At 40.1% G+C, this 64,342-nt stretch overlaps 1 protein-coding gene across 2 annotated transcripts; it reads right to left on the reverse strand.

Annotated features, from left to right (window-relative positions):
• Window positions 1-18,361: 18,361 nt before the first annotated feature.
• ZNF248 (zinc finger protein 248) lies at window positions 18,362-40,479 on the reverse strand. Of its 2 annotated transcripts, XM_065922232.1 has the most exons (6): window positions 39,821-40,479; window positions 38,067-38,212; window positions 27,110-27,236; window positions 26,735-26,830; window positions 20,937-21,521; window positions 18,362-19,166 (listed from the first exon to the last, which is right to left on the reverse strand). In XM_065922232.1, exons 2-6 carry the CDS (start codon window positions 38,085-38,087, stop codon window positions 19,150-19,152), a joined length of 846 nt encoding a protein of 281 aa, XP_065778304.1. In that variant the 5' UTR covers window positions 38,088-38,212; window positions 39,821-40,479; the 3' UTR covers window positions 18,362-19,149. The 2 variants fall into 2 exon arrangements, with proteins under 2 accessions (XP_065778304.1, XP_065778303.1); XM_065922231.1 differs by having other exon boundaries at window positions 18,362-21,521; window positions 39,821-40,467.
• Window positions 40,480-64,342: the final 23,863 nt, after the last annotated feature.

A 64,342-nucleotide genomic window follows, 5' to 3' on the forward strand; every position in this document is an offset into this window, starting at 1 on the left:
ATTGATTTCTTTAACAAACAGAATTAAAGGAGCAGTGGTGCCTCTCTGCAGACTGTGTAAAGAGTAAATGCCGGGTGAAGGGAGTGGGCTGATTAGGGCCAGAGAGAGGGGCAATTTCCCCTTCTATAGACAGTAATTCCTTTTGCTGAACGGTGTCCTCACAAAGCTGCCTCCTAACTGCTCTCATCTGTGCTGCCGGCCCCTTGCTCATGCTGCCAGTGTCATCTCAGTCCTGAAAGCTGCTCACTGGACAGTATGCAATGGCTTCTGGATGTAATGACTTCACCCAAGCCTTGCTTACTCTAAGTAGGAGAACCAAGAATTACACCCAGGAAGTTCTAGAATATAGTCTCTCTTGGGTCTCTTTTGCCTCCATTCGGAGCTCTGGTAATCTTCCAGGTAGGGTTTCTGTGGATTGCCCCTACTCACCTCAAGAGCTGTTTTGTTACAAGAAAGCTGGGACCAGGGCCAGAGGGACGAACTAAACTTAGTTGGAACTTTCAAACAGGGCCCCCAATCTGACCCTCACGGAACCTACTTTCTCCAAGATTCACGGGCTGGGTCATCTACAAACTCAAATAAGGTCTTCCAAGAACAAAAACAGAACAAGGCAGACCTGGCTTAGAAATCTCAATTGGGCTGCCTGTTCCAAGGGCTTAGAAGAGTCATCAAGAATCCCCAAGACACAAGGGCCAAGCAATGATTCAGTCCATATGCACTTCACAATTGTTTCCTTGGGATCAGGAAAGACTTATCAGGTCCCAATGCTATGAATAACGAAGCTGGGTTTTAAGCAGGGTGGTTTAGTAGAAAGAACAAGAGATTTGCAAAAAAGGAAAAAAGAAAATTGAAAGTTGAAATTTAGACTCCCACCACTGCTGACTCTGTGATCTTGGATCACTTCACCTCTCTGAGCCTCAAGTGGTCCCCTCTCTTAACATGAAGACAGTTAAACCCACCTCAAAGATAGTTGTGAGAAACGAAGATCTCTGATGGAAAAAACCAGTGTGTGTATTTGTATCTACATAATATACATATTGGGCTTCCCAGGTGGTTCAATGGTAAAAGAATCCACCTGCCAATGCAGAAGCTGCAGATTTCGGTTGGATCCCTGAATGGGAAAGATCCCCTAGGAAAGGAAACGGCAACCCACTTCATTCCAGTGTTCTTGTCAGGATAACCCCATGGACAGAGGCGCCTGGCGAGAGTAGACAGGGTCAGAGGAGCCAAGGTGTCGCAGAGTCAGACACACCTGAGCACCCATACACTACTACTAATAATACATACATTATATATTCAGCGCAGAGCTGGATGACCTGGGTATTACTAATATTCTCGTTTTGCTGAAGACGAAACTGTACCTCCTGCAGCTAACTGTCATTCCCAGGGTTGCTCAGTGACGGCGCTGGAACTTGAACCCGGCTCCAGCCGCTCCAGCCAGCGCTCCCCTCCCTTGGCTAGACGAACGCGCACGGACTGTGCAGCCTCCACGGAGCCCGCGCCCCCGGCTCCCCGTTGTGGAGGCCGGCCCCTTCCCCCGACAGAGGCGCCTCCACCCGGCGGTCCTTCAGCGAGACGAGGCGGCCTACTCTCGCCCCCTCGAGCTCAAAGCGCAGCGGGTCTTGCAGAGAGGTCAGTTGGGCTCCTCCCCAATGCCGCCTCCGAGCCGCGTCGGTACCCCTCTTCCCTCCCCTCGCCCTCCCGGGCCCACCCTCGGCTCCCTCGTGGGGCTGCACTGGCTCCTGAGGAGCGCGGAGACTCGGCGGCAGCCCAGGAACCGCTTCCAGAAAAAGGCGGTAGCCTGGGGAAAGACAACTTAGAGCTACAAGCGGAAGTGCGCCTGTGCCAACGGAGCCGCGTAGTCCAATAAAGGTAAAAATTGCATCTCCCTATGTCCTTACTATGGATAATCCCGGAGTTTCTCTGTTAAATGCTCCTGTTACCTGGCGCCCAAGAGTTTTAAACTTCGCCAGGTAATAGAATAGAACGCGACTTTACAGACATAGGGCTTCCCCGGTGGCTTGGGGATAAAAAAAATCTGCCTGCAATGCAAGAGAAGCAGGAGACGCAGGCTTCATCCCTGGATTTAGCTCAGGAAGATCCGCTGGAGGAAGGCATGGCAACCCATTCTAGTATCCTTGCCTGGAGAATCCCATGGACTGTCTCCATGGACAGAGACTGTCCCGTGGATAGAGAAATTTGGCGGGCCGCAAAGCGTCAGACAAAACAAGCCTGCTTGAGCACACACGCACATTACTGACATAATACCTAGGTGTAATGCGTGATTCTTGACCGTATCTGGCTTAAATCAGCTGCAAAAGACATTTGGGGAACAAGTAAGGGTTAATTTTTACTTATTAAAATTATTGTTATTTGTAGTGTGATAGTAGTAAGCTTGTAGGAAATGCTGATTTTTAGAAATGCAATACTGAAGTATTTAATGAAAATATTGTGTGCAAAAAGTTATAAAGGGCAAATGTAGCAAAAATCCTCAGCGTTTAATCTAGGTAATGAATATAGATATTCATTTTATTATTCTTACTACTTTAACAAAAAACAGACCAACAAAAAAACTGGGTAGTACCTCCAACCAGTGTATGTGTGTGAATAAACACATATTTTAGAACTGGCTTTTTCCATAAGAAGAAGTACACATTTGACTGGATGTATTATTAACATAAATCTACAACCATTGTAGCAAATTTATTCTTTAATGCTGATTTTTTGCTTCTGGCATTAATTTGTATATTTCAGATTCACTGTACATTCCATGATGGTGGTGGCATTAATATTTAGTTATAACATCAGACTTTTGTTCCTAAATTATGGGTTTTCTGCTTTATTTTCATTAATTTCTGCTCTTATCATTCTTTTTTCTACATGCTTAGATTTTATTTTGCTATTCTTTTTCCAGTTTAAGGTGGAAACTTCATTTTCTAATATGAATATTTACTGCTGTAAAATTCCTCCTAAGTGCTGTTACCTATGTGCCACAAATGTTGACATGTTATATTTTCATTTCTGTTCTATTCAAAATCTTTTCCGATTTCCTTTGATAGTTCTCTTTGACCTGTGGATTATTAAGAAGTATTTGTTATTCCCAAGTGCTTGGAGATTTGCCAGCTTTTATTATTGATTTCTACTTTAATTCTATAATGGTGTGAGAACATACTTTGTGTGATTTCAGTTCTTCTAAATGTAATATTTGTTTTATATTGGAGACTATTCTGTGCAGACTTGGAAAAATGTTTATTTAATTGTTGAGTTTAGTGTCCTGTAAATCATAGTTGGTTGATGGTGTTATGCAAGTTTTCTATGTCCTTGATGATTTTTCTGTCTACTGTTTCTACTATTGATAAAGAAATATTCATGGTGTTACCCAATTGTTCCCTCCCTGTGTGCACACTATCATTAGCAATAGTAGTCTCTACCTTCGACTGGGAAACAGCATCGCTGCAAGAGGGGTTGGAGCAGGAGCCTGATGTGGGCTGGGAGGTACCCTGGGATGGTGATGGCATGCCTGCCAGAGTCCCAGGCAGTTTTCAATCTACTACCTCTGTGCTGTGACCCAGAATAAAGCAAAACTGTGTGCACATTCCTCAAACTATGAAGGAGCTAAGAAGCTCCTAACAAGCTAAGAAGGCTCATATTTTCTGATATCAGAACCCCATAGCTGAGGTGCTTAATGTGTAGCTCAAACCTCTCACTCCTCAGGGATGTAGCTCCTCCTCTGTGTTCATCACTAGGGATGTGGGTCCCAACCAGGTTGCTTCTCCCTTCCTGCCAGACCCTGTAAGGATCTTTCTTTACAGCCTTGGTTGAAGAAGAGCTGTTCTGCTAGTCTCCAGGTCGATTTGATGGAAAGCTGTTGTATATGTTGTAGTTCTTGATGTGTTCATGAAGGAAGGTGGGCTTGGCATCCTTCTGTTTGCCATCTTTATCTTGCTCATGTTCTCTGTTTCTTCATGAGTCAATCTTCATAGATCCTATTTCTTCATGAGTCAGTCTTCACAGGTCTTGTGTTTCTAGGAATCTGTTTCATCTATGTTATGCAATTTGTTGAAATAAATTACTTACAGTACTTTCTTTTAATTCTTTTTATTTCGGTAGGATGAGCAGCAATGTCTCCACTTTCATTTCTGATTTTAGTAATTTGAGCCTTCTCTTTTTTTCTTAGTCAAGCTAAAGTTTTGTCAAATTCATCCATCTCTTCAAAATCAATTCTTCAGCTTGCTGATATTTTTCTGTTGCTTTTCTATTCTTTATTTTCTTCTGCTCTGTTATTATTTCCTTCTTTCTGTTATCTTTTGAATTTAGTTAGTTCTTCTTTTCCTGGTTCCTAGTTTGGTTGTTTTGAGTTCCTTTTTATTTTTAAATATAACTACTGATAGTTATTGCTTTCATGGAATCCATAAGTTTTGATATATTGTTTTCTCTTCCATTTGTCTCTAAGTATTTTATAATTTCCCTTGTAATATCTTCTTTGACCCATTGGTTTTTTAAGTGTGTCTTGTAATTTCCACAAATTTGTGTATTTTCTAGCTTTTCTTCTATTTATGATTTCTAACTTCATCCTGCTGTTGTCAGAGAAGATACTTCTTATGACATCTATCTTTTAAAATCTGCTGAGAGTTAACTTGTGGACTAACATAGTCTATTCTGGAGAATGTCCCATGTGCACTTGAGAAGAATGTGTATTCTCCTGTTGTTTGGTAGTTTTCTGTATATATAATGTTTGTTATATCTAGTTGGTTTACTGTGTTTTTTTAATCCTTTATTTCTCTACTTCTATCTAGTTCTCCTATCCACTATTGAGAATAGAGTATTAAAGTCTCCAAGCAGTACTGCAGAACAATATATTTCTCTTTTCTTTTCTGTTCATTTTTGCCTCATCTATTTTGATGGTCTGTATTATGTGCATAAATGATTATATTTGAAATTTTTATTGGGTTGAACCTTTTATTGGGTTTGATTCCTAGGTTGGGAAGATCCCCTGCAGAAGGGAATGGCTACCCACTCCAGTATTCTGGCCTGGAGAATTTTATGGACAGAGGAGCCTGGTGGGCTACAAGTTCATGTGGTTGCAGAGTCATACATGACTGAGAGACTAACACTTTCACTTCACTATACTTCTTTACAAAATTTACTTTTAATTGAAGCATAACTGCTTTACGATATTGCCTTGGTTTCTGCTATACATCAACATGAATTAGCCATAGGATACATACGTCCTCTCCCTTTGAACCTCCCTCCCCCCTCCCACCTCATTCCACCCCTCGAGGTTGTTACAGAGCCCTGGTTTGAGTTCCCTGAGACATATAGCAAATTCCCATTGGCATCTGTTTTACATATGGTAGTGTATATGAATCCACGTTACTCTCTCCATTCATCCCATCCTCTCATCCTCTCCCCACCCCCATGTCCTTAAGTCTGTTCTCGATGTCTGTGTCGCCACTGCTGCCCTGCAAATAGGTTCATCTATAACGTTTTTCTAGATTCCATATATATGCGTTAATATATGATATTTATTTTTCTCTTTCTGACTTACTTCACTCTGTATAATAGGCTCTAGGTTCATCTACCTCATTAGAACTGACTCAAAGCGTTCCTTTTTATGTCTGAGTAATATTCCATGTTATATATGTACCACAGCTTCTTTATCCATTCATCCACTGATGGACATCTAGGTTGCTTCCATACCCTAGCTTTTGTAAATAGTGCTGCAATGAACACTGGTGTACAACTGTATTTTTCAATTTTTATTAACATAAAATATAATGCTTTATCTCTTAAAATTTTAAAGCCTTTAAAAAAAACTGATAGTATAGACACCTCCACTCTCTCTTGGCTATTATTTGCACATAATATCTTTTTCAATCCTTCCACTTTCAATCCATTTTTGTCTTCAGATGAAAAGTGAATATGTTATAAAAAAAAAAAAAGAAAAGTGAATATGTTATAGGACAGCATACCATTGGCTCATCATAAAAAATCCTTTCCGCCAATCTTTGTCTTTTGATTTGAGAGTTCTATCCATTTACATTTAATTACTTATAAGAAAGGACTTATTTCTGTCATTTTGCTACTTATTCTCTATATGTCTAATAACTTTTTCCCCCTTATTTTCTACATCACTGTCTTCCGTTTAGTCTTTTTGTAGTGAAGTGTTCAGTTCAGTTCAGTCACTCAGTCGTGTCCAACTCTTTGTGACCTCATGGACTGCAGCACGCCAGGCCTGCTTATTCATCACCATCTCCCAGAGCTTACTCAAACTCATGTCCATCGAGTCGGTGATGCCATCCAACCATCTCATCCTCTGTTGTCCCCTTCTCCTCCTCCCTTCAACATCCCAGCATCAGGGTCTTTTCTAATGAGTCAGTTTTTTGCATCAGGTGTCCAAAGTATTGGCATTTTTAATTTTCTCCTAATTTCCTTTTGTGTATTTTCTATAGCTACTTTTATTTGCATTTATTATGGGGATTACATTTAACATTCTACAGTTAATAACATTCTAATTTCAATTTATACCTGCTTAACTGTAATAACATATGAAAATTCTGTTTCTTTACAGCTCTATCCCAACCCCTTTCAGTTACTGATGTCATAAAATTACATCTTTGTGCATTAAAGATGTAACATATATTGTAATATATTATTATATAATTATATATTATGTATTATATAATTATATTATGTAATATATAAGATGTAATATATATCCCTAAACATACACTAATAATTTTCAATGCATCTATATGTTAATATAGAAAAAAAAGTGGAGTTACAAAAAAGTTATAGTAACTAGTTTTTATAATTATTCATGTATTTAACTTTACCATAGATATTTAACAGCTTTGAGTATCTGTCTAGTGTCTTTTCATTCCTATCTTAAGGATGGGTCTAGTGGTAACAAACTTCTTCAGCCTTTGTTTATCTTCCGATGTCTTAGTTTCTCACTTTTGAAGGACAGTTTTGTAGAATATAGGATTCTTGACTTGACAGATTGTTGTGTTTTTGTTTTTCCTTTAGAATTTTGAATATACCACCCACTGCCTTTTTGGCTTCTAAGATTTCTGGTGAAAAATCTAGTGATAATCTTATTGGTGATTCCTCATATGTGACAAGTTGCTTCTCTTGCTGCTTTCAAGGTTCTCTTTTTGTGACTGGCTTTGGACAGCCTTTCTGTGAAAAGTTTCTGAGGTCAATATATAAGATGCATTTTGAGCTCAGGTAGACACTTATTTGTCTTTTCCTTGCTTCTTTCTAGTAAACTACATGTTTCATGATTTAGCCTAGATCTCTCATGATGCTTTCAGTCTCCTTGGAGAGAGCATAGGACCTCTTGATTCTATGATCTGCCTTTTCCCCTTTGCAAAAATCTCTGAGCCATGCCCCAGATGTAGGAGAGGAGACAGTGGCATTCTTCTGTGACACCATATTTTAGGATAATGCTGTATGGACGCAGTAGCCTCTGGTCTTCTCATTTTCCCTTTTGGCTTGGAATCTCTACCCAACATAGTCAAATTGGGGGTGCCTGGGGCCTCAGTATTCTCAGCGTGTTGGGGAATAGAAGCTCTTGGCTTTTCTTCAGCTGCACTTGTCTACAATGCAGGCTGTAAAAGAGGCTGCAGGAGAAATGTAAGAAATAACTGGAAGCCTGCCTTTCCCAGGGAGATGCCATAGCATGTGACTTGAGCTAGGGAGGCAGGGGTGGGGGTAGCTGAGGGTCAAATACCACAAACTCTTGCTGTTCTTAATGAGCATGAGTAGATTTTCTTGAATGTTTCTTCTTTATCATATGCCTTTAGGATAATTTCCAGAGGCTTGACTTTAAAAAAACTTTCATCGCACATCAGGTGAAGCATCTGCTTGCTTCACATGGGAGTGGGTATGTGGAGTCAAAAGTAACTGTTTTTACATTTGCTGCCATTCTAGGAGTCATAAGTAACCATTTTTATGTTTGTTGTCCCTGTTAGAAAATAAGTTCTATAAGAAGACAGAGATTTCCCCCAGTTTTATTGAGATATAACTGACATATAATATTGCGTAAGATTAAAGTGTACAAGGTGATGATTTGATACACTTGTAGATTGCAAAATGGTTACCACCGTAAGGTTAGTTAACATATTCTTCACTTCACATTAATTAGCATTTTGTTGTTATGGTGAGAACAATGAAGCTGTGCTCTCATACCAACTTTCAATTATATAATATAATAGTATTGACTATACAGTCCCCAAGCTCTTCCTTAGATCCACAAATTTATTCATCTAATGAATAAGTTTGTACCCTTTGCCCCACATCTTCTCATTTCCCCCACCTTTCAGCCTGTCACCATTCTATACTGTTTCTATGAGTTTTCAGATTCCACACATAGAGGAGAACATACTGTGTTTGTCCTTCACTGTCTGACTTATTCCACTTAACCTAATGCCCTCAAGGTATCAGTGTTGTCTCATATGGCAGGATTTTCTCCTTTTTGGATGGCTGGATAATACTTCATTGTATATATGTAAAATATGTACATATTATTTTTATTTTTTCCCTTTGGCAGTGGACACCTAGGTTGTTTTTATATTTTGGCTATTGTGAATCATGCTGCAATGAACAGGGGTGCAGGTATCTCTTTGAGATTGTGATTTCATTTCTTCTGGATATACACTGAGTGAGATTCCTGGATCACATGGTAGTGCTGTTTGTAACATTTTAAGGACTCTCTGTACTGTTTTCCTTGGTAGCCTTACCAATTTATATTCCCACCAGCAGTGCACCAGAGTACTCTTTTCCTCACCAGCATTTGTTAACTGTCTTTTTTTTTTTTCCACTGCACTGCACAGATTTTATTTCCCTGACCAGGGATGGAACCCATACCCCTTGCAGTGAAAGCACGGATTCTTAACCACTGGACTACCAGGGAAGGCCCTGAACTGTCTTTTTGATAAGATTATTAGTGTGAGGCGATACGCCATTGTCATTTTGACTTAATTTTCCCTGATGATTAGTGATGTTGCTTCAACATCATTTATGTCTTTTGTGAAGACATGTCTATTCAGTTCCTCTGCCCATTTTAAAACAGAATTATTTCAGGTTTATTTCTTTTTGCCATTGTTTTGTGTGAATTCCTAATATATTTTGGATATCAACCCCTTACCACTTGTGTTATTTGCAAATATTTCCCCCCACTCCATAGTTTGCTTCTTTTGTTGTGCAGCTTTTTAGCTTGATGCAGTCCTACTTGTGATTTTTGCCTTTGTTGCTGGTGATTCAGGTGTCATCCAAAAAAATCATTGTCAATGTCAAGGAGCTCTTTACGCATTCACCTGGGAGTTTTATCATTTTAGATCTTATGTTTAAGACTTTAATCCATTTTAATTTTTGTGACTGATGTAACATAGGGGTCTAGTTTCATTCTTTTGCATATAAACAGTCCAATTTCATTCTTTTGCATAAAGTATACTTTGATTCCCTTTTCTTGAGTGAATCTACTATAGGTTTTTGTTTTCTGGTTACCATGAGGCTTACTTAAAACATTTTACTGACAAAACAATTTATTTTAAGCTCAAAATAGCTTCCATCACATACAAAATCTGTGCTTTTTTATCTCCCCTATTTTATGCTGTTGATTTACATATTTTTGTATTGTACATCCATTTAATATTATAGCTATAGTTATTTTAATGCTTTTGTCCTTTAAGGTTTATACTGATACTAGAATTAAATGGTTAACACACCATATAGTATAGTATTAGAGTATTCCAAGTCTGACTTAGAATACCTATATTTACCAGCCTGATGTATATTTTCATGTCATTAATTAGCATCTTTTTGTTTCTACTTGAATAACTCCTTCCAGCATTTCTTGTGAGGCCGATCTGTGCATGAGTGATAGTCACTCAGTTGTGTCCAACTCTTTGTGACCCCATGGGTGAGTGCCTGCCTGGCTCCTCTGTCCATGGAATTCTTCAGGCAAGAATACTGGAGTGGGTTGCCATTTCCTTCTCCAGGGGATTTTCCCAACCTAGGGATCGAACCCTGGTCTCCTGCATTGCAGGCAGATCCTTTATCATCTGAGTCACCAGGGAAGCCTACTATTAAAAAGACTTGTCTAAGTATAAAGACAGGGCAACTCAAAAAGTATCAGCATATATATACTTGACTTTATCTTATAATCTATAGACAATATATTAGAATATGTAATGAATCCATACACCTTTTCCAAAGGAATACCCAAGACAGAAGTAGCAATAAAGTTGTAAATGACAATCATCAATCAGATGAAATAATTTAGATGAAGGCCAATCTAGTGGTGATGAATTCCTTCAGCTTTTGTTTGGGAAAGTGAAGGATGACTTTGCTGGCTAAAGTATTCTTGATTAGCAGTTCTTTTCTTTCAGCACTTCAAATGTAACCTGGCCTGCAAGATTTCTGTTGAAAGATCCACTGATAGCTTCATGAGGGTTTCCTTGTATGAGAGAAAATTTTTTCCTCTTGCTGCTTTTTATCTGTCTTTGATTTCAGATAGTTTCATTAAAATGTGTCTTGGAAAAGATTATTTTGGATTGAAATGATTGGGTGATTTATTGGTTTCATGTACCTGGCTGTCCAAATCTCTCTCTTGGTTTGGGAAGTTTCCAGCCATTATTTCTTTAAATAAATTTTCTGTCTTTCTCCCTCTGGGAGACCCATTGTATCCTGGGTCTACGAAGATACATATATTGTTTCACTTAATGGTGTCACATTAGCCCCATAGTCTTTCTTCATTCCTTTTTTCTCCTCCTGTCTGGATAAATTACAAGTGATCTTTTTGTGGGGTTCACTCATTCTTTCTTCTTTAAGGTACAGTCTGCTGGTGAAGTTATTCTTCATTGTGTTGTTCAGCTAAAATCTTGTTTTGTTTTTTTTTTAATGCTTTCTCCTCATTGAACTTATTTTCCTGATTTCATGGAATTCTTAATCTGTGTTCTCTTGTAGCTCTCTGAGCATATTTGGAACAAGCATTTTGGATTATCAAGAAATTCATGAATCTCTATTTCCTTGTGGTCAGTTAAGGGAAAGGCTACCCAGTCCAGTATTTTGGCCTGGAGAATTCCATGGACTATACAATCCATGGGGTCGCAGAGTCAGACACGACTGAGTGACTTTCACTTTCACCATAAGTTTACTGTTTCTTTGCTGTTGTCATATTTTCCTAATTTTTCATAATCCCTGTATCCTTGCATAGGTGTTCATACAGGTGTTGGTTGCAGACACCCAGTGGTGAGGACCAGGGCCGGCAGCAAGGGCCTGTACCAGCGGTGGGCACATGGGTTGCTGCGGGGGCCCTGGCTGCTGGTGTGTACTCCTGTGGCTGCAGGGTGTCTCCACAGGCACTTACTTGGCAGTGAAGCCAGTGAAGGGAGTCAGGTTAGGAACATGCAGGTGAACAGCTGCAAGGGTAGTTGCAGGTGAGTGCAGTGGTGCAGACCAGTGACAAGAGATAGGGCTGAATCTGGGTCCAGATGCAGTTAATGGGGTCCTATTGCCAACAAGGTCCATCTAGTCAAAGCTGTGGTTTTTCCAGTAGTCAGGTATGGATGTGAGAATTGGACTATAAAGAAAGCTGAGCACCAAAGAATTGATGCTTTTGAACTATGGTGTTGGAGAACTCTTGAGAGTCCCTTGGACTGCAAGGAGATCCAACCAGTCAATCCTGAAGGAAATCAGTCCTGAATGTTCATTGGAAGGACTGATGCTGAAGCTGAAACTCCAATACTTTGGCCACCTGGTGTGAAGAACCGACTCATTGGAAAAGACCCTGATGCTGGGAAAGATTGAAGGCGGGAGGAGAAGGGGACAACAGAGGATGAGATGGTTGGATGGTGTCACCGACATGATAGACATGAGTTTGAGTAAACTCCAGGAGTTGGTGATGGACAGGGAAGCCTGGTGTGCTGCAGTCCATGGGGTCGCAGAGTCAGATATGACTGAACTGAACTGATTGCCATGCACTCCTATGGCTGTAAGGTATTGCCACAGGCACACAGCAGTAGATGTTAGTGACGTAGTTCAGGTCAGAGGAGTGCAGTGCACACCTGGCAGTATGTTAGCTGCCTGTGAGTTGAGAGGTATAGTCCAGTGACTTGAGATATGGCTGAATCCAGGCCTACAAGCATTTATGGGGAACTTGACTGACAGCATGCACTTCCATGGCCATAGGACAGCACAACAGGTGTGCACATGGCAACAGAAATTGGTGACAAGAGTCAGGCTGGCAAGGACTTCCTTGGCAGTTCAGTAGTTAAAACTTTGCCTTCCAGTGAAGGGAGTGTGGGTTTGATCCCTAGTTGGTGAACTAAGATCCCAAGTGCTTTGTGGCTAAAAACCCAAAACATATAAAACAGAAACAATACTGTCACATATTCAATAAAGACAAAAAAAAAAAAAAAAAAAAAAAAGAGGCTGGCAGTATGCAAATGCACAGCTAAAGGAGCTAACCTCAAGGGTGCCTATGGTGGTGGAGGTTAGCTGTGGGGTCTAGGCTGATGTCTTACACTCACCCAGCTGCAGAGGTCTTGACTATGTGCTCTTGTGGATCCCAGGCTCTGGAGGAGGGAGTGGAGCTGAAGGGAGTAGAGAAGGACTCAGGTAGCTGGTGTCTGTAAATGCAAATATCTGTTGGGCAAAAACTGGTGATATCTGCAGGGACTCTGTGGCTGTGCTGGTTGTTGGTTTCTTCAGTGCTGGGATCCTCTGCAGAACAGCTGACTCGGAACCATGGTTACTCCCTCAGTGTGACTGATACTGGTGGCCCTTGCTCTTCTTCCTTGTTCCTAGCTACCTCTGTTCCCCTCAGCTGTGCCAGTTTCTGGGTGGAGTGAAACCTAAGTGAGTCCTTCGTGTGATGACCTGAAAGCTGGGGAGGCTGGCTGCTTGCCTGCTCCTCCTTTTCCAAGAAAACTTTCTAGCTGGGTTGTCCCATCTGGCACTGAGCCTTGGTGGCCAGGGTGAGTGGGATGATGCAGGAAAATGAAGTAGTACTTCCTTTTGAGTTCTTCTCAGGTTTCTTCTTTTGCTCTATTACTCAGGCTTAAGTGGACTCCTGAGCTCCCCCAGAGCTGCTTTTATTCCTGGATAATTATTTTTTGATCTTTGTTGGGGGGTGCTGGGGTCTCCTACTTCACCATCTTGGTGATGTAAGTCTCCAAATTTTTTTGTTTGACTTTCAAATAACTCCTAATCAATTGTAAAATTATCCAACTCCTATCTACTGATTGAATGAATAAATATAAAATTTACTTGCTTATTTAAGTCCTATAACTCTATAAAGTAGGTACTGCTGTCGTTCACATTTTAGAGAGGGATAAACTTAGGTTTTCAGTGGTTCAACTGCCTATGTAGAATCACAGATGTATTAAGTAGTAAATCTGGCCATGTATGCAGGCATAACTCCAAAGTCCACGCTTCTGAACTGTGTGCTTTACTACAGACCACCAATACCCCATAGCCTCAGCTCTTACCAGACAGCCTTTAACAACCTTCCTCAATAACAGTCATGGACCTTATGCCCTGGCATGTGCAGCTCTAGAAAGATCTTCTGGAATTAAGCTGTATACGTTTTTACTTCACACATCTGGCTGCTGACATAAGGAGCTTTCCTCAAGGAAAGTAACAAATGCAACCACAGCCCATCCCCTGCTTAATTCCAGTCCTTATCCTCTCTCCTCTGCACTGTCCCCACTACTCTGAAACACAGACCCTGGAGCATAGCCTGTCTTCAGAGGCCTTTATCTGAAGGTTAAGTCCAGGGCAGGCACAAAAATATTATGGGCATGAATTAAAATGTAAATGGAGAGGCATCTGGAGAAATTTTGGATTCTATCCACTGTAAAATAATCTCAATTCCTTTTCTGATTGTCAAACTCCACAGAACCCAAAAGAGCACAAACTTCCTTTCCAGCTCTCTGCCCCAACCAGGTGTCTGAAGGTGAGATGCTGGAGCCTCAGGAGGCTGGAGGCAGTGAACCTCACATGTGCAGAGCAGAGGACTGCACCTTGCCTTCCCAGTGTCAGAGACCCAGTTCATCACTTTTCTGGATTCAGTGGACATTAACTTCTATGGTCCCTCCTTCAGTTCAGTTCAGTTCAGTTCAGTGCTTCCTAAATAAATAACCACTTCTCTCTGGAGATGCTCCTCTTTTATAATCCCAAGAAGATGGTTTGGAAATGGGCTACAATCACACCCTGACTCTATACTAACATAAAACTACCACAAATGTACGTCACCAATATATCCACTTCATTTATGAATACAGGTACAACATTTAAATAAAGCTGAAAACAAAGGCCAACAATTAAAAAGTGTCATATCCATGATAATCAGAGTTTCTCCTGGGTTGTAAATTATGTTAAATTGGAAAAATTACACAGTTGTGAAACAAAAATGAAAAAATACAAAAAACCAAATATTAACCAAAAGAAACCCCCTTCTCAAAGCTAACTTTAAGTACCAGCTCTTTTTTTTTTTTTTTTACAAATGACTTGTGACTATTTTTTCATTGAGCATACAGTGAAAATCTTTATTGGTAAATAAATTTTAATAATATAAAGTGTCCCTCTTATGTCCACAATAATACTGTCAAGAGGTTTACAAGTTCAAAGAAAAATATGTAGACATAAATAACATATGCAGAATCTATATGAGGGAAATGAACTTTATTAAACAACAGCTTAAAAGAGCTGAGTAATTAGAGGTACAAATCATTTCTCTGAATAAAAAATGAAGTACATTATGGCACAACATTCCCAACAAAATCTCAAGTTACTTATTTCTTTTGGTTTCATTGCTAGAACAAATGTAAATTTTATATGTAATATTGGGAAGAGTCAAACATTTTGTGAAAATGGAGACTAATGCTTATCTGAAGTATCTTTAACGACTATAATAATCTAAATATTTTAACTTTGAGTGGGGAAATATACATGTTAAGTCCTAAGATTGTGACAAGAATTTAGTCTATGATAGTGTTTCAAAGAAGTGGAGAGAAATGGGCCTATTTAATAAGTGGTGTTGGGAGGGCAGAGTAAGATAGTGTGAAAATAACAGGGATTCAACAGGATAAGCCTTCCCCAGAAAACACAGATAAAGGGGTAGGTTCGGGGCAACCTACCAATTGGAACCTGCAGCCTCCAATTGGAAGCAATAAACAGGGGTAGTGGCTGAAGACAAGTTTACCCTTGAGTTGAACCGTCCCAGAGTCTATGGCTCTGCCAAGTATACTTTCCCTGCCAAGTATATACTGTACATAAAGTGACAGGTCGTATCAGGCAAGAGGAGGTCAAGTTCAAGTTAGAAAATGGGCCCAATGCCAAAACAAAACAGGTTATACATATATATGCATTACACACACACATACACACAGCTTCCTCCAGATATTCAAATGGCTCCTTTCCTCCATGCTGGCCTCCCCATTGAGGTCTTCCCCTTTTCACACTACATAAAATCACTTTTTCTGACAACTTCTCCCATTCTATGTTTATAAATGGGAAAATTTTATACTTATCACCATCATGTTCTCCCATGGGGATGTATTTTCCTGATATGGCTGCAGACAGCAAGGACACAAGCTATCTGGTCATGATGACTTTTCGATAAAAATATTCTAGAATGGGTTCTCATTGGCTTATTTTTAACAAAGGATTATTCCTGGATGAATACAGACATGGGGTCAGGAAGAGATGGTATCATCTGAGGTAAATGCCAATTCCATGTACACAAGAATAGGTTATATTACTAGAAGAATGTATAAGAGTTGCAGTAGCCACTACATAACCTTTAAGTACATAATCTCAAATCCCTTCCTTTTGTCTGAGGAACTAAGTCTCCCCTTTCCCAGCCTGCCCCTCCTTTCACACTCAGGCTTGTCTTCCAGACAATGAGGAACTGGTGTCTACTCTTAGACACACACTGTTTGAGAGCCGGTTACCCTCAGATACTTGGGGAGGTGGAGAAGTGAGGTTTAATATTTTTCATGCCACCCTGAACATGTTTGGAGTCTAGAGTATGGAATGGTTGATCCTCTCTGGGCTCAGAATCCTCATCTACAAAATAGGGGAGGTTATCCGTATGTAAAAGAGGTGGTCTTATCCTGAACTTACTTTCAATAACACACAGGCCAAAAGTTCTCAGTTGTCTAACCCCTCAAAAGAGGCTCAAGTCCTCAGAGAATAAAGAGGGTTTTCAGAATTCCTTGAAGCCCCTAGTGACGACAAGCTCTGCTCTTGTCAGTCTTTAATTATATTTCTTAAAATGGAAGAACTTGGTGAAGTATGGCAGCGATGATTTGTGCCCATGGGGTACTGGAATTTCCTAAGTTTTCCTAGGACTATGCTGATTATGCCAGGGTCCATACTGTGAGAAGAGGGCATACATACTCTTTGGAGTGTAACAGAAGAGTGTTCTTCAATCTCTACATGCAACAGTTACCTCCCTTGTAAAAGCCAATTGTTATTTCAAGGGAGGTAACTGTTGCAGGTAGAGATTGAAGAACACTCTTCTGTTACACTCCAAAGAGTATGTATGCCCTCTCCTCATAGTATGGGCAGCATATATCCTGGGCCTTTTGCTATGTAATTAACACATATATGGGCTCCCCTAGGGAGCAGACAGTAAAGAATCTACCTGTAGTGCAGGAGACTCGGGTTCAATCTCTGGGTCAGGAAGATTCCCTGGAGAAGGGAATGGCTACCCACGCTAATATTCTTGCCTGGAGAATCCCATGGACAGAGGAGCCTGGTGGGCTACAGTCCATGGGGTCACAAAGAGTCAGACACACTGAGCAACTAATACTTTCACTTTCTTAACCTTATCTATCTACATATAGAGATACCAGAGTCTTATTTTATGGGCATTTGAATTTTACCAGTCAGAAATACTGTCAAAATATTATATTTCAATTAAAAATCCCATAAAATGTACTTATTATGTGAGTTAAACATCTACTCTTATTATGCTACCTAGAGAGGTAACCAGTTACCCCAGTGGTCATATCAAGCCAACAAGAAAAAGAACGAATTAATCAAACAGTGCAGAGAGGACTTGCTATTTATTTGGAAGAACACAGAGCTGCTAACCTCACACCACATAGGACAAGAAACATCATGTGAGGTTAAATGAATAATCAAGTTAACATGTCTGCTTCACATATATCAAACGAGAGACGTACCTGCCACAGAGCTCAGTTCCAAAAGCAATTGACTTATGACAACATAAAAGCACAATGAAGCAGAAATACTTAACTTTCAGCTAGAAGAATAATTTTATTTCTAATACTAAGCCATTATATAGGGATTTACAGGAATAAAAAACACTGTGCTGGTTATTCAACAACAGCTCCACCCAGACCTTCCCCTCTACTTTCTCTGTGTCCATGTGGGCTCACCTGCAGATGGCATCTGACTGGGTTCCCGAAATGTGGTCCATAATTTTAGGGATGACAGTATCTCCTATGAGACGGCCCCCCCTCCACAAGAGCAGCAGGTCTTACTGGGCTCTGGTTAACACCTGCTTTCATCCTTTGCCCTTACGGACTTAGAATGGTAATGGCCTCCCGGGGACACTAATCTCTAGGTGCTTCAATATCCCTTGTTTCTGGCCAAACCACTGTAGTAAGTCTGCCATGAAAGTCTTCTTAGTTGGATCAGAATTCTGTTTTTCACTAGATACATGGCTGATACAAACAGCCCTCCCTATATTAATTTGTCAAAGGAAATAATTCATCTCTAAAACTGCTGTATAGAACATTAACACTTCTATTAGAAAAGAATTCATTTGAATCAGGTGAATGCCTTCAGTGCTAAATAAAAGACATCTCCAAGAATAAACAAGAAGCCTCTTTTGCCCCAGTAATACAAACTCCTAGTAGATAGCAGGTCCAGAAAGAGTTGTGCAGTTCAGTGACCACACCTCTGAGTCAGGTTTTTCCCATCTTGTGTACTGTTCTCTTCAGGCTATTGCCCATCCAGGCCACAACTATAATCTAGTATAACATACAGCCATGAAAAAGTCCAGCAGAAGAGAGATAATCTCTTCTCATGTCATGACAATATTTTATCACTGAGTTCTTTCCCCAAAGCACCAAGAATATTTTCCAAATATCTCACTATTCACCTGTCCATCCCAACAAAATCACTAGAACAGAATATTCATGATTAACTTAGACTAATGTGGATTTACCCCTAAATCATCTGGGGAAAGGATGGACAAAAAGACAAAACGCGGCCCAACAAGGAGGAAGCAGGGAATGGCTATTTGGTGGGCAGTGTTTCTTAGAACTGCTTATCAGTGTTTTCCAAAGAAGCAAAGAAAACCGTAGGACAAAGAAGAGAGAGATAGTATATTACGTTTTATTAAATTAAATACAAATACATAATTCCTGAGTTACATACAACTTGGGTTACACACGTCACGCCCAAATAGATACAGCAATAAAGCACCAAGAATGGGACAGAAGCATTTCATTATACAACACTACTTTTTATTTGCTGAATACTGTGAGCATTACTGTTCATAGCTGATGTTAACCTTTGCAAAATTTATGTAATTATCATTGTTATTAATAGCATTCACATTATTGACTGACCCAAGGCAGCTGAATAACCTCAGGAAAATATTGTTTGGCCTTTTTATGGAAGTGGAAGCTCAGTAATAATGGCCATACTCATTCGCATATGCCAGCAAAGTCGGAAGAAAAGTAAGCAATAGGTAGTAAAAGAGCATATACGGGCCACGTTACAGAGTCTCTGATAGTACTGAAAACAGGATTGATGCATAGGTAGTTAAAAACCTCACAAAAAACATATTTTGGCTTCTTTTTTGAAGAGGCCATTCAGCAGTAATGGACACAGCCATTTCTCTATGGAAATGGGAGAAGGGGTATGTGGCTAGTATTTTAAATTTGCCAAACGTATTTTCATATATACACAGTGATGTACCACTGTAAATATTTGACAGCAGATCCTCCGAGAAAACAAAAATCCTAATCTGTAGAGTTTGTCAGTTATCATGGTGCAAATACTCCCACTAACGCCACACTACCAACACGATGGCACTGAACGTAGGGCTGGTCACAGATGTATAGTACCACATCATTATATAGTGTTCACCATGCTGATTTAACAGTACAGGTAACCTAAGAACAAAGATAATACCAAAACACTGTGAAATATTTAGGAAATGATGAGTGTTGAGTATGTATTACCTTTGCTTTTTTAATATTATTTAACTGTAAATTAATATTTTAATTTTAAAATAATGACTGTATTTAACAACTGGCTCATAAAATTCCTGAAAATTTATCAGCAGTGCTTGCAAGCTAGTATAAACTTACTGTAGCACATCACTGTGTATTGGTAAGCACGTATAAATACATTTACATATACTTATATATATAACTATTACAACCTAAGACATTGATGGTTTCTAGTGGGGGAAATGTTAATACAGACTATTAACAGTTAATGAAGGGTTTAGATTTTCTCTTCATAAGCATGTTAGGCTCTAATATACAAATCAAGAATACCTCAAATTTCTATGATATTAGCATACCCACAAAAGGCCTCCAAACATTAAGGACTCTTCATATAAATGTTTAATGCTCTTGTCATTTAACTTCTTTAAACTTCAGATTCCAATGTGAATATGACTGCAAATGAGTATCACCCATTATATTAACAACAATAAAATTTTTGTGTCACATCCAGAATATGGCACTACACAACATAAATTCTAGACAAAGGTGTTTTTTTTCACCATATTATGTAAATGAATTTCCCTTCAATATAAATTTTCTGATGAAAAGTTTTACTTTTTTTGGAAAGCTTTTACATATTCAAAGCATGAATAAGGTTTTATTCTAGTACTAATTATCTGAACTACAACAAAATCTCACTCTCTACAGGAATTTGTGATATTCTTTGGGTTCCATTCATCTCATTTTAAAAACCTGTATAACAAATTTGAAGGAGTGGATGAAGCCTTCTGAATGTTCAGGATGCTGAAAGAGCTTTCACCCTTGTGTGAATTCTCTGATGTTTAGTGAGTACTGACCTCTGACTAAAGGTTTTCCCACATCCATTACACTCATAGGGTTTCTCCCCTGTGTGAGTCCTCTGATGTTTAGTGAGAGCTGATTTCTCACAGAACGTTTTCCCACATTCATTACATTTGTATGGTTTCTCTCCTGTGTGAGTTCTTTGATGTACAATGAGGTTTGATTTCACACAGAAGGATTTTCCACATTCATTACATATAAAGGGTTTCTCTCCTGTGTGTGTTCTCTGATGAACAGTTAGGGCTGACCTGTGGCAGAAGGACTTTCCACATGCATTACATTCATAGGGTTTCTCCCCTGTGTGTGTTCTCTGATGTTCGGTGAGGTTTGACTTCACACAGAATGTTTTCCCACACTGCTTACACTCATAGGGTTTTTCTCCTGTATGTGTTCGCTGATGGTTGGTAAGATGTGGTTTCTGACAAAAGGATTTCCCACATTCAGTACATTCATAGGGTTTCTCTCCTGTGTGTGTTCTCTGATGCTGAGTGAGGTTTGACTTCTCCCAGAATGTTTTCCCACATTCACCACACTCAAAGGTTTTTTCTCCTGAGTGAGCTCTTCGAAGTTGGGTGAGATGTGACTTCCTGTTGGAAGTATTTCTGTTTTCATTGTGCTTATAAGGTTTTTCTTCCATGTTTACTATCTGATGTTTAAAGAGAGCTGACTTTTCCCATGTTTTGTGACTGACTTTATATTCATGGGGAGTCTTTCTTGTGTAAGTTCCCTGATGGATAACGAAAGTTGAATTGTCACAGAAAATTTGCCCATATTCATTATATTCATAAGGATTGTCTCCCGTAAGAGCTCTCTGATGTCCCAATCTTAAATCCATATAGAAGGACTTACCACAAATGCTGCATTCACATGGTTCCATTTCAAAATGAGTTCTCTGAGATAAATTGAGCTTCAAACTTTGGATGAAGGTTCTTTCACATTCATTATATTTACAATGTGTCTCTCCTATCTGAACTTTCTTATTTGTGAAAAAGGCTGCCTCTCCATGGTTGCCTCTTCCATTTTCATTATACTCAAAAGGCTGGTCAAAAATGGACTGAGTGAGATCCTGTCCATGATTGAGGACATTCTTTTGTTGATTATATTTATAAGATTTCCCTCCAGGAGGAGTTTTGTCATGCCCAATATCAAGGAGCAATTTCTCATATACACTAAACTCATCAGGCTTCTTTCTAGAATAGTTCTTTCTGTTAATAATTAAGCCTGAAATATTTTTCAAACTCAATTCACATGAGTCACATATTTTATACAGAAAATTGCTTGAAGGAATGGAGTCTGTACCTAGATTTAAAGTTTTCCTTACTCTGTCACCACTGTCTGTACTTAATATTTTGTTGCTGGTGAAAGCAAGTTGCCAAAAATGTTCATCTTGATTTTCCTGGGTGCGCTCTATTAGGTCATCAACTTTCCAGTCTTCTAGAAATGAGAAAAATAACCACATCTTATGAATCCTAGTACATTTCTAATGGAATTCAACTTTTACACAAATGCCCTATTACACAGTCAGTTCTTTTGCTTTAGGCTCAGTTTTCTGGTGTAAACTAAAATCCAACATATATTTTCTTTACTCTTCTGATTTGAGTGGAATATAAAAACATGCTTTAGTAAAAATAGGGAAAGGAAACTGGCAATAACATTTAATTCTTTATTAATACAAACTTTAAAACTAGACAGAAAAAGGTGAAATATATTCAAAACACAGGGAACCAGAGAGTGGCTGATTCAGAAATCAGGAAACTCAAGAGAATGGAGTGAGCCCAACAGAGACATTGAACAATGAATATCATTACACTGAAGATTAGTAGACAAGGGCTTTCAGAAAATGAACTGTGTTTGGTGGAAACAAAGCAGTCTACTCCTAACCCCCTCAGACACTGATTACCTGGTGTGATTCCTACTAGGGTACTCGCTTCTACTCTACACATCAACACCAGACTAAAGTTCTGAAAACACCAACTGCCTCAGGTTCAGAAGAATAGTCTGATAGCCCAGGATTCCTTTAATTCATATGGAATAATTATAACAAGACATGGTAAGCATGGGGTAAGGGATGGGGATTTTATGAGTTATTCATTTAGGGAACAGGAAACTCCAAGAACTGGATGAGTTTAACAAGAGAGGTCTTTTGTTTTGTTCATTTGTTTTTAAAGAAAAATAGACTGTTTAAGAAACATATTAGAGGAAGAACTCAGTTTGACAGAGGCAGATCATGCTTTCTTGCCCTTACCTTCCCACAGCTTGATTACTGTGGTAGGATCCTCACTAATGTGCATGTTGCTATTCCTTTTTCCCATTTGACATATGAACATCAAATTTCTGAAGGTACCTACTTCCTCATGCTCTAAGGGACAATGCTTTAACCCAGACTCTTAACTATCAAGCTGTAATTTGCAACAACAGGTGTCCAACAGGAAATACAAAACAGATGACGGACAGACCATCTCTGCCAAAGGACCAGGCTCATTCTGCCTGCTCACAGCTATTGATGACGTTGTCCCAACCACCAAGACATATGCTTCTTTACTTCGATCTGCTGCCTTACTTTCCCCCAAAACAATTTTGTTCCTGAACGATACTGATCTTTAAGTCTGCTTTCATATCTAGGTTTATTGTTTACATCAAGGTTTTCTGCTTTCATATCTAGACTCATTTGTGGCTTTTACTTACAGATGAGACCTATAAGATCATATTTTTCTATTAATATATGCTTCTGAGGCCTTCAACAAACTTTATTGTAAAAATTCTTGGCTATTCTTTACTGTCAATACTCCACAAAATGGGCTTTCCAGGTGGCTCAGACGGTAAAGAATCTGCCTGAAAAGGAGGAGACCCGGGTTTAACTGCTGAGTCAGGAAGATCCCTTGAAGAAGGGAATGGCTACCCACTCCAGTATTCTTGCCTGGAGAATTCCACGGACAGAGGAGCCTGGTGGGCTACAGTCCATGGGGTCACAAAGAGTCAGACATGACTGAGTAACTAACTAAGTGAAACAATGTTAATCATATGCTAAAAAAAAATCTAAAACAGTCCTGAGCCCATGGCTCCAAAGACTAACTGATAATAGTCATTATCTTGACAAACACAAATTAAAACAAAAACTGAATTTATATTATGAGTTCAAGTCACAATTCTGTAAATCCATTAGAAAATATCTGTGTGGTTCTAGCTGGATATTTAACAAATTGCTCATTCCCAACAACACACCTTTTATGTAATCAGTTACACTCCAGCCTTGGCTCTCTCCTTGGGACCTGAACATCCTCCAGGAAATGCTACTTTAATTTAAAACAACAAACCACAAAAGTAATAATAAAATAACAAAGCCAACAAACTCTACAAGATCCCTATCATTTTCAGTCCCTACCTGCTGCCTTTAGAAGTTACTACCTGTTTAATTCACTGTAAGACAAGATAAAACAAGTCCATTGTTCAATGATATACCCTGTGTCATGACCACAGTCTAGGCAGGTGTTAGCAAAATTCTATTTCCTCTGACTTCGCTAAAGAGATAGGACATTTGTGATTCTTAAAAACTGATGTGCATATGAATTATTTTCAACCTGTACTTGAGGATAAAATAAGGGAATGTGCATTTAGTAAAAATACTATAGAATACTTTCTGAATGGATGAAAAAGAGTGATCTCTTCTAAACTTGGTTCAACAAAGTAATTATTAAAATATCAGAATCAGGAAAAGTATGAAAGGAAAGTATGGATACTTCTAGTTCTGGCCTCAACTATGTACTTTATACTATATATGGTGTGTATGTATATATATATATGTATATATGTGTGTGTGTTTGTGTGTGTATCTATATGTACTGAAAGTGAAAGTTGCTCAGTTGTGTCTGACTTTGTGACCTCATGGGCTATACAGTCCATGGAATTCTCCAGACCAGAATACTGGAGTGGGTAGCTGTTTCCTTCTCCAGGGGATCTTCCCAACCCCAGGGATCGAATCCAGGTCTCCCACATTGCAGTCACATAGATTCTTTACCAGCTGAGCCATGAGCGAAGCCCAAGAATACTGAAGTAATATACATATGAAACCTCCTATTCCATCCCAGATTCTAATAATTATCTGAAGCTTCTCTTTGGAAAAACAAAATCTCAGCAATGATAGAAACCCTAAGCAACAGTCATATCATCAGGTCTGAATTTTGGGGCTACAGATGCTAGTGGGTTAGGGTTATAAAATATAGACTATTTAAGTTATAGCAAAAAATTGATCACTAACTTAAAATAAGTGAAATAATAATAACAAGCATTATAGGCCATGTGATGTTTAAACACTTTGCATACCCAATTTTAATTCAGTTACTTAAAAGGCAAAGTGAAAATTATAGAAAAAAGGGAAAATATTTAAAAGTGAAATTTAAGACATAAAATAGCATGAAGTTTAAAAAGAGCTCCAAAGAGCAGTAAAAAAGACACAGATATGTAAAACTGGGCTAGACTGTGACAGTCACTGAAAGGAGACTTTGATTTCATTCATTAATAAGGATCAACTTTGTTAGGCTAGTGAAAGATAAACTGGATGCTTTAGGTAGAAAAAAACGACAACTAGGAAGATCAAGTTAGGTATCAGTGACAAGTGAGAAAAAGAAGAGATGAAGAAGATGGAAAAGAAAATAACATTAGGAATTTGAAAAAACTAGTAACGGGATAACAGGTGCAGGACACTAAACCCATGGTTGTCATTTAAGGTAGTAACGGATGGCTGAATGTTCCTTATTTGACCCCTGGGAAACCAGGCTCTCTAATTTTCAAGTGACTCAGACTGTTCCCCTCAATCTCCTCTAATGACAAGATTTAGTGGATTTACACACCTTGTAAAAGCAGTACTGCCCCATGACTACCTCTCTCATTTACAAACAACCACTCTCTAGAAAAGGGGTCAGCAAATTCTGACTGCAAGGTCGTGGGCCTAGAACTAAGGATGAAGGATGTTTTTAAGTTTTTAGAGGGAAATATACAGAAAAGGCAGCAGAGAGGAGTGAGGAGGAAGAGAAAGAAGAGAAAGATGTAAGAGGAGGAAGAGCAGCAGCAGCAACTGAGACCATGTGTGGCCCACAAAGCCTAAAATATTTACTGTATGGTCTTTTACAAAGAAGTTGTGTGTATGTGTCTCCCAGAGTCTAGCAGTTATCCCAAGCTTCTTGTGTCCAATTGTACTAACTCTCCTCTCTAATCTCTCCTCCAAATTTTCTCTCTCAGTAAATGGTACTCTAAGTTATCAGGTACCGAAAACAAATCATTGGAATTTATGCTCAACTCCTCCCCCTCTCACACTCTATACCCAACCCAGTAACAAATCCTCTTGGCCTCATGTTCAAGATATATGTACAAATCCACCATTTTTTCAGCATTTCCAACATAGCCTGGGCAACCAGCTTCTCTCCTCTGAGTATCCAATGGTGTCCTAACTGGTATTCCTTCCTTGCTTGTGCCTAAGCTTCATCCACCCATCACATGGTCACAACAGAGAAGTCAGAGAGATTCTTTTAAACTGTAAATCCAATCTGCTAGCTTAATTTGACTTACATATACTGAAAAAAGTCTGAGGATTTCCCACACCACTCAAAATAAAATTAATATATCTACCATAGTCCATGGTACTTATGACATCATCTCCTACCAATCTCCCCCATGCCCACTCACCTCCAGCTACCATGACATCCTTATCATTCCTCAGACACTCTAAGAACACACTAGTCCAACAAGTTTAGCACCAGCACCTGATGCTCCCTCTGCCTGGAGTATTCAGAATCCACAGACCTCACGCTTTAATTTATTAGAGAGTCATATCTACTATGTACCTCACAAAAGACATTTTCTTTTGAAGTGAAGTGAAAGTTGCTCAGTCATGTCCAACTCTTTGCAACCCCAAGGACTATACAGTGCATGGAATTCTCCAGGCCAGAATACTGGCGTAGGTAGCCATTCCCTTCTACAGGGGATCATCCCAACCCTGGGATTGAACCCAGGTCCCCGCATTGCAAGTGGATTCTTTACCAGCTGAGCCACAGGGGAAGCCCATTTTTTCTTGAATTCTGTACCAAATAGCACGTTATCATTCTCTAACCCCCTTTCCACTACTTCAGCTCTTCACAGTACTTACCACCACTCAACACCATGTATGTGTGCATACATGCACATACATCTTCATACACACACACACGTATGCTTTTTGTCTCTCACCGTAATAAACACTCTGATAATAGGGACATTCTTTTAATTATGTATAAACATAATTGGGTCATATTGAATGCTCACCATGTATTTGTTAAATGAATATAGGGAAGTATTACATGAATCATAGCATCTAACAAAAGATGTCCAAAGGCAATAGATGGAGGGTGGACAATTTCAAAATAGTAAAGAAAAATTATCTCAGATGGAGCCAACTGGGTTTGGATTATGGATATAGGTAGATGACACTAAAATGTCAAAGAACAAAGGGAAGCATTTATGAGTGAAAGTGACATACAGAAGAATGTGATTAAGGTAACATAAGTATTTGGGCCAACTGTCAATCACTTTCAAAGGTCAGGAGTTGGAACCATACACCAATGGCCTAAGATCTCATTTCCTCTGGCTTCCATCCGCTTGTGAACTCACTAACTCACCTGAGCGGCACTGTTTTGGGCATCTTTCCTTTAGTATCCAAGGCTCTTCTCCTTGCTCAATCTTGAAGACCACTTCAGGCTTAGTAGTGCAATTCCCTGTAAAGAGAGTAACATAAGACTAGGGCTGAACAGTATGGCTTCAGGAACTCTAAAAAACTGATGGGCAAGAAAGGTACAGCTTTGGGAGCTATCTGAAAGAGGTGCCCAAGTAAACCAATCCCCAGGGAGGCAAGACTACAGCAACCTTTATAGTGGCCAAAGGGATTAGTCATTTTAGGGCCTTGACTGTCCACCAGAAAATCTCACAGGGAGCTTTTACATTTCACCAGCTAAGAAATGCATGCTACTGGTAATCATGCGGAAAAAAATTCTTACCTACTGAGACGAGGTGGCTATAATTTTCTAGGATCACGTCTCTGTATAATATTTTCTGAGCAGGATCCAGCAGGTACCACTCTTCCTGGGTGAAGTCCACACAAACATCTTTGAATGACACTTGCTCCTGTAACAGTACATTCTTTTACTATATGAAATTGTCAGAGCTATACGAGTGGAAAATATTTAAAAGAATGACTTTGCCAACAAAGGTCCGTCTAGTCAAAGGTATGGTTTTTCTAGTAGTCAGGAATGGATGTGAGAGTTGGATATAAAGAAAGCTGAGTGCTGAAGAATTGATGCCTTTGAATTGTAGTGTTGGAGAAGACTCCTGAGAGTCCCTTGGACTGCAAGGAGATAAAATCAGATAAAATCTGAAAGGATATTAATCCTGAATACTCATTGCAAGGACTGATGCTGAGGCTGAAGCTCCAATAAGTTGGTCACCAGATGTGAAGAACTGACATTAAAAAAGACCCTGATGCTGGGAAAGATTGAAGGTGGAAGGAGAAGGGAACGACAGGGGACGAGATGGTTGGATGGCATCATGGACTCAATGGACATGAGTTTGAACAAGCTCCGGGAGTTGGAGATGGACAGGGAAGCCTGGCATGTTGCAGTCCATAGGGTTGCAAAGAGTCGGACATGACTGAGCAACTGAACTGAAATGAATCTCTTTAGCTTACTAAAAATTTAGGACTGCTTTCTTTAATGCTGGGCTTCCCTGGTGGCTCAGTTGGTAAACAATCTGTCTGAAATGTGGGAGACCTGGATTCAATCCCTGGGTTGGGAAGATCCCCTGGAGAAGGGAACAGCTACCAACTCCAACATCTTGCCTAGAGAATTCCATGGACTGTATAGTCCATGGGCTTGCAAAGAGTCAGACACGATTGAGTGATTTTTGCTTTTTTTTTAATGCTATACTATGTAGGATAAAAGTAGTATCTTGTATAAATTGAGTTTCCATGAGAGAGCGGAATGGTCCTAGTTGATACAAATATTATTCTTAATGAGGAGACATACACATTAACATGTATTAAACTGGAAAGTGTAGGAGCTAGCACTATACAAAAAGTAGAATGGGATGACCAAGAAAAAGTTATTTCATATTATCTTTTGTATTATAAAGTTAACTTTCACTAAGGAAGTAAAACTTTCAGTTGTTAAAAGGAAAAGAAGGATTAAAACTAATATGTTATAGGCCCTAATCAAGCTCACTCATGACTGATTAAAATGACCGGTTCTGTATTCTACCTGCCCAGCAGAGAAAAGGATGAATCCTCTCTACTTGAGATAATTTTTGGAGCCTCTCCTAATATCTGTGTTGTTAGATGCAATGCTCAACATCCAACAGAAAATTTCATGTTATATGATGAGACAAGACCAAAGGAAAAAGACAATAAAAGCATAACCATAATGGTTGTCTGAGGAGGCCTTACAAAAAGCTACGAAAAGAATAGAAGCAAAAGGCAAAGGAGAAAAGGAGAGATATACCCACTGAATGCAGAGTTCCAAAGAAAAGCGAGGAGAGATAAGAAAGCCTCCCTAAGTGAACAATGCAAAGAAATAAGAGGAAAACAACAGAATGGGAAAGACTAGAGATCTCTTCAAAAAAATTAAGAGAAACCAAGGGAACATTTCATGCAAAGATGGGTACAATAAAGGACAGAAACTGCATGCATCTAACAGAAACAGAACATATTAAGAAGAGGTGGCAAGAATACACAGAAGAGCTATACAAAAAAGATCTCAATGACCCAGATAACTACAATGGTGTGACCACTCACCTAGAGCCAGACATCTTAGAATGTGAAGTCAAGTGGGCCTTAGGAAGCATCACTATGAACAAAGCTAGCGGAGGTCATAGAATTTCAGCTGAGCTATTTTGAATCCTAAAAGATGATGCTGTGAAAGTGCTGCACTCAATATGCCAGCAAATTTGGAAAACTCAGTAGTGGCCGAAGGACTGGAAAAGGTCAATTTTCATTCCAATCCCAAAGAAAGGCAATGCCAAAAAATGTTCAAACTACCACACAATTGCACTCATCTCACACACTAGCAAAGTAATGCTCCAAATTCTCCAAGCCAGGCTTCAACAGTACGTGAACCATGAACTTCCAGAATTAAAGCTGGATTTAGACTAGGCAGGGGAACCGGAGATCAAATTGCCAACATCTGTTGGATCATAGAGAAAGCAAAGGAATTCCAGAAAAACATCTACTTCTGCTTCATTGACTACACCAAAGTCTTTGACTGTGTGGATCACAACAAACTGTGAAAAATTCTTAAAGAGATGAGAATACCAGACCACCTTGTCTGCCTCCTGAGAAAACTGTATGCAGGTCAATAAGCAACAATTAGAACTGGACATGGAATAATGGACTGGTTCAAAATTGGGAAAGGAGTACATCAAGGCTGTATATTGTCACCCTGCTTATTTAACTTATATGCAGAATACATCATGAGAAATGCCAGCTGGATGAAGCACAAGCTGGAATCAAGATTGCCAGGAGAAATGTCAATAACCTCAGATATGCAGATGACACCACTCTTATGGCAGAAAACAAACAGGAACTAAAGAGCCTCTTGATGAAAGTGAAAGAGGAGAGTGAAAAAGCTGGGTTAAAACTCAACTTTCAAAAAATGAAGATTGTGGCATTCGGTCCCGTCACTTTATGACAAATAGACGGAGAAACAATGGAAACAGTGACAGACTTTATTTTCTTGGGCTTCAAAATCACTGTAGATGGTGACTGCAGCCATGAAATTAAAAGACGTTTGCTCCTTGGAAGAAAAGCTAGGACAAACCTAGACAGCATGTTAAAAAGCAGACATATTACTTAGCCTACAAAAGGTCTGTATAGTTAAAGCTGTGGTTTTTTCCAGTAGTCATATATAGATGTGAGAGTTGGACCATGAAGAAGGATAAGCATAGAAAAACTGATCCTTTCAAATTGTGGTTTTGGAGAAGACTCTTGAGAGTCCCTTGGACTGCAAGGAGATCAAACCCGTCAATCCTAAAGGAAATCAACCCTGAATATTCACTGGAAAGATGCTGAAGCTGAAGCTCCAATACTTTGGCCATCTTATGCAAAGAGCTGACTTATTAGAAAAGACCCTAATGCTGGGAAACATTGAAGGGAGGAGGAGAAGGGGACAACAGAAGATGAGATGGTTAGATGGCATCACAGACTCAATGGACATGAGTTTGAGCAAGCTCCGGAAGATGGTGAAGCACAAGGAAGCGTGGTATGCTGCAGTCCATGGGGTCACAAAGAGTCAGACATGACTGAGTGACTGAATAACAACAACATAGGAGACTCAGATACTGTAACACAAAAGAACTTCAGAATAAATTATAATTAACATAAAAGAGGAAAATACGAACAAAATAAATGAAAGGATGAGAGAAGTCAACAGACACATGGTATGTGTGTTATAGATAAAGAATTAATACAGCAGGCCTGAGACTGCTATCTTCTGAAAGACCTGCTGCTACAGGGGTGTCTCGTGGCTGGTATCTGGGAATTTGGAGTTCATGATGGTTCTTACCAGTCCTTGGTAAGAATGGTTCACAGAGCCTGAACTGTTTGTGTGAACTATATGGTTTTTGCTGCTCATGTACATTCCTTCTGGAGTCTGAAATTTTGTTATATGCTAAGCAAAGAATACCTGCATTGACTAGCCCCTGATAAACATTTTGAACACTGAGTGTCTAATCAGCTTCCCTGGCAGACATTTCACATTTGTCATCACATCGCATTAATAGGGGACTTTAGCCTGTCCTGGGAAAAGTCTTAGGAGCTTATGCCTGGTGTCCTCTGGACTAAGCCCCAAATATCCTTTCCCTTTGCTGACTGTGCTTTTTATCCTTTCACTTTAATAAGTCACAGCCCTAAGTACAACTACATGCTGAGTCATCCCAGAAAATCACTGTACCTAGTGATAGTCTTGGGGACCTCTGATAAATGTGCATACAAACATGTACATGTACATACATGCATTCATAAAATGGGCATTACAAAGTTGAAAATTATAATATCTGAAACTAAGAACTCATTAGATGGCTTCGTATACATCCAACAAAAGTATCAAAATACATACATCAAAAAGTGACAGAACTGAAAGGAGAAACAGACAAATCTATAACCACAGCTAGAGACTTCAATACCCCTACAACTGTCCTGAGAAATCAAGCAGGCAGAAAAGCAGTAAGTATATAGACCACCTGAACAGTACTGTCAATCAACGTGATCTGAAATTTCTAGAATATTCCATCCAAAAAAACAGACCATACATTCTATCATTCTATTCTACTTCTTATGGAACATTCACCTAGATAGGTTATAGTCTAGGCCACAAAATACACCATAATAAATTTAAAACAATAGCTATAAAAAATATATTCTCAGACCACAATGGAATTAAAGAGAAATCAAAAAGCAAAAGACAGCTGAAAAACCCCCCAAATACTTGAAAATTAAATAGCATATAGGTCAAAAAAGAAGTCTCAAAGAAATTTTAAACTACTTTAAATGAAATGGAATAAAAATGAAAATATCATGTATCAAAATTTGTGGCATGCAGTGAAATCAGGACACAGAGGGAAATTTATAGCATCAAATGTATATATTAGAAAAGATTTTAAATCAATAATCTAACCTTCTATCTTAGTAAACTAGAGAAAAAAAAAAGGCAAACTGAGCCCAAAGCAAGCAAAATAAAGGAATTTTTATTAAAATAAATCAGTTGTGAAAGAAAACAGAAAAAGTCAATGAAACCGAAAGCTGCTTCTTTGAAAAGATCAATAAAATTTTAAAACGCCTCCAATCTAACCAAGAAAAAAAGAAGCAAATTGTGAATCTCAGAAATGAAAGATAGATTGACACTACTAATACTAATGACATTAAAAAATAGGAGAAAAAAAATTAATAAATAAAAAATAATAAGAGAACACTACAAACAATTCTGTCCCTGAAAAATTGGGAACATAGATGAAATTGACAAATTCCTTAAAAGACACAGCTATGAAATTCACACAAAGGAGATACAGATAATGTGAACAGATTCATTTCTGCTAAAAAAAATTAAATCAATAATTAAAATACTTCCGAAATAGAAAGCACCAACCCAGACAATGTCACTAGTGAATTCTAATAAACATTTAAGGAAAAACTAATACAATTCTCCATAATCTCCTCCAGGAAATAACACTTCCAAATTCATTATATGAGGCCAACATCTCAGACAAGAATATTATGAGAAAAATAATAACATAGATGCAAAAATCCTCAAACATGGGCAAATCAAATCTGACAATGTATAAAAAGAAATATAAACACAGCCAAGTGGAATTTATTGCCTGTATGAAAGGTTGGGTCAACATTAAAAAAACAACAACAATAACAACAACACAATCCAACATATCAGAAAGTCAAAGAAGCAAAATGACACAATAATAGCAACTAATGAAGAAAAACAGTCATTCATGATAAAGAAAAAAAAAAAACAAACCCTCTCAGTAAACTAGGAATATAGGGAAACTTTCCCAACTTGATGAAGAAGAGAACGTCATACTGAAAGGTTGTTGCTGAACCACGAAAGACACCGGGATTCTTGGCCTCTGGAGAAGAATTCAATCTGGGGCCAGAGACGAGGCTTGATTGCTCAGAGCTTTTGTGTAATAAAGTTTTATTAAAGTATAAAAGAGATAGAGAAAGCTTTGGACATAGACATCAGAAGGGGGCAGAAAGAATACCTGCCTGTTAGTCTTTAGCTGAATGTTATATAGTTACTAGCAGTCTGTTAATGAAAGAAAGCAATGTCTCAAAACTCAGAGAATGGCACCAGGTCCCTCACCCACAAGAAGCATTTTGAGATAATCTTGGCATCAGGGAGGTCACCGGGCCATAAAAGATTTGACTTGAATCTTGTATAAAGGCAGATTACCATACAAATAGTTTCATTTACATGGATTAGGAGAACAATGTATGAGGATAACACAGTGGTTTGTCAAGTCAATTCTAAGCCTTTAGGCCCAAACAACTTGAACACAGAGTCTGGGGTAAATGTATAGTACGTTAACATAGCTTAAGACAAACATTTCCGTAAGAAAAATATATTTGTTAGCTCAAAATTTGAGAAAAGTTAAGTTCAGGTGGAAACTGGTGTCATTAAGGCAACACAGTATTTTAAGAGAAACCTCTTTTTAAATTTGTGTAGAGAAGGGTAAAAAATCACTAGCTTGTTTCCTTCTGTTGCTTAAGAGAGATTTTTTTTAAAAAGTCTGATTCTGGCAGCCTATTTCCTCCTTTTGGAGACCCCTGGCCTTCCTGCCTGTTACCCTCTCAATACTTAATGTTAGGAGATGACACTTTTCCCTGAAATGCAGGAAAAGAGCAAGGATGCCCTATTTCAAGACTATTATTCAAGTCCTAGCTAGTACAGAAAGACCAAAAACAAAACAAACAGAAAAACCTGAAATAAAAGTTAGATGATTAGGAAGAAAAAATAAAACTGTCTTTATCTGAAGTCAACATGATTGTCTATGTAGAAAATCCCAAAGACTCTGCAAAAAGGAAAAGAATAAAATTAAAAGACACTTGCTCCTTGGAAGAAAAGCAATAACAAACCTAGACAGCATATTAAAAAACAGAGACATTATTTAGTCTACAAAGGTCCATATAGTCGAAGCTATGGTTTTTCCAGTAGCCGTGTACGGATGTGAGAGTTGGACAATAAAAAAGGCTGAGCTCTGAAGAATTGATGCCTTCAAACTGTGGTGCTGGAGAAGACTCTTGAGAGTGCCCTGGACTGCAAGATCAAACCAGTCAATCCTAAAGGAAATCAACCCTGAATATTCATTGGAAGGACTGATGCTAAAGCTGAAGCTCCAATACTTTCACCACCTGATGCTAAGAACCGACTCATTGGAAAAGATGCTGATGCTGGGAAAGATTGAAGGCAGGAGGAGAAGGGGATGACAGAGGATGAGATGGTTGGATGGCATCACAGACTCAGTGGACATGAGTTTAAGCAAGCTCTGGGAGATGGTGCTGCAGCCCATGGGGTCGCAAAGAGTTGGGCACTTTGAATGACCAAACAACAACAACAAATAACCAAGACAGTGTGTTATTGGTGAAAGAGGCCCATTTCATTTCTAAGAAAATGAAAAGACAAGCCATAGACTGGGAGAAAATATTTTCAACATATATATCTAATAAAGAAGTTGCATTTAAAATATACAAAAGAATTCTGAAAACTTAATAGTAAGAAAATAAATTGCCTAATTGAAAAATGGACAAAAAATGTGAACAGGTCAAGTAAAGACATACAGATAGTTCATAACTTTATGAACAAATGCTCAATATCACTTGTCATTGTTGTTGTTTAGTCACCAAGTTGTATCTAACTCTTTGTGACCCCATAGACTGTAGCCCATCAGCCTCCTTTGTCCACGGGATTTCCCAGGCAAGAATACTGCAGTGAATTGCCATTTCCTTCTCCAGGGGATATTCCTTACCCAGGGATCAAACCCACATCTGCTGCATTGGCAGGCGGATTCTTTATCACTGAGTCACCAGGGAAGCCCATTATGTGTATTAGAGAAATGTGAATTAAAACAAAAGTAAGATACCATAACACATTTATTAGAACCATTTAATCTAAAACAATGACAATGTCAATTTCAGGTGCAGATGCAGAACAAAAGGAATTCTCATTCATAGTTAGAAATATAAAATGATACAGCACTTTTGTAAAATAATTGGGTAGTTTCAACCTCGTACAAAGCTGAAGTCTTAACATATGATCAAGTATTTTTAATTTCACACTCTAGTTATTTGAAAACATATATCTATGTAAAAATCTACATATGTTTCTAGCAGCTTAATGCATAATGACCAAAAACTGGAAGGAACCAAGAGTCCATAGGTTAGTAACTTTGAAATAACTTATATATGTATGCTGGAATTGAACAATTAAGTAAATGAAATGAGGAAGGTGGAGGCCAGACTGCTGGAGTGGGAGTTACAGACAAGCAAGGGGACAAGGTCAGAATGTTTCAGGTGATAATGATTACAGCAGGAGACATTAGTGTGAACTAATACTTAGCTTAATATAAATACAGATGGTTACATACTGAAATATTCACAGATATGTGTTAGTATATATATATTTTCTTGTTCAGTCAGCTGACAGGATCTATAAGGAATTACAAACCAATAGCATACTGAGCCCCCCATCTTGGTTTCTAATACCATGCTCCAATGAAAGGAAGCAGAGCTCTTCAGGGGAAATGGCTTATTCTAGGGCAGGAAATATGGGCCTGGAATATCTTCTATCACCAGAAAGTATAGAAGTACTCAAACAAAAACACAACAATGGGATTTGTTGAAAGTGCTCTATTTAATAACCAAGCTGGAACAAACAATTTGAGCAACAAAGTAATAAGTTAGTACTGGACTATAATAAGTAAAAAAAAAATAACTAGCCATGAGTTCATATTGATAATAAACACTGACTGAGTTAATAAATAGAAAAATCTGTGCAGAATGCCTAATAATTTATGTGAATACTCCACTGAGAAGGAGGTGTGGTATAACCCCCCACTTCCTTCCAAACAGTATATTATGAAAACAAAGGGAAAAAAGAGTAACTTTACCTTGGAGAAAGTTAATACCGCACAGCTTCAGGCTGGTGATCAACAGCGGTACATCATTTGTTGAAAAGTGAAAAGTCATGTGAGAGAATTTACCCCTGATAAGACATGACCAAATGACATTTTACCTCTGTGGTCTTTCTCCAAGAAAACAATTACCCCAATATAATCACAGGAAAAATAGTAAGACAATTCCCATGTGAAGGACATTCTACAAAACACCTGATTTATACTCCTCAAAACTGACAAGGTCATCAAAAACAAGGGAAATTTGAGGAACTGTCACAGCCAAGGGGAGCCTAAGGAAACATGATGACTAAGTGAAATGTGGTATCCTGAAGCAGACACCTGCACGGGGAGGGGAGGGAAACCAGGAACACTTATCAAAAGACAAATGATATACAAGAAAATAATGTTCTGTAACTCATATGAAAGATAAGCATTAGTATCACTAACATGCAAAGAGCTAACCAGACATTGAAAAAAGAAAAAAAAGCCAGAAACCTAACAGCAAAATGGGTAAAAGATATGAACAGATCACAGAAACATAAAAACAAGACATCTTTTAGATATGTGAAAAGAATCTTCAACCTCACTCAGCGTAAGGATAATTACAGATGTAAACTACATAAAATACTAATTTTTACCTATCAGATATCAAAATCCAAAAGTGAACCACATTATTTCTATGGGAGAAGCTGTGGAGAAAAAGCACTCTCATGCAATGCCAATGTAAATACAAAGTATCTATAATCCCACCAAACAGATCAAGTTTATCAATTGTAGTCAACCCTTTGGGAATTTATATATTCCAAAATATCATTTCTGGGGATTTATCTGACAGAATAAATCTCATTTCTGCGAATGTATATGATAGAATAAACCTAATATACAAAGTTATTCATTAAAACATAGTTTGTAGTAGCAAAAAGTTGGAAATAGTTAATTACTAGTTTAATAAACTATGGAACATTCAGAATTGAATTTCTATGTGATTATAACAAAGAAAGAAGTAATCCATGTTCTGTTACAGAAAGAGTCCCTGGGACAAGCTGAAAAAAGAACTGAAAAAAGCAACCAATAAAAAGAAAGAAAGAATGGGAAACAGTGTTTAGACTCACTACTTAGTGTGGTTCTCTGAGCAGCAGAATCAGGTCCATCTAATTAGAAATGCACTTCCAAGGCCCCACCCAGATCTAGCTCCATCTAATTAGAAATGCATGTTCCAAGGCCCCACCCAGATCTACTGAATTAAAATCTGCATTTAAGACGTTGCCAAGTATGTACAGGTGCATCTAAACTTAAAAAGCCCAATTATAATAGATTCCCTTTTAAATAAAAGATGAGGGCACAAACTTTCTTTCAACTGAATAAAGAAACACTGGAAGGACAAACAAAAAACCAGAAATAATGTATACCTATAGCTGAGTGACAATACACTGCAGTTCATCTGGGACTGTCCCAATATATGCCAGTTGTTACAGCATAATTGTTAATAAAACCTCTCTCACTCTCAGTGAAAGTGACACAGTTTAGATGAGAAATAAATGTCACCCGACCTGGAGGAAGCCTAAGGTACAGAGAGGAAGGGATGTAAATTTTTACTTTCTCTCTATCACTTAAATTTTTTAAAAACCATGTTAATATACTAACAATTTTAAAGTATTTTAATTTTTAAAGACAAAAGTTGTTAGGAAAAATAGGTATCTGAGAAGGGCAGTTGTCTAAGAACAGAGAAACAATGGATAAGCAATAAACCCAGGGATAAGCAATGTTGGGGCAAAAGGCAAAGGCAACTTCATGAGGCACAGAAGTTAGGAAAAGGAGAACTAGGAGCATAGCATTATAGACAACAAGAGGAGACTTTCAAAACAGACTATGCATAATAGTATCAAATGCTGCAAAAGGGTCCGGTAAGACTAAGACAAAGACAAAAACTGGATTTGACTACAATTTGGTAGCTTCTTCCAGAAATGATTCAGGTGGAGAAGTATTGAAGGAACAAGACTGCATGTATTAGGTTGAAATTTAAATGGAAATGCAGAAACAAAAGCCAGAACTATCTGCAACTGAAGCTAGAAACACAAATGAGCTGACACACGGTTTAATAAAGCTTTAAAAACTTTAGAAAACTCATTTTAGATAAAGTGGGAATAAAAAAAAACTCACCTGGGATTTGTTCATTTTTCACTTAGTGGAGGAGGGAGAGCTGAGGGAGAAAGAAGGAAGTAAGAACTTGGCTTGTTCTGTAGTTTCTGGATTCACTAGCCTACACAGCTCCACACACAAGACACTTACCTGCTCATGTGTGGCTCCCATTTATGTTGACCTTAGACCTTATACTTTTCACTGAGTGAATGTAAACATTTGCTTCTTACTGATTTATTCCCGGGTTTCCCTGGTGGCTCAATCCGTAAAGAATGCTGGAGACCTGGGTTCGATCCCTGGGTTGGGAAGATTTATTACCAATTTAGGTTTTGTGACACAGAAAAATTAAAAACATGAGAGGATGCTTAACACAGAACAGTAAACTAAAAGGATACACTAGGGAGTTGTCAAAACTGAGGTTCTTACTGTTGTTGTTTAGTCACTAAGTCCTATCTGACTCTCATCTGCTGCCACCATTAATCCTATGAGATCGGATAATCAAAGAAACCTCTGAAAAAGGGATGGGAGTGTTTAAGGCAAAATTTTTTTTTTTTTTTAAAGTTAGTTCTAAGCTGCTTACAATTTTCAAAACGATCTTTTAATAAAAAGCTAACTCTGACCTAACAAAATGACAAAATGGGCTGTGGCCCAGGAATCTGCAGACCTGACTTTCAATTGTGATTCTGTCACTAACAAGCTGCATGATCTGAGCCAGTCATCTTCTCGGGCTCATTTCTTTTTGCATCTTTCAATAAGAAACTGACAACCCAAAAAGGACCTGTTTGCACTACCATTCTGTATGTCTGAGGCAACGGGGAGCAGGAACCTCAGCATTTCTCTGGATGCCATCAACAACGGAACACTGCTTGAGGGCGGCTGACCTCAGCGAAGAGTGAATTAGGAGAATTAGGAAAGGAAGAGGTGTTAGGGACGGATAACGACAGAATTTTAACTATGGATGGTAAGCCTCTCAACCCCAAACATGGCTTCACAAATCTCTAAAGAGGTGACATTTCCTGTGTAGCCTGTGTGCCCACCCCGCTCATCTCCAGCTCACCTCTCTCTTCTTAAATTTGTCTCAGACCTTCCACCATCACACAGCCTTCGATGGCTTCAGGACACCGTGTCATGATTATATACAACAAATAACAAATGAAGATATAACAAATAAAAACTTAGGATCTGAGTAATGTTAACAGAGCCAAGAAAAGGCTTTGGTGGCTAGGTGATCCAGCCCCTTCCAATCCACTTCACAAACGACTTAACTGAGGGGTCCAAGCTCCAGCTGCCTATACAGAACAAACACTAACAGCAGCTGACAAAACGTGGGCGCTCAAAACAACCCAAAGAGGCAAGCACTCTAGAGGTCTGCATTTTACAGATAAGAAAACCAAGTCTCTAGGCGGCAATTTGGTCCAGGAAATTCATTTATTCCTGGGCCCTGCGGGAGACAATGGTCTTCTCCTACAGCCTCCCGGCTCCCTGTAAGCGCGGCGCAGGAGAGACGCATACGTCACTACGTGAAGTGCGCAAAAACAAGTCGCACAGGCGCAATCGCTCTTCCCCGCACCTCCTACCCGCCCCCCACCCCCGTGGGCCCAGCGCACACTTCACGCACGCGCACTCCCCACCCGCGGCCACAGGACAGCGCCTCCCGCTCCGCTGAGGGGCGGAACACCTGCAGACCGAGTGAGCCTGAGAGGCCGCGTTCCCACACGGAACTCTGGCCCCTTAAGGCAGAAGCGCACTCGCCTGCCGTCCCTTCAGTTCTGCAGATGCTGTAGGCTCCCGCGGTCGCGCAGTGTTCGCGGGGCTCCAACCCACCACCCGACACCGCTGCCTCGGCCGGTTCTCCCAGCCGCGCGGAGCCCGCTCGGCCCTTGCCCCCACCCTCCGGGGCTCACCCGCAGCTCCCTCGCCCGTGGACCTGGAGGCCAGGGATTGTTTCCCACGAGGGGCTGGAGGCCGCGGAAGGACGAGCCAGGAGGAGAAGGCGGGGATGCACATGCGCAGAGGGAGGGAGCGGCGCGGCGCGGCGTGGCGCGGTAGCAGCGACCTGGATCTTAGCTCCTGGTAGTTTGCGTTGGAAAAGTGGCCGTACCTTTAGAAGCATGCCTCACTCATACATTTTAAAAGTAAGCTAATAGTAGTGCAGTACCTAACTAACGGTTTTTTATGAAGATTTGGGATGTTTGTCTTGTAAAAGCACTTAGGATGAGTTCCGGCACAGAAATTGTTCAGTATGTTTCTTAAGATTATCTTTCAAACTGTACACCATGCCCACTCTAGAAGTAAGCTGGAGAGTTTCTGCCTTGTTGACTGAACTGAGAGGTTACTATCTGTTATACTCATTCCTGCTACCTGAACCCTGGATTCTGTCCGTGTCCCACAGATGTACGTCAAAGCAGTGTGCATTTTTGACTAGACGCATCAAGAAAAGTGGTACACTTAATTATATTTATGAACGTGAACAGATGTTATTTTAGTTTTGGTAAACTTATTTTCTGGCAGTTTAGACAGCAAATTTATGTAAACTAAAATGATACCTGTGAGCAGCATAGTCGTTCTCTAGAATGAGGAAAAAAGCGACCTAGCAGTTCATTATTAATAAAAATTGTTCATATATGCGAAACTGTTCATATTCAAACTTAAGGAAGAAAGCACTTTCTCATCTCTCCAAACCAACTATGTTTTCCCTGGAACCAAATATATATTATTTTATGTGGGCATTCTCATGATATTTTTAACACACTATAATCATAAGAGCCTGTTAGTTGATGATGAACTTTTCATAAAAGAATATGTAGTTAACTCTTTCTGGTCAACGTTATTTAAAATTTTTTAATAACTAAGCTGCTCTGATTGGTCCCATATACTCTTCACCCAGTTTCCCTTAATTGTTAACATTTTGCAAAACCGTGGTACATCTAGCAAAACTAAGAAAGTGATATGGGTACAATTCTAATGAAACTACAGAGTTTATTCGTTTTTCCATTAATGCGCTTTTTACTGAGCTAGGATTCAATCCAGGATACCACAGTACGTTTAGTCATCACATCTGTTTGGTCTCATCCAATCTATAATAGTTTCTGGTCTTTCTTTGTCTATTATTACCTTCAGATTTGTGAAGAATAGTGATCACATATTTTGAAGAGTGTCCCTGAATTTAAGTTTGTCTGATATTTTCTCCTGATTGGACTAAGGTTTTAAATTTTTAGAAATATCACAGAGAGGATGTGTCTTTTATATATATGAGGGGACACACGATTATCAACATAACTTATATTACCCTTGGTTACTTCGTTAAGGTCAAGTCTGACAAGTTTCTCCAGTATCGTTAGGATTTTTCACTTTCCAATCTATGCTTAGAAGTCCAGTGTAGACACTGGTTATGAAGTCCAGTGCACTCAGCAGGGGGCAGTAATAAGCTGCATCTCAAATTTAGGGTGATATTTTTAAACTGCCACATTTAGTAGTGAATTTGGGTTGAGAACCTTTGAGGTTATGCAGATATACTCTTTCTACTTAGAGTTTTGGCCACTACTTTTATCTTTCATATGTGGATCTTGCATGCAACAGTTATTACTGTGGTATTCCAATTGGTGATTTAAGATTTCACCTCTTTCTTCTTTATTAATTGGAAATCTTCTATAAGGGAAGATTTTCATTCCCTAAATTTGTTTATAACATCATTTATTTATATCAATATGGATATTTGTTTTATTCCCAACTGTTGGAGGAGTGTGTAATTTTCTCAGTTCTGTCTCAATGTAAAGATTTGAAATGGTGGATCAGTGTTACAGCTTTGTTACAGTCCAGTTTTCTTTGGGGAGCAAAGGGTAGTACATCCTAGAGGTGTGAAGACAGGCTGACCCAAAAAGGAGAGAGGCTCAATCTTGGCTCCTGTTTTTATAAAAATGTTTTGTCTCCTCTCCCTGAGTCTGTCCTATATAAATTGGGCTAGCCAGGAGGTCTGTTTGTTTTACCTGTGGTGCTCAGTCTGGTCCTCGGATTTTCTTTTGTTCCATTTTCACGAGCTTTTTCCTTTCTTTGTCTTTTAGCCACTGTCATTTTGGACTCTTTTTTCCTATTCTACCTACCTAACAATCCCCCCTCAAGAGATGGGAGGCCCAATTCTTTGGGAATAGGGGCATCAAGGTCTTTCTGGCTACTTCCTGCTGAGCTGGGATGACGAGGGGCATTGGGCCTCCCTCTCTTGCTAATCTCAAACCTCAGAGTCCTTATAGCAGTGTCCATCTAAGGGTGAGTGATATTTTCTGTGGTTGGCTGTAGTTTTCTATATCCTTGTTGAACTGGCTTTGCATGTTGTAGCTTGTTGACCTGGGCAGATAAAATAGGTTAGGCAATTGCTAATACATGGAGCAATCATAAGCAGCATTAATATGGTGATAACATGGGTTAGTAGGGGCATTAGCCAACTCCAAATTCCCCTTTGCCAGGAGAAGGATCCCCCAAGGAGAGATTGTAGCCACCCTGAGGACTTTTCAGCTCGTTATTTTGAGATCCTGTAGGATCTGAATGTTTTTCTTGAGGACTGTGAGACTTTCTTTAACTTGGCTGGAGGTATTTACCCAGCAACAACACATCTCACTCAAGATGACTCAAATCCCTCCTTGTTTAGGGATCAGGAAATCTATCTCCTGTCTGTTTTGGAGTACAACCTCTGCCAAGCTATGTTGGCTCTTTAGAGCTATCCTGAGAAATTTTATTCCTGGAAACTTAAATTGAGCATGTTCATTAGAATGACACTCACTTGTAGTCCTGGATAGGTATCTGAGGTTTCCCAGGGGCTGACAGGTGTACTGAGTGCCCTCTTCTGTTTTCTTCTACAGCTTGACTCATGAGTAGTGAATCCAAGAGTTGTGCCCTGGTACCTTGTCTGCTGTGGGGGTAGAAAGTATTACAGGGTAGGGGCCCTTCCATGTGGGCTGGAGTTGAGCCTTTGGGGACCCATCTTTCCAGACTTTAATTAGGACTTGAGGCCCTGGAGCATATAGTGTTGGCTCTTTAGAATCTTTTGGGTCCAGGTTGACATCCCACAAGGGTATTTCTTGTTGGAATTGCCCAGTGGCCATGGTGTAAGACCAGAGGGTCTGAGCCTCTGCATTAGGAAGAGGTCATTGATATAAACAAAATGTCTCCCATATAGCATCCCATAAGGACTAAGATCAAGCTGTTCCTTAGGGGCAATATGGGTGTGGAGGAGAGCTATGGGTAAAGCCTCCTTCCATCCAAGGGAAGTCTCCTGGGTTATCTTTGTTATCAGTGATTTTAAGAATTGGTTGGCTCTTTCTACTTTTCCTGAAGACTGAGGCCTCTAGGCACAATGGAGGTAATAAGTAATACCCAATGCTTAAGAGACTCCTTGGGTGACCTTAGAAGTAAATGATGTCCTATTGTCACTTTGCAATGACCTGGGCAGACCAAATCTCGGAATGATTTCTTGGAGCAGTTTTTTTTTTGTTTGTTTGTTTGTTTGTTTGTTTTACTACTTCCTCAGCCTTCTCAGTCCAGGTGGGAAAACCTTCAATCCACTCTGTGAATGTGTCTATCATGACTAGAAGGTATTTATACTCTTGAGAAACTGGCATCTGGGTGAAGTCCATCTACCAGTCCTCTCCTGGGTATGTCCCACGCTCTTGGACAGGCTGGGCCAACTGGAGTCTTCTAGCTCCTTGGAGTTTAATTGGCAAGTGGGACAAGAGGAGACCACTTGACTTATAGTCGTTTGGAGGCATGTTCCTCTGAAGGGTCTTTCTAATAATCTTTGGAGGGCCTTCTCCCCTAAATGAGTGGTGGCATGTAAGGAGTTAACCAACTTCCACTGGAGGTTCCCAGACAGAAAAAAGAGTCAAGGAGTTCCTCCTTTTGGAACCGCCCCATATGATCTTCTTGAGAGCCCTCACTTTTAGCTTTAAGAGTCTCACCTTCAATATATGAAGGAGTTTCTGGCAAATTAGTCTGTGAAACTAAGGTGGCAAACCCTATTAGGTCATTGTTCTGTAATGCTGCTCTCTTAGCTGCCTGATTGGCTGCTTGGTCCCTTGCACCACTTCCATGCTCCCTTTTTGGTGTCCTCTGCAATGGGAGACTGAAATCTCAGCGGGCAGATGAACTGCCTCCAAGAGTCTAAGGATTTGATCACCACACTTGATTCAGGACCCTGGGATGGTCAAGTGGCCTCTTTCTTTCCTAATAGCAGATGTGCATGTAGCACCAGAAAGGCATACTTGGTGTCCGTGTAAATGGCTGCTCTTTTTCTTTTTTCCAGCTCTAAAGCTTGAATCAGGGATATGAGCTCAGCCAATTGGGCTGAAGTACCGGTGGCAAAGATTTAGCCTCTATGATCTCAAAATTGGAGACTACTGCATATCTGGCTCTTCTTTTTCCATCTGAGACAAAGCTGCTTCCATCAGTGTGGCAGATTTGCTCAGGATTGGTCAGAAGATCTTCTGACAATCTCTGTCGGGGCTTTGAACAATGGTCCAAAGTTTCTAGGCAAGAGTGAACGGAGAGAGCCTTTGGGGCTAGACAGGAGGATAGCTGGGTTAAGAACCTCACAGGAGGATATAGTCAGGCCTGTATTTTCCATCAGCAGTACTTGATATCTGAGGTGATCAGACACCTATAAATGGCTTCTCCCATTCAGGAGTTGTTTCATTTGGTAGCTGGTAAAAATAGTTTGCCCCCAAAATAGAGTTTTAAAGCATCTTCTATCAGGACTGTGATAGCTGCAAGATTTCGAAAGCAGAGAAAGATCTCTTCCCAATAAGGGAGTAGGACACTCAGTGACCACCAGAAACTGGTGGGAAATTTTTGTCCATCCAAGCAACAAAGAAGTGCTCAGGTGAATCTTTTTGTAATTGTTTTTCCTGCAGCACCCAAAATGGTACAAGTTTGGGAGGAGAAGGCTCCGGAGTAGGAGGTAAGGACAGAGTAGGTAGCCCTTGTGTCAACCAAGAAATTCTTGGACCTGCCTGCCACATCTTGCTGCACCCTTGGCTCCAGCCACGTGATGGTTATTTGTGACAAGTGGGCTGGCTGGAGTGGGCCACTTCAGTCCTGTCAAACAGTCATCGTGAGGGAAAGCTTGGCGCTTAACCTTGAGGCTCTTGGGTCCCGAGGGCAGTGTACTGCCCAGTGTCCCAATTGATGGCATTTGTAGCAAGCCATTTTAGGAGACTTGCCATGGTTTGGACACTGTTTGGCCCAAGATCCTGTCTGTATACAGATTAGGCATTTACCTCATGCCTTGTCCTTCAAGCACTCGGGGTTTGCCACAGGGCTTCCCTGGAGGGCGGCCAGCATCTGGGCATGCCTTGTCTCTTTCCTTTTCTCCCTTTCCTGGGCCTTGGCCTCCCTCTCCTGTTCTGTTATAAAATATATTGGTGGCTGTCTGGACCATCTCATTTAAAGAGGCAGCAGGGTCCTGCTTCTCTAGCTGTTGTAACTTCATCCTGATGTCTGATGCACCTTGGGAAAGGAATTTGTCCTTTAAAATCACCTGTCCCTCGTAGGAGTCTAAGTCCAGATTGGTAAGCTTTTAGAGGGCCTCTCTTAGACTTTCCAGAAAGGCAGTGATGTTCTTGTTGGACTCCTGAGTTATTTCTGAGACCAGGCACATTCCCACAACTAATAGGCTTTCTTCTATTTCCATGGGTGGACTTCCTTAGGGGTGAGTTTTTCTGAAGCTTATCCTACCCAGTACTGTTGCAACCTGAGAGCCAGGCATCCCCGGGTCAGATGCAGAGCCCCAGGCAGGTTGAGGCAGGTCGACTTCCTGGGACCTCAGGCTGGTGGATCTCCAAGCAGGCTGAGGTGTGACAACCTCCCAGGGACCAGATCCCTAGGCAGGTTGAGGCAGGTCGACTTCCTGGGATCCCAGGCTGGAGTTGGGCATCCCCAAGGTCTCCAGTGTGACTAGTGCTGGGTAGGATTAAGGGGTTGTAATCTGAACTCATTGCCAGTTTCTCCACCACAGATGGGAATAGGTACCATGATGTAAAGCAATCCAGGCTTGTGGCCTGAGACTGGGAACCTGGCAAAATAGCCATAAGCCTTATCCTCTTATTCCTCTGAGATAATAAAATTTCCTCACTGATTTCCTCCTCTCGTCCACTATAAGAGCAGTTTAGGGTGTTTCCTATGGTAAACATTTCATTGTCATAGACCCACTTTAGGTAATAACACAAGTAATGACAAAGGAGTGGGTTATCTGGTCCTGTTAGGGGCATTAAGAATATTTTAATAATAAGCTTGGTGGAGAGATGTCACCTACAAGGGGGCAGGGTCTTGGTTATAGGAGTTAGTAAGTGGCTTAAGGACAAATTGATAATAGGCAACCGACCAGATGTTTCATAAAAGTGGAGTGGAGATTTGATCCAGGGGTATGTTTGTAACTTTAGGAGAAGGATGGTAAAGGTTTGGGCCCGAACAGCCTGCAAGGCTAACTCCCAAAGTGATAAACATTGTCCCTGGAAGCCCAGTTGCCTTTGAAGGGATGCCACCAACAGATGGACTTCTGGAAGGTATTGTGTGCCTGTCACCCACCCTAACGGGTCCACTAAGAGGCTCTGTTGTCACACATGTTGTAGGAAACTTGGAAGATGAAGGCCTGAATCTCTAGAGGGATTGGATATTATACAGTACTTCCCTCCCAAGGGCCAGCTGTTTTCTGGTTGTCCTGCCAGAAGATTATAGATGCAATATTGTGGGCCTAGATGGGCCTCATGAAAAGAGCATGAAATAGGACTGAAGGGGGCAGGGCGCAACTTTTGAAAGAATAACATGGCCCAAGGGCATAGCATAAAATGATTAACATCAAGTGGGTCCAAGATAGCAGACAAATCAAATTTAACTAAACCTTGATCCTCAGTCTGCAAGCTAAATAACATTCCCAGAGGCACCAGGACAGTTTCAAGGCACTATCAAAAGACCAAGGACTGAGTGGTTCCCCAATTGTTGGAATGATCTTCCCACTCATTAGCATATGAAATCACCCAGCTCACAAAAACTAACCTCACATTTCATGGCTGCCACACTCACCCTCTGTGATGGCACACACTCTGTGGACTGTGCTTCTGTCTGAATCCAAACAAATCTACCTCTTACCTATCACTGTGTCTCTCATTGAGTTCTTTTTGCAATGAGATATCAAGAACCTGATCTTCATTAGGTCCTGAAACCAGGCACCATGGGCTTTGGCCTTGCTCAAGTCCCGGTAGAACCCAACTGAGTGACTGAGCATACCACAGGGTACCTGCCACATGGGTTTGAGTCCCAGTCTTAGGTAAACAGTTTCAAACACAACTTTCAGAAATGAAAAGATGATTACCTGCTCTATACTTTGTGAACAGTGGTGTAGATGGAGAGAGGAGCTGAAGGATGGGAGGAAAAAGTAGTGGGGAAAACGTGCCAAGGAACCCCTTTCAAAACTTGCTGGAAAATCTGCTAAATACCTGACCTGTGCACACAATTTTCATTGGCCTGATCCTTGGCACAAAGGAGGTTAAAGACAGAAGAATCCTCACCTGCTTGGGCAACAGCTACTAGGCACAGCAGACAGTGGAGCCTTTGGGACACACTGGGGATTAGCCCCTGCCAGAGTCCCTCAATTGCACCCACTGCTACTTGTCTGTTTGCAGGGGGTTTGAGGAAACAAGAAATGAGAGATTGTAAAGGAATTAAGATTTTGTTAGCCATATGTCCTTCCAGACATAGGGGCGAGAACCTCCTACCTTAACTGGAGGTCTTCTGGAATCTAAGACTGAGCTGGGTGAACTTTCTACCATTTGTTCTTGTCCCAGTTGCCAGCATGCTAGGCCTCTTGTTACCTCCACTGCACTGACTTTCCTTTGCATTCAGCTTCCACCACGTGAGCTTTCACCAAGTTGGGCTTCTGCTGTGCTTGGTCTCTGCCTCGCTGGGGCTGAGCTGGGGTTGTTTCAGCCAGGTTAAATCCGAGACGTGTCGGATTTAAGGCACCAGATATGTCGAGGTAGTGTGTAATTTTCTTGGTTCTGTCTCACCACAGCAAAGATTTGAAATGGCGGACCTGTGTTACAACTCTGTTACAGCTCAGTTTTATTTGGCAAGCAAAAGACAGTACATCCTTGAGGCATGAGGGTTGGCTAACCCAAAAAGGAGGCAGGCTCAGTCTTGGCGCCTCTTTTAATATGTTTTGTCTCCTTCCCCTGAGCCTGCCCTATGTAAACTGGGCTAGCCAGGAGGGCTGTTTATTTCACCTGAGGTTCTCACTCCATTTGCAGATTTTCTTTTGTTCCATCTTTGTGGACTTTTTCCTTTCTTTGTCTTTTAGCCACCACCATTTTGGACTCCTTTTTCCTATTCTAACTGCCTAACATAACCATGGTTATTCAACCTGTTACTGAATCAAAGTCTCTATGCCTGACACATAGTGAGGCCCATTAGTACTAAAACAGAGTTTAGAACAGAGAAAGGCTTATTACAGATTCATACAAGGATATGGGTGGCTGATGCCCTAAGAATCCCAAAGTTACTGAAAACTTTCAGCAAGCCCCTTTAAAAGCAAAAGGTGAGGGATGGGTGTGGTTGTTGCAAATTTCTTACTGTAGGATCTTCTTGAGGTCAGGTCCTGGCAGATGTTCCTGTAAATTTCTACCAAATGAATTTTATTCTCTGTCCTGAAAGAAAGGGTAAAGTCCCAAGGCAAAGCTTTTACCCTCCAAGGTCCCAGTCCTGGCTAAGAGGAGCCAGATCTCAGTTGGCAATTCCTTCAGGTCAGGTTCCACACCCTACCCAGTTGTCATCCCTGAGGGAGTGAGGTACCCAGCCCAACTGACCGTCAATCTATTCAGGATGCCCAAATGGGAAAATCATGTCTCAGAGACTGTGACCAAAACAGATGGCCACTGCTATTAGGTCTCAGAGACAGGGATGGGGGAGAGGTTCACTGCTACCTCAATACCTGGGTCAGTACCTAGTGGAGGGCCTTGGCACGGGCTCTGGGGCCCTACAGGACATAGTCCCCAGTCTGTTCCCTGGGCCTTCCAGCTCACCCATTAGCCCAAGGCTGGATGAGCTGGAGGGCCTCAAAGAGAAGACCTGCATCTGCCTCTTACCTCACTCACCACCCAGTGACCACCACACCACTGAGCCTTGGCTGAGTCACTTCCCTAACAGTCCCTCATTAACAGTTACTTGTAGGCAGGGCCCATTGTGGCACTGAACAGTGGCTGAGCGGGACAACTAATGGTCCCTAATTGACAGTTGGTTGCTTGTGGGCGGGGCCCACTGAGGCATCGAACAATGGCTGAGCAAGGCCTATTTCCTGGTAACAGAGTGCAGAGTAATGAGGCACAGCAATGGCTGCCTACTAAGGGCTATGCTTACCCTGCTCTGGTACACCCTCTGATCTGTTTTCTTTCTGTAATTTTACCCTTTTCAGAATGTCACATGGAATTATGTATATCTCCTGGGTTTGGCTTAGTAAAATTCATATAAGATTCATTTATATTGTAGCTCCCCACTTTTTTTAGGTCAGCTCCTTTTCTCCCACTCTTTTCACTTCATTCAGTATTGCTATATTATTATGTTGTTTAAAGTGTTCTATGTTTGGGCATTGAGAGCTATCATAGGTTAGCTTTTGGATCATCTTAATATATTCTTATATACTTCCCTTGTAGCTCAGTCGGTAAAGAATCTGCCTGCAGTGTAGGAGACCCGGGTTCCATCCCTGGGTTGGGAAGATCGCATGGAGAAGACAATGGCAACCCACTCCAGTATCCTAGCCTGGAAAATCTCATGGACAGAGGAGCCTGGTGGGCTGCAGTCCATGGGGTCGCAAAGAGTTGGGCACAACTGAGCGACTAACACTAACATATTCTTATCATTAAAAAAAAAATAGTTTTCTTTTTCCTTCAGCTGCACTGCATGGCATGTGGGATCTTAGTTCCTGACCAGGGATCAAACCTATGCCCCCTGTATTGGAAGTGCAGAGTCTTATGCACTGGATCACCAGAGAAGTGCCAAAAATAGCAGTTTTTATTGAGATACAATTCACGTAACATACAACTCATTCATTTAATGTGCATAATTGTACCATTCAGTCATTTTTAGTGTATTCACAGATAAGAGTGATCATCACCACAGTCAATTATAGAACACTTTCATCAACTCAAAACAAATTCCGGTGAGCCAGAAAGATAAAGAACATTACACTATACTAACAGATATATACGGAATTTAGAAAGATGGTAACGATGGCCCTATATGCAGGGCAGAAGAAGAGACGCAGAAGTACAGAACAGACTTTTGAACTCTGTGGGAGAAGGGGAGGGTGGGATGTTTCGAAAGAACAGCATGTATATTATCTGTGGTGAAACAGACCACCAGCCCAGGTGGGAGGCATGAGTCAAGTGCTCGGGCCTGTTGGGCTGGGAAGATCCAGAGGAATCGGGTAGAGAGGGAGGTGGGATGGGAGACCGGGATGGGGAATTCGTGTAACTCTATGGCTGATTCATATCAATGTATGACAAAACCCACTGAAAAATAAAAATTAATTAAAAAAAAAAAAACAAAACAAATTCCATATACTTTAGCAGTCATCCCCAGTGCCTTCATCCTCCAATCCCATGCAACTACTAACCTATTGTTGTTTCTATATAAATGGGATCAAACAATGTATGGTGTCTTGTGATTGATTTCCTTCGCATTTGCTTACTGTTTTTCAAAATTCATCCATGTTTTAGTATGTATTAATACCTCATTCTTTTTTGTGATTGAATAATATTCTGTTGTGTGGAACATTTTTGTTTTATGCCACATTTTCTTTATCCCTTCATCAGGTGATGGACGTTTGGGTTGTTTCCATCTGTTTGCTATTGTGAATAACATTGCTATAAATATTCATATATAAGATTTGTTTGAACATGTTTTTGTTATTCTTGGGTATTTACCTAGGAATTGCTGATTCTCATGGTAATTCTATGGTTAATATTTTGAGGAACTGCCACTTTTTTTTCACAGTGACCACCATTTTTCATTGTCACCTGAAGTGTGTAATGGTTCCTATTTTTCCATATCCTTACATACACTTTAAAAAATTTTTATTTTGACTGTGCCACATGGCTTGCATTCCCAAGTAACTCTGCAAGGATGCTAAACATTTAAGTCAACCTACAAAATAGGTTTTAACCATTTCCTCTGAGGTATTATCTTTTAGACAATTGCTGTCCTATTCAGCTCTTTGTGGGCATCTACATGATTGAAACAGTTCCATCATCACCTGCAATTTGTTTCCTGTTTCCCAATTTCCTAACCCCAAAGAGAGTTTCTTTACTGGGTTAAAAAAAAAAAAAGAAGGAAAGAAAAGTCTTCATTCTGCCCACAGTAGGAGCAACCCTAAGCCCTTTCAGTCTGCATAGTTGGTCAAGCTGGTTCTGAGGCTGTTAGTAGACAATATTGAGTTTCAATCTAGTTGGAGCATTAGTAAACCAGGACCTAGCAGTCATAGAATCATCTGTGAAATGAAAGCCCCAAAGAGCTGGTGACTTAGGGCTTTTTTGAGGCAGCACAGAGGGAGATAAAATTTCCTCCACAGAGATGGCTGCAATTAAAGCTGAGATGCTACTGCATTTTTCAGTGTACATATCCATTTCACAGGTGAAGGTTTCTTGGTCCTTATCCATCATGGATTCGAGGTTCAGTTCAGTTCAGTTCACTCGCTCAGTCATGCCCGACTCTTTGCAACCCCATGAATTGCAGCACGCCAGGCCTCCCTGTCCATCACCAACTCCCGGAGTTTACTCAAACTCATGCCCATCCAGTCGGTGATGCCATCAGCCATCTCATCCTCTGTTGTCCTCTTCTCCTCCTGCCCCAAATCCCTCCCAGCATCAGAGTCTTTCCCAATGAGTCAACTCTTCGCATGAGGTGGCCAAAGTATTGGAGTTTCAGCTTCAGCATCAGTCCTTCCAATGAACACCCAGGACTGATCTCCTTTAGGATGGACTGGTTGGATCTCCTTGCAGTCCAAGGGACTCTCAAGAGTCTTCTCCAACACCATAGTTCAAAAGCATCAATTTTACGGTGCTCAGCTTTCTTCACAGTCCAACTCTCACATCCATACTTGACCGCTGGAAAACCCATAGCCTTGACCAGACGGACCTTTGTTAGCAAAGTTATGTGTCTGCTTTTTAAAATGCTATCTAGGTTACTCACCCCCAAAATGAACATAGGAGGCTGGAGACTCACGAGGTCTGTAAGAATCAGGAATTTAGTTGGACAACAGCTCAGTGACAAGGTATTGTAATAGCTGTAGTAGCCATGCCAAAACCCAAAGTCCAAAACCATGAGAAATACCAGTCCCTTTACCAGAGGTTCCAATAGGCAAAATACATCAGTGTCAGAACCTTGTACCATCTCCAGTTTCTAAAGAATTCAATAAAGTGAGGGGAACTCGTGTTAAATTATGACCTGATCACTGGGGGCTAATGACAAGGAAGTCAGGCCCAACATTCTTCTCTACCTGCAGCTCTTCAGCCATGGGACGAATATCCTATGAAACTTATGAGACAGGGAATTAGAACTTATAATGTTTTACTATAATTCTAATGCAAAAACAACAGTAAAAATGTTCATCAAGGGACTTCCAGGGTAAAGTGGTTAAGATTCCAGGCTTCCAACACGGGGCATGAGTTAGATCCCTGCTCAGGGAACTAAGATCCAACGAGCCACATGGATGTGACCAAAAAATTTAAAGAGGAAATAAATTAAAAAAATCTTGTTTTGAAATACTATACATCAAATCTGTCCAAAGGGCCCCACCCACAAAGTCACTTTTACATTTTTTTCTTTTTCACTGCATTGTTTCTTTGAACTGGCTCAGTTGGACGCATGTGGTTTTTTGTTTGTTTTTCTCCTACAGGAACACAGGAGCTTAACATCTACTTGTTGCAAGCATTAACAGCTTCCAGATCTTGCTACCTCTTGGTTGGGGGTTTGAAGGAGAGGATTAAAGGGTGGAGAGTATTGGATGCTAGGTTGAGGAGATGGCTGAAGCATTTGAGATTTAATTTTTCTCTTTGGTACATATCCCCAGTCTTTTCTCCTCTTGTGTGCCTTCTGGCATCTGGGGAGCACTGGGCTCAGGAGCTTTTTCTTTACGCCCCCTTACATGAAGCAATGGCTCTGCCCTATATTCCACGGCACCTTCTGCATCCCTGTCCAGTGCCTTTTCCCCCCAGGGGACCAGGTAGGGTGGGGACTAGGCTGTCTGTATCCCATACAGCTCTAAAAGTTTAAGACTCTCTTCCCTGAGGTCCCCCAGCATATTCAGATTGATCTATTAGGGTCTTTGATCCCCTTAAAGATAGGAAGAACCCATCCCCCATTTGAAGCAGCTGAAGTTAGGGTAGATGGCGGATGAAGAATCAGTGAGACATGTAGAAAATACTAGTATCTCCGCACAAGAGAGACACATTTTCTTTCAGGTTTGAGCAGCTGCTTGCCACTCACTCCACCCAAAGCCCTGCAGTAGCAGCTCTGGAGACTCCTTAACTCTTCTTCCATGTCCCACACGAGTTTGGTTTTTGTTGTTGGTCGCTCAGTTCTGTCCAACTCTTTAAGACCCCATGGACAGTAGCCTGCCAGGCTCCTCTGTCCATGAAATTCTCCAGGCAAGAATACTGGAGTGGGTTGCCATTTCCTTCGCCAGGGGGTCTTCCTGACCAAGGGATCAAACTCCGGTCTCCTGAATTGCAGGCAGATTCTTTACCATCTGAACCACTAAGATTTCTTGTCCCACAAGAAGGAAAGAACAAATAACAAAATCGTAATTCAAGATGCTTGTTGCAGTCCTAATTCCTGGTACACGGTCAGCAACCACCTTTCCTATGTTGTGGCTTTTGATCTATTAACAAGATCTGCCTTTCCATTTGTTTATACTTTTGGTTTTCTTTCATAAGTTGCTGGCTTTACATTAACACCTGAATATTTCATTTTCTATGGAGTAATTGTAAATGGTATTGTGTTTTTCAGTTCAGTTCCCATATGCTCCTAGTTAGTATATGAAAATGTGATAGGTTTGCCTCCTATGATCTTTTTTGTACTTGCTTATTAATTCTCAAAGATTTCTACAGAACCTTGAGATTTTCTACATAGACTATATACAATATACAATGTCATCTGCAAACAGGGATAATTGTATTTCTTTTTCCTCCCAAACTGTATGCCTTTTATTGCTTTTGTATCTATATGTATGCTTTATTGTACCATTTAGTACTTCCAGTATTATGCTGAATGAATAAGCATGGTGAATGATGATGTTCCTGACTTTAGGAGGAAAGCATTCAGTCCCTCAACAGTAGCTGTGATGTTAAATGTAGGATGTTTTGTAGATAATCAAGACGAAGTTCCCCTCTACTCCTAGTTTTCTGAGAGTTTTTATCTTTATATCATGAGTAAATGTTGGATTTGATTAGATGCTTCTTCTGAGTCAGATATGATCATATGACTTTTCTTCTTCAGCCTGTTGATACGGTGGATGTCACTGATTGATTTTTTTATCTGAACCAGCCTTCCAAACCTAGAATAAACTCCACTTGATTGTGGTATATAATTCTTTTTATACATCATTGGATTCAGTTTGGTAATATTTTGCTGAGGATTTTTATGTCTAAGTTCATGAGAAATACTTGTCTATAGTTTTAGTTTTGTACTGTCTTGATTTGATATTGATATCAGAATAATACAGATGTCATGAAATGAGGTGAGAAGTGTTCTGTTTCTGAACAAGATTGTATATAATTGATATGAATTCTTCTTTAAATTTTTCATAGAATTCTTCAGTGAAATCATCTGGGTCTGGCTTTTTTTTTTAAGGGGATTTTTTAAAGTACAAATTCAATTTAAAAAAATGATTATTGGACTCTTCAGATGTCTATTTCATCTTGGTCGAATTTTGTAAGTTTGTTGTTTTTGAGAAATTGATCTGTTTTTTCTAAGTTTTTGAATTTATGCATATAAAGTTGTTCACAGTATTCTCTTATTATTTTAATGAGTAAATGAGCTATAGTGAAAGTCCTTGTTTCTTTAATCACATTGATGTTTTATGTCTATTTTTATCTCTGACAGTCTTGCTGGAGGTTTACCAGTTCTATTGATTTTTTTTTTGAGGCACCAACTTTTTCTTTCATTGATATTCTCTGTTGCTTTCCAGTTTTCAATTTCATTGATTTCTGGTCTATATTCAGTATTTCCTTTGTCTACTTACTTTGGGTATATTTTGTTCTTCTTTTTCTTAAGTTTCTTGGAGTAGAGACTAACATAATTGATTTGAGATCTTTCCTTGTTCCTGATATAAGCATTTGGTGCTATAAACTTCTCACAACACCGCTTTAACTATCTAAAATAGTTTGATAGGCTGTATTTTCATTTCCATTCAGTTCTATATATTTTTAAATTTTCCTTTGAGACTACCTCTTTAATCAACTGTTAGATATGTTTTTAACATTTTCAAGTGTTCAGAGATTTTCCTATTGTCTTTCTGTTATTGATTTCAAGTTTTATTACATTTTAATCAGAGAAGATACTCCGTATAATTTCAGTAATTTTAAATTTTATGAACTTATTTTATGACTCAGTATGGTCTCTCATAGTGAATGTTTCTATGGTACTTGAAAAATATATATATTCTGTTGATTTTGAGTAGAGTGTTTTATATATGTCACTTCAGTCTTTTTAGTTGACTGTGTTGTTCTTCTGTATTCTTACTGATTTACTGTTCAGTAATTCTAAGAGTGGGGTGTTGAAGTCTTGAACTATTAATATAATTGTGGATTAATCTGTTTCTCCTTTCATCTCTATTATTTGAGGGGAATATCAATTCAAATGACAGTAAATTTCCAAGTGTCTTTTTTCTCTGTCTGCTCCAAGGTTTTTTCTTTGTCTATAGTTTTTTTTTTTTTTAATTTAATTATGATGTAACTTGGTATGGATTTCTTTGGGCTTATTTGAGATTTTCTCATTTTATTTTATGATTATGGCTTAATTTCCCCCCCCCCCCCCCAATTTATGAAAGCTTCAGCCATTATTTCTTTAAGTACTTTTTCAGTTCCTCTCTCTCCTCTCCTTCAGGGATGTTAGCTCTTTTATTGTTATCTCAGAGATCCTGAGACTCTGCATTTTTTTTATGTCAACTGAGTAAACTCTATTGATCTCAGATTCACTGATTCTGTCCTTTTCATTTCCACTCTACTATTGATCCCACACAGCTATTTACAAAATTTAGTTACTGAATTTTTTCAGTTCTCTAATTTCCATTTTCTTCTCTCTCTCTCTCCCTTTCTCTCTCTGTCTTTTTCCCTGTTCCTTCCTCTCTCCCTCTCTTAACTTTTATCTCTTTGCTGAGATTTTTCTATTTTTTCATTGGGTTTCAGGTATATTTGTAATTCTGATGATAGCTGCTTTAAAATCCCAATCGGACCATTCCAATATTTAATTCATCTCAGTGTTGGTGTCTGTCTTTTTTTCATTCAAGTTGTTATTGTCCTAGGTATTGGTATGATGAGAGATTTGCAATTGTAGCCTGGAAATTTGGGATATTATATTTCAGGACAATTGGACCTATTTCATTTTCTTTTTAAATAGGCAGTCCCACTGTTTAGTTGTAGCATGAAAACCTGGTTGAAAGTGTACATTTTGCTTCTGGCTGGGCTTTGCTGATACTACCCTGGGGAAAGTGGAGTTCTGACTCACTTTGCCTTGTTGTAGATGGGTGGGGTACACTGTCAGTCCTTGCCTCAGTCTCATTGACATCCTCCTTGTAGAAAAGGGCCCTGACTCACGCCATTTCATTGTCTCCAGTTGTGCATGTAAGCTCAGCTCCCTGCTGGGCCTTGCTGATACCAGGCGGAACAAGGTAGCTCAGTACCTGCCTTCTACCCATAGTTCTGTTTTTTTGATGCTGAGTTGTGGAAGCTCAGCTTCTGTGCCACCTGACACTAAAGAAATGGGAAGTGGAGTGTCAACTAGCTCTCCCTTGAATCACTTGCTCTGCCTCATTGTTGCCAGTGGGGGTAGAAACTTAGCTGCTCACTGGGCTCCCCCGACATTAGGTGGTTGCCTTATTTAATCTCATTGCTGCCAGGTCACTAAATAGATTCAGCTACCCACTGGGCCTCACTGACACTAAAGATGGAAAGAAAGTGGAGTGCTGAGTTGTATTACCTTGCTCAGTCGGATCAGTGAGGGTTAGGTCAGCACAGGGATCAGAGAGGCTTAGGTCACCACAGGACTTCTCTGTCATTACCTTTGCAGAGGAATCCAAATACCAGTTGCTTCCACTAGGTGAGAGATGCAAAATCAGCTCCTGGCTCAGCCCCATTGACACTTCTGTGGTAGCTTAATCAGAAAAACTTCTGCTTCTTATTGAGTGGAGATGGAAATTCACATCCCTGCTTGTGTTGTATGACCCAGCAGGGGAAACTAAAACACTGCCTACTTTCACTAGGAAGGAGTGGTGGATGAGTAGGAGAATCAGAGCACCATCATCTGCTACCACACAGCACAAAGTGGGTGAGTGGGTTCTGTTAGGCCACTCTTTTCTTGGTCCTTTGGCTAGAGGGAAAAAGCTTGGCTTTGGTTTTATTTGGGGGCTTCTGCAGTTCCCTGTCTGAGATGTGTAAGAGGTAACAAGAAAACCAGTGTAAATCATCACCTTTGCTCTAGTGGTACTATATGCCTTGGTAGTCCCACAGACAGTTTGCCTTCTTTCCACCTTTCGGAGACTTTTTATGGTTTCTTGGTGTATTATGTTCAGGATATTTTCATTCAAAGAGAGAATAATTTTAAAAAATGGGACGACTCCACCTTGGCCAGAAACAGAAGTCTGTTTGAATTTCAGCAGTGTCAGACATAACAGCAGCAATGAACAAGAGCTTCTTTTAGGGCTGTCCTGGAAATTGTCTTGTTCTCACACCGTGATTTTTGCTGAGAAATGACAGACCTAAGTTTGTTATTTCCTCTTTGTAATTTCCCAAAGGCACTCAGAAGAATTTCTTCCACACCACAATCCTTATATTCATCATTACTGCTACAATAGTCAAGTTCTGTAGCCTCTTGGGCCAGCAAGACACACATTTCAGTTAGTGCTTCATACGTGGTAGATTCATTAATTGTGATGTCTCTACATGTCATGGATTACATGGGCAAGGAGAGCAGTACTGCACTCAAATCAAAAGGCAGAGCCAAACCAACCCTAAAATTCCATTTTGTGTGAGTGTCTCCTGAGAACTTCTGGTATCAGTTCTGTATTGATCACTCCTGATACCAATTCTGTATGGTCAGAGCCAACATAGTACTTAGTAACTTGAACTGGGAAATTTTAATATGAGGAATTATTAACTATAAAGCAGATTGTAGTATTGAAGGCTTAACTTCAATTAGTAAGTATTAACTCTCATTAGTAAGAAATAATGAGAACTTTCACATTCTTGGTTGAACTACAATTTTTATTAAAAATATGTAAAACCACTCCCACTTGTGAGTTAGTATGTCAACATTATTACTTTTAATTGCTATTTACTGTTTCATGTTATGCATCAGTATAGTTTATTTTTAAGTTGCTCTCAACTGTTTGTTATTATGAACTAATTTGAAAAATATGCAAGATGGCTAATTGTATGTGATAGCAACTCTGTATGTTAAACCACTTGTATTCCTAGGATGGGATGGGAGGGATGGATGGGGAGGGAGGCGGGAGAGGGGATTGGGATGGGGAACACATGTAAATCCATGGCTGATTCATGTCAATGTATGGCAAAAATCACTACAGTATTGTAAAGTAATTAGCCTCCAACTAATAAAAATAAATGAAAAAAAAAAAAAATTCCACTTAGTCATGGTGTATAGTCTTTTTTTTTTTTTTTAATATGGTATTGGATTTATTCAATAGTTTGATAGTATTTTGTTGAGGATTTTTATTTCCATAGTGATAAGGAATTTTCATCTGTATTTTTTCTTTTTTGATGTCTTTGTATCAAGGATAATGCTAGTATCATAGCATGAGTTAAGAAGTAACCTCTCCTCTGCTATTTTATGGAAAGTTTAGAAAATTCTTTAAATATTTGATTTTGTTGTTGTTCAGTTGCTAGGTCATGTCTGACTCTTTGTGACCCTGTGGATAGCAGCACAACCAGGCTTCCTTATCCTTCACTGTCTCCTGGAGTTTGCTTAATGTCCATTGGGTTGGTGATGCTATCTAATCATCTCATTCTCTGTTGCCCCCTTCTCCTTTTGCCTTCAATCTTTCCCAGCATCATGGTCTTTTCCAATGAGTCAGATTTTGCATCAGGTGACCAAAGTATGGAGCTTCGGCTTCAGCTTCAATCCTTCCAATGAATATTCATGATTGATTTCTTTTTTGGAGTGACCGGTTTGATTTCCTTGCAGTCTCTTTTTCACAACTACAATTCCAAAGCATCAATTCTTGGGTGCTCAGCCTTCTTTATAGACCAGCTCTCACATCCATACATGACTACTGGAAAAACCATAGCTCTGACTATATGAACCTTTGTCGGCAAAGTGCTATCTCTGCTTTTAACACACTATCTAGGTTTGTCAGAGCTCTCCTTTCAAAGGAGCAAGCATCTTTTAATTTCACGGCTGCAATCACCATCCACAATGATTTAGTAGCCCAAGAAAAGAAAAATTTTTCCTTTCTATTTGCCATGAAGTGATGGGACCGGATACCATGATATTAGTTTTTGAATGTTAAGTTTTAAGTTAACTTTTTCAGTCTCCTCTTTCACCTTTATCAAGAAGTTCTTTAGTTCCTCTTCTTTTTCTACCATTAGAATGGTGTCATCTGCATATCTGAAATTGTTGATAGTTCTCCTGGCAATCTTGATTCCAGCTTGTAACTCATTCAGTCCAACATTTCATTTGATTTTATTTGCATATAAGTTAAGTAAACGTGATAATATACAGCCTTGTCGTGCTCCTTTCCCAGTTTTAACTAGTTAGCTGTTCCATGTAAGGTTCTAATTGTTGATTCTTGACCCACATACAGGTTTCTCAAAAGACAGGTAAGGTGGTCTGGTATTCCCATCTCTGTAAGAATTTTCCACAGTTTGTTGTGAGTCACACATGCACAGACTTTCTTGTAGTCAATGAAGCAGAAGTAGATGTTTTTCTGTAATTCCCTTGCTTTCTCTATGATCCAGTGAATGTGGGCAATTTGATCTCTGGTTCCTCTGCCTTCTCTAAACCCAGCTTGTACATCTGAAAGTTCTCCGTACAAGTACTGCTGTAGCCTAGCTTGAAGGATTTTGAGCATTACATTAGTAGCATGTGAATGAGTGCAGTTGTATGGTAATTTGAACATTCTTTGGCATTGCCTTTCTTTGGACAAGGAAATGGCAACCTACTCCAGTACTCTTGCCTGGAAAATCCCATGGACCGAGAGCTTAGTAGGCTAGAGTCCATTGGGTTGCAAAGAGTCGGATACGACTGAGTGACTTCACTTCACTTCTTTGGAATTGGAATGAAAACTGACCTTGTCCAGTCTTGTAGCCACTGCTGAGTTTTCCAAATTTGTTGGCATATTGAGTGCAACACTTTAACAGCAGCATTCTTTAGAATTTGAAATAGCTCAGCTGGAATTTCATCACCTCCACTAGCTTTGTTCCTAGTTATGCTTCCTAAGGCCCAGTTTACTTCACACTTCAGGATGTCCAGCTGTAGGGGAGAGGCCACACCAACGATATCCAGGTCATTAATATCTTTTTTGTATGTTCTTCTGTGTATTTTTGCCACCTCTTTTTAATCTCCTCTGCCTCTGTTAGGTCAGAATTGCCTCTGTTAGGCTGGAGTTAATATTGTCTTATATTTACCACTTGTGGGTTTGTCCTTAAATTACATGAGAAACAAAAGAGTTACTAACAAAAACCCCAACAATACTGGGTTTTATATTTACCTATGTAATCTTTACTGGTATTCTTTATATGTTAATGTGACTTTAAGTTATTTTCCTGTTGTTGAGTATCCTTCCTTCTCAGGCTAACAAACTCAGTGAAGAATTTCTTGTATGGTAGGTGTTCAGTTCAGTTCAGTTCAGTCGCTCAGTCATGTCCGACTCTGCGTCCCCATGAATTGCAGCACGCCAGGCCACCCTGTCCATCACAAATGCCCAGAGTTTACTCAAACTCATGTCCATCGAGTTGGTGATGCCATCCAACCATCTCATCCTCTGTCATCCCCTTCTCCTCCTGCCCCCAACCCCTCCCAGCATCAGGGTCTTTTCCAGTGAGTCAACTCTTCAAATGAGGTGGCCAAAGTATTGGAGTTTCAGCTTCAGCATCAGTCCTTCCAATGAACACCCAGAACTGATCTCCTTTAGGATGGACTGGTTGGAACTTTTTGCAGTCCAAGGGACTGTCAAGAGTCTTCTCCAACACCACGTAGCTTGGGTCAAATTTTAATCAGGCTTCTCTCACCCTTATAAGCCCCTGAATCTTGGCTTTCTCCTAGTCTGACCAAACACAGAAATACAGAATATCCCTCTGTCCCTTAAAAGCTCATTCTAAAAAGGGCTAATCAGAGTCAGACAAATTTCCTGTCAGACTGCCCAAGCATGTTGTTCACCTCCTCCATTCACTTGCCCAATTAGTTCCTGTTAATCCTTCTTATTCCTTCCTAGGAAAGAAAATCCTTTTTCTATTTAATTGAGATGCTTTCTGATATTTAAATCAGGGCATTATTTCTACTGCAATAGCCTTTTTAAAAAATGTTTCTCTTTACCTGAAGCCTGGATTTATTTTTACTTGATAGCTGAAGTGCCAACTTACTTATGTTTTTCACTGCTGAAAGAAAGGCTTTTATTTATTGCTTACTTTAAAACAGTACCATCTTATTGATAGTATTTCCTAGTAGTTAATTCATTTATTTCTTGGGAGTTAAAGTAACTTTCCTATTTTTATTCATAATTGACATTGATATGCAGCTTTGCTGCTTTGGTCAACTTGCTGTTTTAAAAGGCACACTGGCTCTGAGACTTTTTCTGAGGTACTAAAAAAAAAAAAAAAAAAAAAAAAAACCCACAAACAAAAAAAAACCCTGGGGGCTGCAAATAGTAGATACAAACTACAAATAGTAGCCCACAAACTCTGAATTCCTAAAGATGGTGTCGGATTTCTGAAATTCTCTCAAGGTCCTCAGGGAGCGGGCTTCTGGGAGATAGAGTCTGGAAGTTTGAGAGCTCGCCGCTCGAGGTTATGGGACTTGCTCGTCGGCAGCTCCTTCTGCGCATGTGCAATACCCTTTCGCCTCTGCCTCTAAAAAGTCTCAGGGGTTATTGTGGGAGACTGTTCGAAGCGTCCGGGTCTGCGCGCCCCGCTTTGAGCAGGTGCGGCCCGAGTGGGAGTGGCAGACGAGGCAGAATGGTTGGGCGACAGCTGAGAGGTACCCTACGCGGCTCCAGAGAGGGGCACAGGACCCGCGGCGTCAGAACCTGAGAAGGCGGGCAGGTAGGGGCTGCCTAGGCGGAGTCTCTGTCAGGGGAAGTAGCCAGCGTCGGGCGCGGGGACCCGGGACCTCGTGAGGCTGCGCTTCCGCGTGTGTCCGGCCCCTCCGCGAGGTGGAGTGGTAGATGCGAGCCAGGCAAGTGCATAGGCGTGGTGGGTGAGCCCTGCCTGAAAGAGAGGGCGTGTTTGAGGGACGCTTGGGTTCAGGGCAGAACTTGGTATATAGGAATATCCAGCAAAGTTACCTACGTGACACGTCATTTCCTCATGTGTAAAACTCGAGGAATTAATAACATGTGCCTCGTGGGGTTGTTCAGAAGATTAAATAATGTAACATAGTGCCTGGCAGTAAATATTGGCTGCTGATGTTCAATAGAAATAATCATTCTTCTCACTCATTAGTTTGTGGCTCACACCTAGGATAGTGTAACTCTCCGCACTGTGACAAATTAGGACACTGAGACTGAGAGGACAGTTATATATTAAAAGTCATGAAACTATCGGGTAACTAGAAGACAAACATTTTCTCCAAATGTCATGATCTTCTGCATTTACTATCTTGATTATGAAAGCCAGCTTTGCATCATCCGCAGCACTTAGCAGAAATAATTTGACATGTTAAGACACAATTTGAATGTTTGAATATTTCCATGTAGCAGCTCTGTATCTGAGATTTCTGAATGCTTTTGGAGTCCTTGGGACTGGCAGTATAATTGTTTCTGAGTTCTGTAACAGTCTAGCTTTCTCTGTGTTCTGAGCAGTGTGCGTTTGAATTTATTCAAGGTCTTACCTGATATTCTGTGGAATAATGTGTACAAAGAGTTGAACTTGGTGAAGGTTCCAGTTAAATGAATTTGTCCTTTAGGCGCATTTCTCATCTTTCTTGGAATAAAGTGCCTCTTGTGAAGTAAGAAGGAGGAGCCTCTAGGCACAGAAAAGGACGTGGGAGTGAACTGCTCCACCATTTGAGTGAGTTTCTTAGCAGAGGAGGTCCCAGGTTTGACCCGCCTGTTCGGAATAAGTGAGATGTGGATGATGTTGCCACATTCAGACGCCATTATAGGCTGCCCAGTGGAACAAAGTCCGGACCAGGTTTTAGAAGAGAGGGGAACTGGGCTGAGAGGAATGAGGGAGGTTTAGGCTACTCAGGAAACTTAACTTCCTTGGAAAGGTTTTGAGGATACGGTATGGGGAAAGGAGCTTTAAGCTAGATTGGAATAAATTCTGTTTTACCAATCCTGGTTTAACCCCACTCTATTTTTCACTCACTGGTCCCAGATTCTGAGCTCTTATAGTGAATCTGGCATCTAAAAATATGCTGATGATTTTCTTACACACATCAGTATAAGAAGAGTTTTCTATTTGTCTTGTTAAGAAGTTGGGAAAAATTAGTCCTGAGGGTGCAAGTGAATTTCCCTGGTTTTGTGTTAGTGGCAGAGCCAAGAAGATATGTTGAGTCTCCTGATACCCAGGCCAGTGGCTGCTGCATCATCACTGGTAAAACATTTCTTAAAAGGCAACTTTTTGTGGATCTATACACACTTTTCTTTTTTTTTACTTTCATCCATATTTTTAAATGTTTTTTTAATTAGTTGATTTTTAAAAATTGAAATATCATTGACTTACAGTGCTTCAGGTGTACAGCAAAGTGATTCAGTTACATATGTATTTATACATACACACATACACACACACACATATGTATGTATTGATGCATTCTTGATAAGTCACTTTAGTCATGTCCAACTCTTTGTGATCCTATGGACTGTAGCCTGCCAGGCTCCTCTGTCCATGGGATTCTCCAGGCAGGAATACTGGAGTGGGTTGTCGTGCCCTCCTCCACGGGGAGGGAACCTTCTCAACCCAGAACCCATGTCTCTGATGTCTCCTGCATTATTAGCA

This window comes from Muntiacus reevesi, chromosome 2, assembly GCF_963930625.1.
Source record: "Muntiacus reevesi chromosome 2, mMunRee1.1, whole genome shotgun sequence".
NCBI classification, from domain to species: Eukaryota; Metazoa; Chordata; class Mammalia; order Artiodactyla; family Cervidae; genus Muntiacus; species Muntiacus reevesi.

Bases quoted from the DNA above. Each gene is read 5' to 3' on its own strand.
- ZNF248 (XM_065922231.1), bottom strand. From the start codon at position 38,087: ATGGGAGCCACACATGAGCAG. The intron at 27,237-38,066 runs GTAAGTGTCTTG...GTACTGTTACAG, and splicing joins TGGGAGCCACACATGAGCAG to GAGCAAGTGTCATTCAAAGA. The intron at 26,831-27,109 runs GTAAGAATTTTT...CTCTCTTTACAG, and splicing joins TAGCCACCTCGTCTCAGTAG to GGAATTGCACTACTAAGCCT.